This window comes from Triticum aestivum, chromosome 5A (genome assembly GCF_018294505.1).
Source record: "Triticum aestivum cultivar Chinese Spring chromosome 5A, IWGSC CS RefSeq v2.1, whole genome shotgun sequence".
Taxonomy (NCBI): domain Eukaryota; kingdom Viridiplantae; phylum Streptophyta; class Magnoliopsida; order Poales; family Poaceae; genus Triticum; species Triticum aestivum.
In genome coordinates this window covers 477,118,493-477,190,078 of record NC_057806.1, presented here as the reverse complement: position 1 = coordinate 477,190,078, position 71,586 = coordinate 477,118,493, and the positions used below count along the sequence as shown (strand labels likewise).

Here is a 71,586-nt window from a genome sequence, read left to right as displayed (position 1 = left end):
GCGTATGCCTCTCCAGAAGCTGACTACTGGAAGGATGCGGTCCGTAGCGAGATGGACTCCATCATGGCTAACGACATGGGAGATCACTGACCGTCCCTATGGTTGCAAACCACTGGGATGTAAGTGGGTGTTCAAAAAGAAGCTTAGGCCCGATGGTACGATTGAAAAGTACAAGGCTAGGCTTGTGGCCAAGGGCTATGACCAGCAAGAAGAGGAAGATTTCTTTGATACTTATTCACCTGTGGCTAGACTGACCACCATTCGAGTATTACTCTCGTTGGCGGCCTCACATGGTCTTCTCGTCCATCAGATGGATGTTAAGACGGCTTTTCTAAATGGAGAGCTAAAGGAGGAAATCTACATGCAACAGCCTGATGGCTTTGTGATAGATGGTCAGGAAAGAAAGGTGTGTAGGTTGATAAAATCTTTATATGGCCTGAAACAAGCACCTAAGCAATGGCATGATAAGTTTAATACAACTCTGACATCTGTTGGTTTCGTTGTTAATGAGGCTGACAAATGTGTATACTATCGCCATGGTGGGGGCGAAGGAGTTATATTGTGCTTGTATGTTGATGACATACTGATATTCGGAACAAACCTCAAAGTCATTGAGGAGGTCAAATCGTTTTTATCTCAGAACTTTGAGATGAAAGACCTTGGTGTGGCTGATGTTATCTTGAACATCAAGCTACTGAGAGATAATGAGGGTGGGATCACACTTCTGCAATCCCATTACGTTGAGAAGGTGTTGAGTCGTTTTGGATATTCGGACTGCACACCATCTCAAACACCATATGATCCTAGCGTATTGATTCGAAAGTCCAAAGGCATGGCTAAAGATCAATTGAGATACTCTCAAATCATTGGTTCACTGATGTACCTAGCGAGCGCAACGAGGCCTGACATCGCGTTTGCTGTGAGCAAACTGAGCCGGTTTGTTTCCAAACCGGGTGATGTACATTGGCATGCTGTTGAGAGAGTTATGCGCTATCTGAAAGGTACTATGAACTATGGACTTCACTATACCGGATACCCGTCGGTACTTGAAGGGTATAGTGATGCGAATTGGATCTCTGATGCTGATGAGATGAAGGCCACAACTGGGTATATGTTTACTCTTGGAGGTGGCGCTGTTTCCTGGAAGTCTTACAAGCAAACGATCTTAACGAGATCGACAATGGAAGCAGAATTAACGGCATTAGACACATCTGGTGTTGAAGCGAGATGGCTTCGAGATCTTTTGATGGACTTGCCATTGGTTGATAAACCGGTTCCGGCTATCCTTATGAACTGTGACAATCAGACTGTCATCACCAAGGTGAAGAGTTCAAAGGACAACATGAAGTCCACCAAACACATAAGAATGAGATTTAAAGCTGTCAGAAAATTAAGAAACTCCGGAGTGATAGCGTTGGACTATGTCCATACGGCTAAGAATCTGGCAGATCCCTTTACAAAAGGGCTATCACGTGTTGTGATAGATAATGCATCGAGGGAGATGGGTATGAGACCCACATGAGTTGCCATCGTGGTAACCCAACCTATATGATCGGAGATCCCGTGAACTAGGACCTGGGAAAACAAGCCAGTGGTGAATTGAGGAGAGTAACTATACTAACCCACTCCGTTGGAGATGCAATACTCTCGATACTGTATGGTAGGATGACTACGGTCTCAATGTGTTCCAAAGCTCATAAAAGCAAGATGCTATCCTACAGAGCGATCTTTGGAGGAACACACCTATATGAGCCCGACTGCTGGTCACAGTCTATGAGATTGGGGTGATCTCTAGTAAGCTCATGAATAGGCCAGGAGTGTGACTTATATGCTCCACCCGAGGGGTCAGCCTTCGGCAGCCTAGTACTAGTAAGACATGTAGTGAAACTTCTTTACGCCAAACTGACAATTCAAGGCATAGTCCATTGTTCAGTTGTGAAGGAGTGTAGCCACTTGTTCTAGGTGAAGTTCAACCTTAACAGGTCTTTACTGAAACACTGGTATATCGAAACAGCAATTGGAACAGAGGACACAATGGGCCCTCGAGATCTGGTGGGGGATTGCTGAAATCTGAGATGGGCTCTAGGCCCATATTGCAATTTCTGAAAAATCTCTAAGGGCCCATGTGGGTTATATGGCACTAGGTGTGGTGGGAAGTTTAGTCCCACCCCGGAAGTGGAAGGAGAGTTGGAGTGGTTTATAAGGGTTTCTCTTCTACATGCTATTGGAGCTTGAGAAGAGAAGAGGCCCTCGCGCACTCCTCCTCCGCCGCCCGCCTCGCCACGCCACGCCTCGTCACGACGCGCCGCGGGTTGCGGGATTGAGCCGAGCCGAGCTGAAACCGGATAAATTTACCGGTACATACTTCAAGCGTTGGCAGACTAAGACCACGTTATGGCTCACGGCTATGAACGTGTTCTGGGTCACCGGTGTCTCCACGGGAACGATTGCTCCTGAACAGGAGAAGGCGTTCAAGGAGGCTACCGTTGTGTTTCTCGGAGCAGTTCTTAGCGTGATCGGAGATAAACTGGTCGACGCATATTTACATGTGCATGTCGCCAAGGACTTGTGGGAGGCGCTCGAATCTAAATTCGGGGCCGCCGATGCAGGGAGCGAGATGTATATTATAGAGCAGTTCCACGATTACAAGATGGTTGAAAACCGTCCTGTATTGGAGCAGGCTCATGAGATAATATGCATTGTTAAGGAACTTGAGCTTCTCAAGTGCGAGTTACCGGGCAAGTTTGTCGCGGGCTGCATAATCGCTAAGCTCCCTAATTCCTGGAGGAACTTTGCCACCACTCTGAAACATCAGAGGCGTGAATTCTCTGTGGAGGATGTCATTGGCCATCTGAGTGTTGAGCAGAATTCGAGGGCAAAAGACTCGCACGGAAAAGGGGCCGAATGGACTTCTGTTGCCAACATGGTGAACCAGAAGAACTTCAACTCCCACAAGCCCAAGGGAAAGAACGGTGTCCAACACAATACCGACTTTAAGAAGAAGGGTAAGAAGACCTTCAAGAAGAACAAGAAGGACGAGGGCTGCTTTACTTGTGGTTCGGTTGAACATTGGGCCAACAAGTGCCCAAACAAGTACAAGAAGTCAGGACAGGACTCCAAGTCTGTCAACATGATTGTGGGCAACAATGAGAATGGTGCATCTGGGTACGGTAATTTATTTACTGTTTTTTCAGTGTTTCAACCCAACGATTGGTGGGTGGACACAGGTGCAGGTGTTCATGTGTGTGCTGACATTTCATTGTTCACTTCTTACCAGGTCACAGGTCACGGGTCCGTATTGATGGGGAATGGCGCGAGTGCTTCTGTTCATGGTGTTGGCACGGTCGATCTGAAGTTTACTTCGGGAAGGATCGTGCAGCTGAAGAACGTGCAGCATGTCCCCGCCATCAAGAAGAACCTCGTTAGTGGCTCCCTTCTATGTAGAGAAGGGTTTAAGTTGGTTTTCGAGTCTAATAAATTAGTTGTTACAAAATATGGACTCTTTGTTGGAAAAGGTTATGAGAGCGGAGTGGATGTTCTGCCTTTCCCTCGCAGATTTTTGTAATAAAGTCGTGAACCATATTCATTCGAATGTTAATGAATCTGAAGTTTGGCATTCACGTCTTTGTCACATTAGTTTTGGTGTTATGACGCGGCTAGCCAAGTTGGATTTAATCCCGAGTTTCACTTTAGCCAAAGGTTCTAAGTGCCTTTCATGTGTGCAAGCTAAGCAACCTCGCAAGCCTCATAAGGCCGCGGAGGAGAGACACCTGGCACCATTAGAACTCATACATTCTGATCTTTGTGAGATGAATGGTGTGTTGACTAAAGGTGGAAAGAGATACTTCATGACATTGATAGATGATTCCACTAGATATTGCTATGTGTATCTGTTAAATACTAAAGATGAGGCTCTACACTACTTTAAAATCTATAAGGCAGAAGTTGAAAATCAACTTGAAAAGAAAATTAAACGAGTCCGGTCAGATCGTGGTGGAGAGTACTTCTCGAGTGAGTTTGATTCCTTGTGTGCGGAACACGGCATTATTCATGAGAGGACGCCTCCCTATTCACCCCAGTCAAACGGGGTTGCCGAGCAGAAAAACGGTACTCTAACTGATTTGGTTAACGCCATGTTAGATACATCGGGTTTATCCAAGGCATGGTGGGGGGAGGCTATATTGACGGCATGTCATGTCCTGAATAAAGTTCCGACAAAGGATAGTGAGATCACTCCCTATGAGAAATGGGCAAAGAGAAGGACGACACTCTCGTACTTGCGCACTTGGGGCTGTTTGGCGAAAGTCAACGTGCCGATCCCCAAAAAGCGTAAGCTTGGACATAAGACCGTGGACTGCATTAATTTGGGCTACGCTAAGAACAGCGTTGGCTATAGATTTCTAGTAGTGAAATCTGAGGTACTTGACCAGAAGATCGGTACAATTATGGAGTCTAAGGATGCTACATTCTTTGAGGATATTTTTCCTATGAGAGATATGCAAAGCACTTCTAGACAGGAATCTGAGGAGACTCCTGAACCTGCCAACCCTATGGAATATTATGAACAAACACATGATGAAAATCCCGAGGAGGATGACGAGGAAACCCTTGGTAGGGGCAAGAGACAAAGGACTGCAAAGACCTTTGGTGATGATTTCTTCGTGTACCTCGTGGATGATACTCCCACTTCTATTTCAGAAGCGTATGCCTCTCCAGAAGCTGACTACTGGAAGGATGCGGTCCGTAGCGAGATGGATTCCATCATGGCTAACGGTACATGGGAGATCACTGACCGTCCCTATGGTTGCAAACCACTGGGATGTAAGTGGGTGTTCAAAAAGAAGCTTAGGCCCGATGGTACGATTGAAAAGTACAAGGCTAGGCTTGTGGCCAAGGGCTATGACCAGCAAGAAGAGGAAGATTTATTTGATACTTATTCACCTGTGGCTAGACTGACCACCATTCGAGTATTACTCTCGTTGGCGGCCTCACATGGTCTTCTCGTCCATCAGATGGATGTTAAGACGGCTTTTTTAAATGGAGAGCTAATGGAGGAAATCTACATGCAACAGCCTGATGGCTTTGTGATAGATGGTCAGGAAAGAAAGGTGTGTAGGTTGATAAAATCTTTATATGGCCTGAAACAAGCACCTATGCAATGGCATGATAAGTTTAATACAACTCTGACATCTGTTGGTTTCGTTGTTAATGAGGCTGACAAATGTGTATACTATCGCCATGGTGGGGGCGAAGGAGTTATACTGTGCTTGTATGTTGATGACATACTGATATTCGGAACAAACCTCAAAGTCATTGAGGAGGTCAAATCGTTTCTATCTCAGAACTTTGAGATGAAAGACCTTGGTGTGGCTGATGTTATCTTGAACATCAAGCTACTGAGAGATAATGAGGGTGGGATCACACTTCTGCAATCCCATTACATTGAGAAGGTGTTGAGTCGTTTTGGATATTCGGACTGCACACCATCTCAAACACCATATGATCCTAGCGTATTGATTCGAAAGTCCAAAGGCATGGCTAAAGATCAATTGAGATACTCTCAAATCATTGGTTCACTGATGTACCTAGCGAGCGCAACGAGGCCTGACATCGCGTTTGCTGTGAGCAAACTGAGCCGGTTTGTTTCCAAACCGGGTGATGTACATTGGCATGCTGTTGAGAGAGTTATGCGCTATCTGAAAGGTACTATGAACTATGGACTTCACTATACCGGATACCCGTCGGTACTTGAAGGGTATAGTGATGCGAATTGGATCTCTGATGCTGATGAGATGAAGGCCACAACTGGGTATATGTTTACTCTTGGAGGTGGCGTTGTTTCCTGGAAGTCTTGCAAGCAAACGATCTTAACGAGATCGACAATGGAAGCAGAATTAACGGCATTAGACACGTCTGGTGTTGAAGCGAGATGGCTTCGAGATGTTTTGATGGACTTGCCATTGGTTGATAAACCGGTTCCGGCTATCCTTATGAACTGTGACAATCAGACTGTCATCACCAAGGTGAAGAGTTCAAAGGACAACATGAAGTCCACCAAACACATAAGAATGAGATTAAAAGCTGTCAGAAAATTAAGAAACTCCGGAGTGATAGCGTTGGACTATGTCCATACGGCTAAGAATCTGGCAGATCCCTTTACAAAAGGGCTATCACGTGTTGTGATAGATAATGCATCGAGGGAGATGGGTATGAGACCCACATGAGTTGCCATGGTGGTAACCCAACCTATGTGATCGGAGATCCCGTGAACTAGGACCTGAGAAAACAAGCCAGTGGTGAACTGAGGAGAGTAACTATACTAACCCACTCCGTTGGAGATGCAATACTCTCGATACTGTATGGTAGGATGACTACGGTCTCAATGTGTTCCAAAGCTTATAAAAGCAAGATGCTATCCTACAGAGCGATCTTTGGAGGAACACACCTATATGAGCCCGACTGCTGGTCACAGTCTATGAGATTGGGGTGATCTCTAGTAAGCTCATGAATAGGCCAGGAGTGTGACTTATATGCTCCACCCGAGGGGTCAGCCTTCGGCAGCCTAGTACTAGTAAGACATGTAGTGAAACTTCTTTACGCCAAACTAACAATTCAAGGCATAGTCCATTGTTCAGTTGTGAAGGAGTGTAGCCACTTGTTCTAGGTGAAGTTCAACCTTAACAGGTCTTTACTGAAACACTGGTATATCGAAACAGCAATTGGAACAGAGGACACAATGGGCCCTCGAGATCTGGTGGGGGATTGCTGAAATCTGAGATGGGCTCTAGGCCCATATTGCAATTTCTGAAAAATCTCTAAGGGCCCATGTGGGTTATATGGCACTAGGTGTGGTGGGAAGTTTAGTCCCACCCCGGAAGTGGAAGGAGAGTTGGAGTGGTTTATAAGGGTTTCTCTTCTACATGCTATTGGAGCTTGAGAAGAGAAGAGGCCCTCGCGCACTCCTCCTCCGCCGCCCGCCTCGCCACGCCACGCCTCGTCACGACGCGCCGCGGGTTGCGGGATTGAGTCGAGCCGAGCTCACACCTACGCGCTTATTTTTGCCAGTCACTAACGAAGAGTTTTCTGACAGCTGGGCCACGATCTGAGACGTCGGATCGTGGGCTGTCACGGACTCGGACGTGGGTCGAGCCCACGTCTCTCCACGCGGCTGCGCCTATAAGTATGCGGTGTCTCCTAACCCTAGCCGCCACGAACAGATCACATCTGCTCACGCGCACGCCCACCGTCGTTCCTTTGCTGCTGCTGCCGCCGGTGACTCCATCCCGTCCGCCACGTACACGGTCGACGAGAGAGTAGGTCTCCGAAACCACGCCCTTCTGGTTCCTGTACGGGGTGAGGGGCGAATAGGTTTTTGGGCAGCGATTACGCGACTTCTCGCTTCCGATCGTCTACTTCCTCTACGTCCGCGTCGCCTTCGTCATCACCATGTCCACCGGCGCCGACCGTGCCGCTGCCGAGAAAGCTGAAGCCGACAAGAAGGTCGCCGAGGACGCCGCTGCTGCCACCAAAGCCGCGGCCTCTGCGTGGCCTACTGGAGGGTATAACTCGTTTATCCCGCTCCTGATTATTTTCATATTAGCAGTACTAGCAGTATGTGTAGATTTGTCTACGGTTTGCTTAGTACGTGCATGTTTAGATCAGAGTCAGTACGTCATCAACTTAGTCAATGCCATGCTAGTGATTTACTCATGGATTAATTTAATCGAGAAATTGCCTATTTATTCAACAATCCAAAAACCTATTATGTGTAGGAATTTCTCGGCAAGTGGCTTTGCCGCTGCACTGAAACCGGATAAGTTTACCGGTACATACTTCAAGCGTTGGCAGACTAAGACCACGTTATGGCTCACGGCTATGAACGTGTTCTGGGTCACCGGTGTCTCCACGGGAACGATTGCTCCTGAACAGGAGAAGGCGTTCAAGGAGGCTACCGTTGTGTTTCTCGGAGCAGTTCTTAGCGTGATCGGAGATAAACTGGTCGACGCATATTTACATGTGCATGTCGCCAAGGACTTGTGGGAGGCGCTCGAATCTAAATTCGGGGCCGCCGATGCAGGGAGCGAGATGTATATTATAGAGCAGTTCCACGATTACAAGATGGTTGAAAACCGTCCTGTATTGGAGCAGGCTCATGAGATAATATGCATTGTTAAGGAACTTGAGCTTCTCAAGTGCGAGTTACCGGGCAAGTTTGTCACGGGCTGCATAATCGCTAAGCTCCCTAATTCCTGGAGGAACTTTGCCACCACTCTGAAACATTAGAGGCGTGAATTCTCTGTGGAGGATGTCATTGGCCATCTGAGTGTTGAGCAGAATTCGAGGGCAAAAGACTCGCACGGAAAAGGGGCCGAAGGGACTTCTGTTGCCAACATGGTGAACCAGAAGAACTTCAACTCCCACAAGCCCAAGGGAAAGAACGGTGTCCAACACAATACCGACTTTAAGAAGAAGGGTAAGAAGACCTTCAAGAAGAACAAGAAGGACGAGGGCTGCTTTACTTGTGGTTCGGTTGAACATTGGGCCAACAAGTGCCCAAACAAGTACAAGAAGTCAGGACAGGACTCCAAGTCTGTCAACATGATTGTGGGCAACAATGAGAATGGTGCATCTGGGTACGGTAATTTATTTACTGTTTTTTCAGTGTTTCAACCCAACGATTGGTGGGTGGACACAGGTGCAGGTGTTCATGTGTGTGCTGACATTTCATTGTTCACTTCTTACCAGGTCACAGGTCACGGGTCCGTATTGATTGGGAATGGCGCGAGTGCTTCTGTTCATGGTGTTGGCACGGTCGATCTGAAGTTTACTTCGGGAAGGATCGTGCAGCTGAAGAACGTGCAGCATGTCCCCGCCATCAAGAAGAACCTCGTTAGTGGCTCCCTTCTATGTAGAGAAGGGTTTAAGTTGGTTTTCGAGTCTAATAAATTAGTTGTTACAAAATATGGACTCTTTGTTGGAAAAGGTTATGAGAGCGGAGGGATGTTCCGCCTTTCCCTCGCAGATTTTTGTAATAAAGTCGTGAACCATATTCATTCGAATGTTAATGAATCTGAAGTTTGGCATTCACGTCTTTGTCACATTAGTTTTGGTGTTATGACGCGGCTAGCCAAGTTGGATTTAATCCCGAGTTTCACTTTAGCCAAAGGTTCTAAGTGCCTTTCATGTGTGCAAGCTAAGCAACCTCACAAGCCTCATAAGGCCGCGGAGGAGAGACACCTGGCACCATTAGAACTCATACATTCTGATCTTTGTGAGATGAATGGTGTGTTGACTAAAGGTGGAAAGAGATACTTCATGACATTGATAGATGATTCCACTAGATATTGCTATGTGTATCTGTTAAATACTAAAGATGAGGCTCTACACTACTTTAAAATCTATAAGGCAGAAGTTGAAAATCAACTTGAAAAGAAAATTAAACGAGTCCGGTCAGATCGTGGTGGAGAGTACTTCTCAAGTGAGTTTGATTCCTTCTGTGCGGAACACGGCATTATTCATGAGAGGACGCCTCCCTATTCACCCCAGTCAAACGGGGTTGCCGAGCGGAAAAACCGTACTCTAACTGATTTGGTTAACGCCATGTTAGATACATCGGGTTTATCCAAGGCATGGTGGGGGGAGGCTATATTGACGGCATGTCATGTCCTGAATAAAGTTCCGACAAAGGATAGTGAGATCACTCCCTATGAGAAATGGGCAAAGAGAAGGACGACACTCTCGTACTTGCGCACTTGGGGCTGTTTGGCGAAAGTCAACGTGCCGATCCCCAAAAAGCGTAAGCTTGGACATAAGACCGTGGACTGCATTAATTTGGGCTACGCTAAGAACAGCGTTGGCTATAGATTTCTAGTAGTGAAATCTGAGGTACTTGACCAGAAGATCGGTACAATTATGGAGTCTAAGGATGCTACATTCTTTGAGGATATTTTTCCTATGAGAGATATGCAAAGCACTTCTAGACAGGAATCTGAGGAGACTCCTGAACCTGCCATCCCTATGGAATATTATGAACAAACACATGATGAAAATCCTGAGGAGGATGACGAGGAAACCCTTGGTAGGGGCAAGAGACAAAGGACTACAAAGACCTTTGGTGATGATTTCTTCGTGTACCTCGTGGATGATACTCCCACTTCTATTTCAGAAGCGTATGCCTCTCCAGAAGCTGACTACTGGAAGGATGCGGTCCGTAGCGAGATGGATTCCATCATGGCTAACGGGACATGGGAGATCACTGACCGTCCCTATGGTTGCAAACCACTGGGATGTAAGTGGGTGTTCAAAAAGAAGCTTAGGCCCGATGGTACGATTGAAAAGTACAAGGCTAGGCTTGTGGCCAAGGGCTATGACCAGCAAGAAGAGGAAGATTTATTTGATACTTATTCACCTGTGGCTAGACTGACCACCATTCGAGTATTACTCTCGTTGGCGGCCTCACATGGTCTTCTCGTCCATCAGATGGATGTTAAGACGGCTTTTCTAAATGGAGAGCTAAAGGAGGAAATCTACATGCAACAGCCTGATGGCTTTGTGATAGATGGTCAGGAAAGAAAGGTGTGTAGGTTGATAAAATCTTTATATGGCCTGAAACAAGCACCTAAGCAATGGCATGATAAGTTTAATACAACTCTGACATCTGTTGGTTTCGTTGTTAATGAGGCTGACAAATGTGTATACTATCGCCATGGTGGGGGCGAAGGAGTTATACTGTGCTTGTATGTTGATGACATACTGATATTCGGAACAAACCTCAAAGTCATTGAGGAGGTCAAATCGTTTCTATCTCAAAACTTTGAGATGAAAGACCTTGGTGTGGCTGATGTTATCTTGAACATCAAGCTACTGAGAGATAATGAGGGTGGGATCACACTTCTGCAATCCCATTACGTTGAGAAGGTGTTGAGTCGTTTTGGATATTCGGACTGCACACCATCTCAAACACCATATGATCCTAGCGTATTGATTCGAAAGTCCAAAGGCATGGCTAAAGATCAATTGAGATACTCTCAAATCATTGGTTCACTGATGTACCTAGCGAGCGCAACGAGGCCTGACATCGCGTTTGCTGTGAGCAAACTGAGCCGGTTTGTTTCCAAACCGGGTGATGTACATTGGCATGCTGTTGAGAGAGTTATGCGCTATCTGAAAGGTACTATGAACTATGGACTTCACTATACCGGATACCCGTCGGTACTTGAAGGGTATAGTGATGCGAATTGGATCTCTGATGCTGATGAGATGAAGGCCACAACTGGGTATATGTTTACTCTTGGAGGTGGCGCTGTTTCCTGGAAGTCTTGCAAGCAAACGATCTTAACGAGATCGACAATGGAAGCAGAATTAATGGCATTAGACACATCTGGTGTTGAAGCGAGATGGCTTCGAGATCTTTTGATGGACTTGCCATTGGTTGATAAACCGGTTCCGGCTATCCTTATGAACTGTGACAATCAGACTGTCATCACCAAGGTGAAGAGTTCAAAGGACAACATGAAGTCCACCAAACACATAAGAATGAGATTAAAAGCTGTCAGAAAATTAAGAAACTCCGGAGTGATAGCGTTGGACTATGTCCATACGGCTAAGAATCTGGCAGATCCCTTTACAAAAGGGCTATCACGTGTTGTGATAGATAATGCATCAAGGGAGATGGGTATGAGACCCACATGAGTTGCCATGGTGGTAACCCAACCTATATGATCGGAGATCCCGTGAACTAGGACCTGGGAAAACAAGCCAGTGGTGAACTGAGGAGAGTAACTATACTAACCCACTCCGTTGGAGATGCAATACTCTCGATACTGTATGGTAGGATGACTACGGTCTCAATGTGTTCCAAAGCTTATAAAAGCAAGATGCTATCCTACAGAGCGATCTTTGGAGGAACACACCTATATGAGCCCGACTGCTGGTCACAGTCTATGAGATTGGGGTGATCTCTAGTAAGCTCATGAATAGGCCAGGAGTGTGACTTATATGCTCCACCCGAGGGGTTAGCCTTCGGCAGCCTAGTACTAGTAAGACATGTAGTGAAACTTCTTTACGCCAAACTGACAATTCAAGGCATAGTCCATTGTTCAGTTGTGAAGGAGTGTAGCCACTTGTTCTAGGTGAAGTTCAACCTTAACAGGTCTTTACTGAAACACTGGTATATCGAAACAGCAATTGGAACAGAGGACACAATGGGCCCTCGAGATCTGGTGGGGGATTGCTGAAATCTGAGATGGGCTCTAGGCCCATATTGCAATTTCTGAAAAATCTCTAAGGGCCCATGTGGGTTATATGGCACTAGGTGTGGTGGGAAGTTTAGTCCCACCCCGGAAGTGGAAGGAGAGTTGGAGTGGTTTATAAGGGTTTCTCTTCTACATGCTATTGGAGCTTGAGAAGAGAAGAGGCCCTCGCGCACTCCTCCTCCGCCGCCCGCCTCGCCACGCCACGCCACGCCTCGTCACGACGCGCCGCGGGTTGCGGGATTGAGCCGAGCCGAGCTCACACCTATGCGCTTATTTTTGCCAGTCACTAACGGAGAGTTTTCTGACAGCTGGGCCACGATCTGAGACGTCGGATCGTGGGCTGCCACGGACTCGGACGTGGGTCGAGCCCACGTCTCTCCACGCGGCTGCGCCTATAAGTATGCGGTGTCTCCTAACCCTAGCCGCCACGAACAGATCACATCTGCTCACGCGCACGCCCATCGTCGTTCCTTTGCTGCTGCTGCCGCCGGTGACTCCATCCCGTCCGCCATGTACACGGTCGACGGGAGAGCAGGTCTCCGAAACCACGCCCTTCTGGTTCCTGTACGGGGTGAGGGGCGAATAGGTTTTTGGGCAGCGATTACGCGACTGCTCGCTTCCGATCGTCTACTTCCTCTACGTCCGCGTCGCCTTCGTCATCACCATGTCCACCGACGCCGACCGTGCCGCCGCCGAGAAAGCTGAAGCCGACAAGAAGGTCGCCGAGGACGCCGCTGCTGCCACCAAAGCCACGGCCTCTGCGTGGCCTACTGGAGGGTATAACTCGTTTATCCCGCTCCTGATTATTTTCATATTAGCAGTACTAGCAGTATGTGTAGATTTGTCTACGGTTTGCTTAGTACGTGCATGTTTAGATCAGAGTCAGTACGTCATCAACTTAGTCAATGCCATGCTAGTGATTTACTCATGGATTAATTTAATCGAGAAATTGCCTATTTATTCAACAGTCCCGTCTTGGAGAATTTTGTCTTGGCTGTAAGTCACTTCTCCTCAAGCTTGCAATGATATCAGCATCTGCATGTAGAGGAACTACTAACTGTAACATGCATGTTCTTCCTATGCACACAGGTATTACAGACTAGCGTAAGGCATGAATTGATTTCCGGATACACGCGTCTGAGGCAGATGCGAGGACACCGGCATGGCAACATCAAGAATGTGACGATCAAGCTCTTCTGCGCTGCAAAGAGCATGGTCGAGCTAACCTGTCATATTCTTGAGAATGCAACGTCACTCGAGCGCCTTACGTTGGACACCATATGTGATAATGGCTCTGAAGACCTTGATAGGACTTTTGACGACAGAATTGCTGGATGCTACACAGGGTTAGACTGGCGTATGCTCGACGAAGGCTATAGAGGGCTCAGGGCTATTGAAAGATACATTGTGGGGAAAGTTCCCTCCACGGTCAAGCTAAATGTTAACAAGCTCAGCAGCCGTCGCTACGCTATAAAATCGTATGAACAAAGTTCTGGCAATTATATATGCTGGTAATGTTAAATGTTGCGTTGATTGGATCTCGTAACTTGAATCTATTGTTTGAATGTTGAAAAATTACATAGGCCATGGTTTATTTATTTATTTTTGTAAAACGAACATAATTGTGAGTGTTCTGTTGTGTAATAGTAATACACATATTGTTGTGATCAAGCTGTGAATATGCTACTACTTGCCTGCAGAACAGAGCTTCAGACACAGGACAGAGGCGGAGCCGCTGAGCGGGAGGTTTCATGGTTGAGTACGCACTAGGCTACAGACTTTGCTGGCTTAAAAGGTCACCCTGGATAAGAAGACGACCATAGCACGGGCTTTGTCGTCACTGAGTTCCTCCATTACTGCAAAGATGAACACTAGTAGAAAACAGGGCTTTGGTCACATCTAGTCCCGATTCGTGTCTCAAACCGGAACTAAAGATTAGACCTTTAGTCCCGGTTCGAGATATGAACAGGGACTAAAGGTGCGATGCCCTTTTGTCCTGGTTCGTGTCTCAAACTTGGAATAAAGGGCTCACTTCTCAAACTCTACCCCCCCCTTCCCCGCGCGCATATCGCCATTTCAGTTTTTAAAAAATAAAAGAAATTGATAAAAACTTTAAAAAATAAAATCCTTCGAGATATAGTTATATTACTACATCTACTAGTTAGGAAAATTTAAAAACTTAAATTTAGACATGTACGAAAATCCGCATCCGATTTTGACAGCCTACGGCCTGTTTGCAAATTTTTAGAATCCTCAAATTCTAAAAGGAAAAAAAGATATGCTCAAATTTCAGTTTTTTTAATTTTGGTTAAATCTAGTCAAACTATGGTCAAACTACTTATTCAAGAAGTATTAGTGTTACTACATAATTTTTCAAGAATATTAGTGTTACTAAATAATTATTTCAATTTTTTGAATTTTGGTCAAATCTGGTCAAACTACTTATTCAAGAAATATTAGTGTAATAAATAATTATTGTTTTTTAGAATAATAGTTTCAAACTCAAACAGTGAAACGTGTGACTTCATGCTCAAGCTAAACTCCTGAGGTTTAATAGGATTGACATCTTACTATTACCAAGAAAACAACAAGTGCAGACTTGGAAACGAGGGGGAATAGAACCCGGAAGTTAAGCGTGCTTAGGCTGGAGTAGTGAGAGGATGGGTGACCGGTCGGGAAGTTAGATGATTTGGAATGATGAGGGGTGATTAGAGATTAAATTAAGCAGTGATGAGGGGTGATTAGAGATTAGAGGTTAAATTGAGCAGTGATGAGGGATGATTAGAGTTTAAATTGTAAAATAATTTAGAAATTTAAAAATAGAAAAAAAAAATCGTAAAATTTCTTTAGTCCCGGTTCTTATACCAACCGGGGAGTATAATGGACAGACAACTCCATACAAAACGGTCAATAGCCAGCCAATATCTCTCCTTGAAAGACACATCAACCGCAAATATCTGAAAGGAGCCAACAGATCTAGGCACACAAACTCACACATGCCTTTGTTGATGCCGGATCGGACATCGAGGTAGGCAGAGATGGAAGATACCTTCTTTTAACATGCCATCGCTGCCACCACATTATCGACGTCGCCAGAGAAACAAAAACCTAAGAAATAGAAAATAAGACGGACTAGTCCCCACTCCTCTTGTCATCGATGAGGCCGCCGGATAGGGGAAAGGAGGGGGGAATGAGGCAGTGACATGTAGGAACACTTGCGGAGGTGGCTAGGGTTGGGAGTTGGGGTGGATTGCAACTAGACATCATATTTTGACGGCTATTGTACGTGTACATTAACAAGTTGACTGCAAAGGAAATGCATTGGTTTGTATGGTGGAAACTTTGTTTCCTAAGAAACATGAAGGACTTGATATAGGGGTTTTCATTATTTTAATCTTCTATGTTTGCTAAACAGTTTTGGCGACTTTTATGTAATAACGATTCACTATGCACAAGGATTTTGAAGGCCAAATATTATCCAAACCAAAGCATTCTTGAAGCGGGTCTGAAAAAAGGTCCATCATACACATTGCAAAGTATATTTGATGGTATCCAGACTTTTAAAATGGAATGTATCTAAAGAGTTGGGAATGGAGAATCTATTGATATTTGGAGGGATCCATGGATTCCCTCTAGTCCAAATAGAAAAATTCTGATACTGAGGGGAGGTATTCTAGCAAGGTGTGAGACTTAATTGTTGAGGATTCCTCTCAGGCGAATGGGAGGAGAACCTGATCTATTCAATATTTTCACCTGTTTCAGGCGAATGGGAGGATAACTTGATCTATTCAATATTTTCATGTGTTGATGCTTCCAGAATTTTGGGGATTCCTCTTAGTCCAAATGGTTTTGATGATTACGTGGCATGACATAATAACCGGTTTGGAACGTTCTCAGTAAACTCTACGTATCACATTGAGTGGAAGACACCAATTTGGTAATATGTCACATAATATTTCTTTGTCCTCTAGTGGTACTAATCCTATTTAGCATAAGATATGAAAGTTTGTAGTCCCTGGAAAAGTGAAAAAAATTATATGGAAGGCCATGCATGGTGCTATCCCCAATGAAGTCAAACTCTTTAACCAGCATATTGGTAATGATGGACAATTCCTATTTGCCATCTGTTCGCTGAAGATTTTATGCATCTTTTCGGCGAGTGCTACTCAACTAAGGAATTATGAAAAATTCTTGATCTAGAAACTGCCATTGTTAATGCTTCATTTGTGGAATGTTGGGATCAACTGTGTTGGAAGAGCTAATTGATTCGCTGAAGGGGCATTTCCTTGGCATGCCACTTTTGGGTTTGTCTGAAATTATATCAGTTTCGGTCTGATACCTCTGACGCATCAGAAGATCGGTTACTCACAGAGAGAACACCTCACCAATTGGTAACTAGAAATTATCTATTTTATCCATGTGTAACAATTTCCCTAAGAATGTACCGAGAGTTGCCCCGAGGGAAAGTGTGAAATGGAGCACGCCATCAATGGCCTCTTTAAATTGAACGTCAATGCTTAAGGTCTCTCTCGACTGGTGCAGTAATCTATGATGGATATGATAATTTTGTTGCTGCCACGGGATCATTTGATTTCCTATGCAGCCGAAGCATCGATGATGGAAGCTCTAGCTATGAAGAAAGGATTAACTTTGATGGCATCGATGGGAATTAATCATATTATTGCTGAATTAGGTTGTATTAAAGTTGATGAAGCTTGTGGTGGCACGACTGCCTGCCTGGTGGATAAAAGAGGTTACTATACTTGCAGATTGTGTTGATCACGCTACGATGATTGGAAACATCCGGTTCAAACACCACAGGCGGGAGGCCAATGGCACTGTCCACTAACTAAGCAAAATTGTTACGAAACCCATTTATTTATCTTGTACTCCCACCGTCCCATAATAAGCGTCTCAATCTTACACTAATTTTAATATAAAGTTATACTCCCTCCGCTCCTTTTTATAAGTCGTTTTAGACAGCTGATTTTGAACTGTTTTGGAAGCTGTCTGAACCGTCTAGAACGTTTTATAAATGTGAACAGAGGAAGTATTAAAGTTGAGACACTTATTTTGAAACCGAGAGAATAATTGGATAGATGCTCATGAATTCAATGCTAGTGTTTTACGATCGATTAATAAAGTAAGTGGCGTGGCGTTCCTTCAAAGAAAAACTCGACTGGATAGGAGCCGAACCCGGCTGAAAGTCGAAGATTCCCCCGGCTTGTTTGGAAGTGGCCTCGCCAGTTGAGCAGCTTGGAAATTTCAGGGGCCACGAACGTCAAGTCCACACGATCCAGCCCCACAAAAATATCCAAAACCAAATCAAACAAGCGCCCCCGCTGCTACCGCCTCGCATCGTCGTCCGCACCACCAATGGAGCTCTCATCCCTCCTGCCCGCCCTGTCCCCGCGCCGCGCCCTCCCGCTCTCCTTCCCCACCGCGTCCAAGACGGCCCGGCGGCCGCGGCCGGCCGCCTTCGCCTGCCGCGCGGACGCCTCCCCGGAAGGGCCATCAACCACCCGGCGATGGTTCGCCTCGCTAGCCGCCGCCACCGCAGGTTCCTGACGCCTCCCCGTCAGTCATTTCCTGATCCAGTTTTATCACCACCTGCCTGTCAGCACGTGCGTTGTTGATGGTTTTTATGGCCCAGCCGTGGGGATTGGCGTCGCCGGAGGAGGGGAGGCTGGCGCCGTGTCGACCAGCAGGAGAGTTGTAAGAACCCGTGTGCCCGACCGTGTCCTGCTTCAGTTGTTCAGGCTTTGGCATCCGATGAGACTGGGCTGAGATTTTTTGCTGTTTGCTCGGTTGATTTGGGCAGTTCAGGAGCAACAAGATTCCGGAGAGCGACTTCATTACTCTGCCTAATGGCATCAAGTATGCATACTCTTTGCTGATTTACCCCGAGATATAGTCTACTGCTAGTCCTAGGCATGGTTTTTTTCACTTTCCGTGAGATTTCGATGAAATTCACTGAATAGTACTAATTTCAGACTTTCAGTAGACACTGAAATATTTACCTTTCGACAGAAATATTTCAGCAATTTCAGTAGTACACAGGAATCCAAATAAATTTTCAAATACTTAACTGGATTCGACTGAATATTTTGGTCCTTTGGCCGAAATGCGAACCGAAATCACTGGAATCACTGAATTTCGGTGATCTCGGTTGTTGCTGAATTTTTTCTGAAAGTGAAAACCATGGTCCTAGGTGCACTTTACCTCTGGTGCTGTGTAGGTGTATTAGTGTAAATTGGACCAGCAATTAATAAGCTCTACAGACTGTGGAATGGTTAGTGCATCAAGCCAGTTACATGGTGTTTTGGTGGACGTGTAGCTCCTAACCTCATATTGTCCTAGATAAGGCGTGTAAGCTTAGTGATACGTGCATTCTAAGCTAACCGATCTTACAAAATAAGATTGAATCTGTTCACAGTATGTGAAAATAGTTGTTGAAGATTTGCTGTGTATGTTTTCTTTTTGTTGGACTTATAAGCCGAAGCATGCTTTGCTAATTAAATTGTCATCACCTGAATGTGACGTAACTTAATTACAAAGTGTTGAGCAGGTACTATGACATCAAAGTAGGAGGTGGGGCCAAAGCAGTTAAGGGATCACGTGTCGCAGTATGTACCACCACCAGTATTTGCATTTTATCTAGCATTTCTAAATCATTTGCATTTGCATTTGCATTTGCATTTGCATAAATGAATCTCTACTTATGAGAAGAACTGATGATGCCGAGGTATCATGAAATGGGAAATCTGAATTGTGCAAACTTTTTGTTACCTCCTTGAAACCATGTAGTTTAATTAATTTGACTCTCTGGTTTTATATTACTATAAATCATTGCATAAAAAGGTGACATCTTATAACTGTAACAACATTCCTTTTCAAGCATGTACATAACACAGCTATCCTTTTGTTTTGTTTTGTTATGTTTTTGCTTGAGGCCCTGTTTGGAATGTAGGCTAGGAAAATCATAGGAATAGGAAAAGTGCAGGAATTAGATGTCATGTCTTGTCGAATCTTATAGGAATCTAAAACACATGAATCATACAACATATATACTACTACTATATAGTGTATCTGTTTTAAACATTCAAATCACAAAACCAAGAAACAATATGGACCATTGATAGAGGCCATTGGATGGTTCAAATTGTTGGGATTCGCAGCTACCGTGCATGCTACAGTAGAACAAAGGCGCTGCACTTGTTGCAGGAAAAGTTCATCTGATTTGCTGCTACGTCCATCAGTGTGTGTAGCTGGTCTGGCGCCGCTCCTCTCACAGTACACACACTGGCAGTGCACCCAATCGCGTCAGCAAGACTGTTCTGGGTCTGCTAAAACCATACCCAATGTGCAATAAACTTTGGCCATGCTTTGCACGTGCCAATGTACTAGTACAACATAGTTGTTTGGACGCTTTGCAGGAAACCATCTCTTGAAAAGAGAGAAAAGAGGAGAGATAAAGAGACATGTTTTACTGGACTTATCAAAGGAATTGAAAACATGAGGTTTGAGCAAATGTTTAGGATCCTCCAACAAGTGGAGGAAAGGAAGGGTTCCTATGGGAATTCTTCAAGCAAACCCTTTCAATCGGAAGGGTGACATAGGAAAAACTCCTATAGGATTTCATTCCTATGAAATTCCTACATAACCCCCTTGTTCCAAAAAAGGCCTGAGTTGTTTTGGTCCTTTTCGGCATTTTATTCTAATATGAAGTTCCAGAATTGTTATTATTATTGATGATTTTGGACAAGAGTGAATTCCCCCTCCTGAAAATTGCAACATTGGCCTAAAGAAACCTTACATTACCTACTAGTGTTCCAACCCATATGTGTTCACTTATTCATACACTAGCTAGATGAATGTTTAGAAAAGTTGCAATTTGTTTTCAGCTTCATTTTTTTCAAGTATGATGATCAATGCCTATCTGAGTGTAGGTACATTACGTGGCCAAGTGGAAGGGCATAACATTCATGACAAGTAGGCAGGGCCTCGGTGTCACTGGTGGAACGGTATTGCCTTACATTTTTGGCTTCTTTCTGTGTAGGATAAATTAGCAATACTCTTCAGTAAATTATCTGTAGCCATATTTCATTCAAGTATGATAGTTGTGCGATGCAGTATTTGAAAAGTGACTGTACTTCAAATATAGTTTTCCTGGTTTAACTTTCGTTTACTTGTCTTAAATCATCTGTAGCCGTATGGGTTTGATGTTGGCAATTCTGAAAGAGGCAATGTTCTAAAAGGATTGGATCTCGGGGTTGAGGGAATGAAAGTTGGAGGCCAGGTGAGTAATTTCTATGGTTTCATTTTGGTTTTGCTCTGCAACCTTTTATTTTCAAATAAACAATCCTGTGACTTTGTAGAGAGCTAAGGTATGTTGATACCAGTTACAGAACATGATGCTCTGCCACAGATAATTAAGCTTCCATCAGTCAACCCTTACAAATGATAGTATTGATGACTTTTAGAGGTTTTTTCATTTATTGATGATTATGAAATATGCTAAGTTGCCTGCATCATGCCAAAAAGCATATATTCATTTTAGCTTCATATAAGTATAAAGATTACATAACAATTATTTCTCGGTTCCGATGAATTATTTATTTTCAGTGACCACTTTATACATGTGAGTATTTTGAGGCATGAACACACATACAAATTCGGCTCCTGTCATGATTTCTTATGTGGAGATCACTTTCATTCTGCAATATGACAATAATGAAAATTTCAGAGGTTGGTTATTGTTCCTCCTGAGCTAGCTTATGGAAAAAAGGGCGTTCAAGAAATTCCTCCTAATGCAACTATTGAGGTAAACAGTCATTTATCTTCATGGAGTAGGATTTTCTACAATAGCTTACCACAGAACTAGTTCTCAAAAGTTCTCAAAAATTTTGAAAAAAATACCAAACCAACACACCTATAATATAACATGATCCAACGGTGGGATTGAAAAAATATGTCTGGATGTGTGCTGGACAAAAATAACAAATGTTCAGTATATATTGATCCTGCAGTGAGTTGAAATGCTTGTTTTTTCGCCGAGGACACATCAATGCATATTTTCACAATCACACCGTTGGATTATTTTATTAAATTAGAGTGAGCCTCTCCTATTTATTTCATATTTTTTAATAACTTTTAAACCGTTAAATGTTTAACAAGTCTTGACTAGTTTTGTGGCAAGCTATGATAGACACAGTTTTACCGCCATTTACATCAATAGTTATTCCATTCTTCTTCAGCTTGTTGCCAGTGTAACTTTGTTGGGATGTGGGGTTGGTGATGGATGGGATCTAGGCTGACGGCGGGGATGTAGGGCTGATGGCACGGGTCAGCTCCGACGGGAGGCCTCGTGTGCGGGGGATCTTTTTTTCCCATGGGGGAATTTTATTGACGGGGATAGAACTGATAGGTGCCCCCCCACCCCTGGTCATAACACGTCCAATGTGACGGTCAAACAAACGGTGTTGACTTTTATGCCACATTAGTGCTTATACGCGGGCCATCCCTGTTATAATCGTGTCAACTTAAAAAAAACAAGCATACATGTTTTTTGCTAAATTTTGCTCCAATACCAGTAGGTTTTAGTGAAGAAAAAAAGTGGTAATTTTTTGAAATCCTAACGCCAATTGTGGTGATTTTTTGCTATTTACTCAATGTTTATGTGTTTTTAACAGCTGGATGTCGAACTACTATCAATCAAACAGAGTCCATTCGGGTATGTGCAGTTATTAGATAATATGCACATGATATTATTTTTTTCTTGCCATTACTAATGAAAAACAATCTGTTCCACAGGAGTCCTGTGAAGATCGTTGAAGGATAATTGTGCATTGACTTCTGCAGAAAATGATGTATATTTGAACATGCTGGAGAGTGTTACTGCAAGAAAGGGGGCTAGATGTATCAGATTTCAGTGGTGCTATTGTGTAAATAAGTGCACCATAATGTAATATTTGACTTTGGAGGCTTTTTTTTGGCTGGTTGGAGAATAAGCAAGTTCCATAAATTATAGTATATATTCAATTCCTTTTTGCATTTTTTTCAGGTACAATCCCTCTCTGTCTCTGTCTGTAACACACACAGTTCTCACTTGTATAGCCTTTGCAGCTTCATCATCTTGTTCTGACTTTTGATATTATTTTTTAGTTCCAGTACTTGATTTTAAGGGTTTCAGTTCCTCTGCAGTTGACTTTTTGCCGGTACTATAGCTGTCAAAATATGCCTCCTATTGCAATCCAATGGGTGCCCTTAGTAGTGATGCGAGCACCAAATAGGAAATTCCTAGATGCTCTTAGTAGCGATATGTATTCAGGCAATACGGAATAACACACGCGTTAATTCGGATAGTTTCTGCAGACTATAAGCATGAGTACTCGTAGACGTTCACCACAAAAAACTGGTAGGTAGTAGTCATAATCACAAGATAATGAGCCAATGGTAAGAATAACTGACCTACATATGATGATGTAAAAAATGTAAAATGAACAGAATAATAATGCTCATTTCGAAAGGAATCAATTGGATTATGGTGTGAAATGTTGGAATAACCCTAAACTGAGTAATAGCTTGTAAAATATGCCATATTGAGTTTTTCTTTTGGAAAATGCAAAAAAATGCATCAAATATTACACAACAAACCGCTCGTCGCGGCGAGAATAGCCCCTGGTGGGCGCGAGAGAATGGTGAAGAGGGAAACGTGTGAGGCCTTAGGGCACAAGTCATCCCCTCTAAGGTATAGGTGCTTAGGGAAGGTGTTGTTGGGGATCGTAGCAGAAATTTAAAATTTTCTACGCATCACCAAGATCAATCTATGGAATCATCTAGCAACGAGAGGGAGAGGAGTGCATCTACATACCCTTGTAGATCGCAAGCGGAAGCGTTCAAGAGAACGGGGATGATGAAGTCGTACTCGTCGTGATCCAAATCACCGAAGATCCTAGCGCCGAACGGACGGCACCTCCGCGTTCAACACACGTACGGAGCGAGGACGTCTCCCGCACCTTGATCCAGCAAGGAGGAGGGAGAGGTTGAGGAAGAGGGCTTCAACAGCAGCACGACGGCGTGATGGTGGTGAAGCAGCAGTACTCCGGCAGGGCTTCGCCAAGCTCTTACGGAGGAGGAGAGGTGTTGGGGAGGGGAGGGGCTGCGCCTTGGATGTTGTATGCAGCCCTCCCCTTGCGCCTTGGATCTAGAGGGGGCGGCGGCCAAGGGGAGGGGGCTTGCCCCCCAAGCAAGGGGGGCGTGGTTTCCCCCCCAACCCTAGGCGCATGGGCCCAAGGGGGGTGCGCCCAGCCCATGTAGGGCTGGTTCCCTTTCCTCAACAGCCCATTAGGCCCTCCGAGAGAGGTGGCCCCTCCCGGTGGACCCCCGGAACTCCTTCGGTGGCCCCGGTACAATACCGATACGCTCCCGAACATTTCCGGTGACCGTATGACAACTTCCTACATATAAATCTTCACCTCCGGACCATTCCGGAACTCTTCGTGACGTCTGAGATCTCATCCGGGACTCCGAACAACATTCGGTAATCACATACAAGTCTTCCTAATAACCCTAGCGTCATCGAACCTTAAGTGTGTAGACCCTACGGGTTCGGGAACCATGCAGACATGACCGAGACAACTCTCCGGCCAATAACCAACAGCGGGATCTGGATACCCATGTTGGCTCCCACATGTTCCATGATGATCTCATCGGATGAACCATGATGTCGAGGATTCAAGCAATCCCGTATACAATTCCCTTTGTCAATCGGTACGTTACTTGCCCGAGATTCGATCGTTGATATCCCAATACCTCGTTCAATCTCGTTACCGGCAAGTCACTTTACTCGTTCCGTAATGCATGATCCCGTGACCAACTACTTAGTCACACTGAGCTCATTATGATGATGCATTACCGAGTGGGCCTAGAGATACCTCTCCGTCATACGGAGTGACAAATCCCAGTCTCGATTCATGCCAACCCAACAGACACTTTCGGAGATACCTGTAGTGCACCTTTATAGCCACCCAGTTACGTTGTGACGTTTGGTACACCCAAAGCACTCCTACGGTATCCGGGAGTTGCACAATCTCATGGTCTAAGGAAATGATACTTGGCACTTAGAAAAGCTCTAGCAGACGAACTACACGATCTTGTGCTATGCTTAAGATTGGGTCTTGTCCATCACATCATTCTCCTAATGATGTGATCCCGTTATCAATGACATCTAATGTCCATAGTCAGGAAACCATGACTATCTGTTGATCAACGAGCTAGTCAGCTAGAGGCTCACTAAGGACATGTTGTGGTCTATGTATTCACACATGTATTACGATTTCTGGATAATACAATTATAGCATGAACAATAGACAATTATCATGAACAAGGAAATATAACAATAATCATTTTATTATTGCCTCTAGGGCATATTTCCAACAGTCTCCCACTTGCACTAGAGTCAATAATCTAGTTACATTGTGATGAATCGAACACCCATAGAGTTCTGGTGTTGATCATGTTTTGCTCGAGGAAGAGGTTTAGTCAACGGATCCGCGACATTCAGGTCCGCATGCACTTTACAAATATCTATGTCTCCATTTTGAACATTTTCACGAATGGAGTTGAAACCTGGGATCCTTGGCAAGGGCAATAGCTCCAGTGTTGTCACAGAAGAGAGTCATCAGGCCCGACGCATTGGGAATAACTCCTAGGTCGGTAATGAACTCCTTCACCTAGATTGCTTCTTGTGCTGCCTCCGAGGCTGCCATGTACTCCGCTTCACCTGTAGATCCTGCCACGACGCTTTGCTTGCAACTGCACCAGCTGACTGCCCCACCATTCAAAATATACATGTATCCGGTTTGTGACTTAGAGTCATCCAGATCTGTGTCGAAGCTAGCATCGACGTAACCCTTTACGACGAGCTCTTCGTCACCTCCATAGACGAGAAACATATCCTTAGTCCTTTTCAGGTACTTCAAGATATTCTTGACCGTTGTCTAGTGTTCCATGCCGGGATTACTTTGGTACCTTCCTACCAAACTTAAGGCAAGGTTTACATCAGGTCTGCTACACAGCATGGCATACATGATAGACCCTATGGCCGAGGCATAGGGGACAACACTCATCTTTTCTCTATCTTCTGCCGTGGTCGGGCATTGAGCCGTGCTCAATCTCATACCTTGCAATAGAGGCAAGAACCCCTTCTTGGACTGATCCATATTGAACTTCTTCAATATCTTGTCAAGGTACGTACTTTGTGAAAGACCAATGAGGCGTCTCGATATATCTCTATAGATCTTGATGCCTAATATATAAGCAGCTTCTCCAAGGTCCTTCATTGAAAAACACTTGTTCAAGTAGGCCTTTATGCTTTCCAAGAATTCTATATCATTTCCCATCAATAGTATGTCATCCACATATAATATGAGAAATGCTACAGAGCTCCCACTCACTTTCTTGTAAACACATGCTTCTCCATAAGTCTGCGTAAACCCAAACGCTTTGATCATCTCATCAAATCGAATGTTCCAACTCCGAGATGCTTGCACCAGCCCATAGATTGAGCGTTGGAGCTTGCACACCTTGTCAGCATTCTTTGGATCGACAAAACCTTTCGGCTGCATCATATACAATTCTTCCTTAAGGAAACCATTAAGGAATGCCGTTTTGACGTCCATTTGCCATATCTCATAATCATAGAATGCGGCAACTGCTAACATGATTCGGACGGACTTCAACTTCGCTACGGGTGAGAAAGTCTCATCGTAGTCAACCCCTTGAACTTGTCGATAACCCTTAGCGACAAGTCGGGCCTTATAGATGGTCACATTACCATCCGTGTCTGTCTTCTTCTTAAAGATCCATTTATTTTCTATGGCTCGCTGATCAACGGGCAAGTCAGCCAAAGTCCATACTTCGTTTTCATACATGGATCCTATCTCGGATTTTATGGCTTCCAGCCATTTGTCGGAATCTGGGCCCGCCGTCGCTTCTTCATAGTTTGAAGGTTCACCATTGTCTAACAACATGATATCCAGGACAGGGTTGCCGTACCACTCTGGTGCGGAACGTGTCCTTATGGATCTTCGAAGTTCAGTAGCAACTTGATCTGAAGTTTCATGATCATCATCATTAACTTCCTCCCTAGTCGGTGCAGGCACCTCAGGAACAATTTCTTGAGCTGCGCCACTCTCCGGTTCAAGAGGCAATACTTCATCAAGTTCTACTTTCCTCCCACTTACTTCTTTCGAGAGAAACTCTTTCTCTGGAAATGATCCATTCTTGGCAACAAAGGTCTTGCCTTCGGATCTAAGATAGAAGATATACCCAATAGTTTCTTTAGGGTATCCTATGAAGACGCATTTTTCCGATTTGGGTTCGAGCTTTTCAGGTTGAAGTTTCTTGACATAAGCATCGCATCCCCAAACTTTTAGAAACGACAGCTTAGGTTTCTTACCAAACCACAATTCATACGGTGTCGTCTCAACGGATTTCGACGGAGCCCTATTTAAAGTGAACGCGGCAGTCTCTATAGCATAACCCCAAAATGATAGCGGTAGATCGGTAAAAGACATCATAGATCGTACCATATCCAATAGGGTGCAATTACGATGTTCGGACACACCATTACGCTGTGGTGTTCCAGGCGGCGTGAGTTGTGAAACTATTCCACATTTTCTTAAGTGCGTGCCAAATTTGTGACTCAAATATTCTCCCCCACGATCTGATCGTAAGAACTTGATTTTCCTGTCACGTCGATTCTCAACCTCACTTTGAAATTCCTTGAACTTTTCAAAGGTCCCAGACTTGTGTTTCATTAAGTAGACATACCCATATCTACTTAAGTCATCAGTGAGGGTGAGGACATAACGATAGCCACCGCGAGCCTCGACGCTCATTGGACCGCACACATCAGTATGTATGATTTCCAATAAGTTGCTTGCTCGCTCCATTGTTCCGGAGAATGGAGTCTTGGTCATTTTGCCCATGAGGCATGGTTCGCATGTGTCAAATGATTCATAATCAAGAGACTCCAAAAGTCCATCCTCATGGAGTTTCTTCATGCATTTGACACCAATGTGACCAAGGCGGCAGTGCCACAAGTATGTGGGACTATCATTATCAACCTTACATCTTTTGGCATTCACACTATGAATATGTGTAACATCACGTTCGAGATTAAATAAGAATAAGCCATTGACCAGCGAGGCATGACCATAAAACATATCTCTCATATAAATAGAACAACCATTATTCTCAGATTTAAATGAGTAGTCATCTCACATTAAACGAGATCCAGATACAATATTCATGCTCAAAGCTGGCACTAAATAACAATTATTGAGGTTTAAAACTAATCCCGTAGGTAAATACAGAGATAGCGTGCCGACGGCGATTACATCGACCTTGGAACCATTCCCGACGCGCATCGTCACCTCGTCCTTCGCCAGTCTCTGTTTATTCCGCAGTTCCTGTTTTGAGTTACAGATATGAGCAACTGCACCAGTATCAAATACCCAGGAGCTACTACGAGCGCTGGTTAGGTACACATCAATAACATGTATATCACATATACCTTTGGTATTGCCGGCCTTCTTTTCCGCTAAGTATTTGGGGCAGTTTCGCTTCCAGTGACCGTTTCCCTTACAATAAAAGCACTCAGTCTCAGGTTTGGGTCCATTCTTTGACTTCTTCCCGGCAGCTTGCTTACCGGGCGCGGCAACTACCTTGCCGTCCTTCTTAAAGTTCTTGTTACCCTTGCCTTTCTTGAACTTAGTGGTTTTATTCACCATCAACACTTGATGTTCCTTTTTGATTTCCACCTCCGCTGATTTCAGCATTGAATATACCTCGGGAATGGTCTTTTCTATCCCCTGCATATTGAAGTTCATCACAAAGCTCTTGTAGCTAGGTGGGAGCGACTGAAGGATTCTGTCAACGACCGCATCATCCGGGAGATTAACTCCCAACTAAGACAAGCGGTTGTGCAGCCCAGACATTTTGAGTATGTGCTCGCTGACAGAACTGTTCTCCTCCATCTTACAACTGTAGAACTTGTCGGAGACTTCATATCCCTCGACCCGGGCGTGAGCTTGGAAAACCATTTTTAGCTCTTGGAACATCTCATATGCTCCGTGTTGCTCAAAACGCTTTTGGAACCCCGGTTCTAAGCTGTAAAGCATGCCGCACTGAACCAGGGAGTAATCATCACTACGCGTCTGCCAAGCGTTCATAACGTCTTGTTCTGCAGGGAAAACAGGTGCTTCACCTAGCGGTGCATCAAGGACATATGCTTTCCTGGCAGCTATGAGGATAATCCTCAGGTTACGAACCCAGTCCGTATAGTTGCTGCCATCGTCTTTCAGCTTGGTTTTCTCTAGGAACGCGTTGAAATTGAGGGCAACATTAGCGTGGGCCATTTGATCTACAAGACATATTGCAAAGATTTTAGACCATGTTCATGATAATTAAGTTCATCTAATCAAATTATTTAATGAACTCCCACTCAGATAGACATCCCTCTAGTCATCTAAGTGATACATGATCCGAGTCAACTAGGCCGTGTCCGATCATCACGTGAGACGGACTAGTCATCATCGGTGAACATTTTCATGTTGATCGTATCTTCTATACGACTCATGTTCGACCTTTCGGTCTTCCGTGTTCCGAGGCCATGTCTGTACATGCTAGGCTCGTCAAGTCAACCTAAGTGTATTGCGTGTGTAAATCTGGCTTACACTCGTTGTATGCGAATGTTAGAACCTATCACACCCGATCATCACGTGGTGCTTCGGAACAACGGACCTTAGCAACGGTGCACAGTTAGGGGAACACTTTCTTGAAATTATTGCGAGGGATCATCTTATTTATGCTACCGTCGTTCTAAGCAAATAAGATGTAAAATATGATAAACATCACATGCAATCAAATAGTGACATGATATGGCCAATTTCATTTTGCTCCTTTTGATCTCCATCTTCGGGGCGCCATGATCATCGTCGTCACCGGCATGACACCATGATCTCCATCATCATGATCTCCATCATCGTGTCTTCATGAAGTTGTCTCGTCAACTATTACTTCTACTACTATGGCTAACGGTTAGCGATAAAGTAAAGTAATTACATGGCATTTATGTTGACACGCAGGTCATAAATAAATTAAGACAACTCCTATGGCTCCTGCCGGTTGTCATACTCATCGACATGCAAGTCGTGATTCCTATTACAACAACATGATCAATCTCATACATCACATATATCATTCATCACATCCTTTTGGCCATATCACATCACACGGCATATGCTGCAAAAACAAGTTAGACGTCCTCTAATTGTTGTTGCAAGTTTTACGTGGCTGCTATAGGTTTCTAGCAAGAACGTTTCTTACCTACGCCAAAACCACAACGTGATATGCCAATTTCTATTTACCCTTCATAAGGACCCTTTTCATCGAATCCGATCTGACTAAAGTGGGAGAGACAGACACCCGCTAGCCACCTTATGCAACTAGTGCATGTCAGTCGGTGGAACCGGTCTCACGTAAGCATACGTGTAAGGTCGGTCCGGGCCGCTTCATCCCACGATGCCGCCGAATCAAGATAAGACTAGTAACGACAAGTAAATTGACAAAATGAACGCCCATAACAACTTGTGTTCTACTCGTGCATAGAAACTACGCATAAACCTGGCTCTGATACCACTGTTGGGGATCGTAGCAGAAATTTAAAATTTTCTACGCATCACCAAGATCAATCTATGGAGTCATCTAGCAACGAGAGGGAGAGGAATGCATCTACATACCCTTGTAGATCGCAAGCGGAGGCGTTCAAGAGAACGGGGATGATGGAGTCATACTCGTCGTGATCCAAATCACCGAAGATCTTAGCGCCGAACGGACGGCACCTCCGCGTTCAACACACGTACGGAGCGAGGACGTCTCCCGCGCCTTGATCCAGCAAGGAGGAGGGAGAGGTTGAGGAAGAGGGCTCCAACAGCAGCACGACGACGTGGTGGTGGTGAAGCAGCAGTACTCCGGCAAGGCTTCGCCAAGCTCTTACGAAGGAGGAGAGGTGTTAGGGAAGGAAGGGGCTGCGCCTTGGATGTTGTATCAAGCCCTTCCCTTGCCCCTCTATATATAGGGGAAGGAGGAAGGGGGCCGGCCCCCTCTAGATGAGATCTAGAGGGGGGGTGGCCAAGGGGAGGGGGCTTGCCCCCCAAGCAAGGGGGGCGCCCCCTTTAGGGTTTCCCCCCAACCCTAGGCGCATGGGCCCAAAGGGGGATGCGCCCAGCCCATGTAGGGCTGGTTCCCTTTCCTCAACAGCCCATTAGGCCCTCCGAGAGAGGTGGTCCCTCCCGGTGGACCCCCGGAACTCCTTCGGTGGCCCCGGTACAATACCGATACGCCCCCGAACATTTCCGGTGACCGTATGACAACTTCCTACATATAAATCTTCACCTCCAGACCATTCCGGAACTCCTCGTGACGTCCGGGATCTCATCTGGGACTCCGAACAACATTCGGTAATCACATACAAGTCTTCCTAATAACCCTAGCGCCATCGAACCTTAAGTGTGTAGACCCTACGGGTTCGAGAACCATGCAGACATGACCGAGACAACTCTCCGGCCAATAACCAACAGCGGGATCTGGATACCCATGTTGGCTCCCACATGTTCCATGATGATCTCATCGGATGAACCACGATGTCGAGGATTCAAGCAATCCCGTATACAATTCTCTTTGTCAATCGGTACGTTACTTGCCCGAGATTCGATCGTCGGTATCCCAATACCTCGTTCAATCTCGTTACCGGCAAGTCACTTTACTCGTTCCGTAATGCATGATCCCGTGACCAACTACTTAGTCACACTGAGCTCATTATGATGATGCATTACCGAGTGGGCCCAGAGATACCTCTCCGTCATACGGAGTGACAAATCCCAGTCTCGATTCATGCCAACCCAACCGACACTTTCGGAGATACCTGTAGTGCACCTTTATAGCCACCCAGTTACGTTGTGACGTTTGGTACACCCAAAGCACTCCTACGGTATCCGAGAGTTGCACAATCTCATGGTCTAAGGAAATGATACTTGACACTTAGAAAAGCTCTAGCAGACGAACTACACAATCTTGTGCTATGCTTAAGATTGGGTCTTGTCCATCACATCATTCTCCTAATGATGTGCCCGTTATCAATGACATCTAATGCCCATAGTCAGGAAACCATGACTATCTGTTGATCAACGAGCTAGTCAACTAGAGGCTCACTAGGGACATGTTGTGGTCTATGTATTCACACATGTATTATGGTTTTCGGATAACACAATTATAGCATGAACAATAGACAATTATCATGAACAAGGAAATATAATAATAATCATTTTATTATTGCATCTAGGGCATATTTCCAAGAGGTGTTTGGTAAAATAAACCGAGTTTTTCTTAAACATCAGTGTTTGTCTCTATAGGAGGGGTACCTGATTAAGGCCCAGTTCTTTTCAGCTTTCAATTCTTGCCCACGGAATCTGATGTCCAGTTCTTTTCTTAAATTCCAATCTAAGATTGTAGGATGAGTTGTGTTTTGACATGTTTGTAATGTCCCCGTACTAAAATTGTGTGCTAAATTGCTAACACTTAGTTGTTTCGAACAGTTACTCGTCGAATATGAGCATGAAAATGAATATCATAGAGTGCTAAATATTACAATTAGAGTGGTTGTAAAGTTTCTTTCCGTGCAGAAGGGGTCAACTACAAATAGAAGGAATAATCTCAATGTATAAGACTGACAGTAATAGACATTCATCAATTTAACACCATTGACACCGGCCATCGATTTAGCAGAGAGGAGGAGGGCATGGGAGACAAGGAGCCAAGGAGGAAGAGCAACTCGAGGGAAGAGGTGGCCTCCGACGAGCTCATGCGAGGGCCGGCCGAGTTCCGGCGAGGCGAGGCCAGAGCCGCCGAACGAGATCGGGCGAGCTCCGGCGAGGCGAGGCCGAAGGTGCTTGGCGAGACCGGGGCGGTGGCCGGCGCTGGAGGGAACTCAGTGGCGGTTGGGAATGGAGGGAACCTAGTGGCGGCTGGAGTCTAGCAAGAGAGAAAGAAAAACCGTCTGACACGATTGTTTTCGTGCATGCGGTGGTGTTCGGTGAGCGTGGCATATTGGATGTAATTCCAAGCTCTAAGGGGTAGCAGCTTAATTCGAACCATTTTCTTTTGCGGGAGCTCGTAGAATCACTAGAATCATGGGTTTGAGCCAATTTTTCATTGCACTGATTCTGATGATTCTCGGAAAATTTTGAAGAAGCAGTTTAGGGCTCTTTTCAGCTTATTGATTCTTCAAACTCAATTGTTGGGAATCACCAGAAAAGAACTGGCCTTACATATTATTTTTTCTAAGCACCCTGCATTGTACGAGGTCTAAGAGCATCTCCAGCCGCGCCCCCAACAGGCCCCCTAGGCCACTTTTCCGGCGCCGACGCCAAAAAAACGCCCCAGTCGCGCTCCCATGACGCCGAAAAGTGCCGGTTCGGCCCGTTTTTGGGCCCGATGATCGCAGACCAAACCCGGCGCACTGGGGGGCGATCAGGGGCTCCGACGCAAGGGAAAAGCGCGGCTGGCCCACACCGTCAGGCGAAAAGTTTTCTTCCCCGACTCGCCTCCCGCCCCTCGCGCCCTTGGCCGCCACTAGCAGTATCCCGGCGCCACCCGCCACCCTTCACCGCTAGATAGTCAATCCCCGCCGGAAAAGTAGCAAAGGTTTGCCGAGGCAGCCCCTCCACCAGCAGCTGGGCGATTCCGGCCGCAGAGGGGCAGTTTAGCGGCAGGGTACACGCCCATCGGGCACAAGGTGTTCGGCGATTTGCCTGCCTCGGTGATGGACTCGGATGACGAGGAAGCGTTCGCCGCGCTGCTGGAGGAGGAAGCCGAGGCCGACGTCCAGAAAGAAGAGCATCTCATGGTGCTCGCCGCCCTCGCCCAGCTACTGGCGATCAATGAAAAGCCGCGGCGAGGTGGCTCGGCGCCGGGGCGGGTGAAAGCAAAGAACCGACATCGTCTCGAAGGCTACTGCATGCTCTACTCCGACTACTTCGCCGATGCTCCACTTCACGGCGACAAAACATTTCGGCGCCGTTATCGAATGAGCCGAAAGCTATTCCTTAGGATTGTGAATTCCATCCGGGAGTTCGACGGCTACTTCAAGTGCAAGAAGGATTGCACCGGCAAACTTGGATTCACCTCGATCCAGAAGTGCACAACAGCGATGAGAATGCTTGCATACGGAGCTCCCGATGATTCACTTGACGACTATGGGCGCATGGCCGAGTCCATTAGCATTGAGTGTTTCTACAAGTTCTGTCGGGCAGTGGTGGCAGTGTTTGGACCGCAATACTTGAGAACATCCAATGCGGAAGACACTGCTCAGATCCTAGCACAGAATGCAGCAAGAGGATTTCCTGGGATGCTTGGAAGCATCGACTGCATGCATTGGAAATGGAAGAACTGCCCATTTGCTTGGCAGGGATGTATAAAGGCGCCAAAGGCGGTTGCAGTGTGGTACTTGAGGCGGTGGCCACACAGGACCTCTGGATTTGGCACTCCTTTGGTATGCCAGGAACTCACAATGACATCAACGTGCTGCAGTGCTTCCCTGTCTTTGCCAAACTTGTTGAAGGTCATTCTCCTCCGGTGAACTTCGAGATCAATGGGCGGCACTACAACAAGGGGTACTACCTAGCTGATGGCATCTATCCGAGATGGTCTACATTTGTGAAGACTATCTCAAACGCTGTGCCAGGAGATAAGAAGTCCTACTTTGCCAAGATGCAGGAGGCTTGCAGGAAGGATGTCGAGCGGGGTTTTGGTGTGCTCCAATCTCGATTTGCCGTTGTCCGCTATCCTGCTCAGACCTGGTCAAAAGATCAAATGTGGGAGATCATGACTTGCTGTGTCATCTTGCACAACATGATCATCGAGAGCGAGCAGGAAGAGCCAGTGTTTGACACTGAACCATACTACATGCAGGGTCCTCTAGCCGAAGTTGATCACCAGCTACTGGCAACCTGGACTGCCTACCTCAGTGTGCGTCAGGAGATCTGAGACCCACAGGTGCATCATCAACTGCAGCAGGATCTGGTGGAGTACATATGGAGGCTCAAGGGCGACGCCGGGCTCGACGTGTGATGAAATATGAATTTTTATTTGTTGAACTATTTGTTGTTGCACTATTTTATTGAACTATTTGATTTTCTGTGATGAACTATGTGATAAAAAAATTTATGTTCATAATTGAACGCCGAGCCACGACGAACCACGCCGAATATGGACCGATTCTTGCTCATATGAGGTATTTATTCGTCGAAAGTGGGCTAAAAATTGGGCCAATCTCGACGCCTGGGGGCAACGAATGGACGTCCAATCGCCCCCAACGCCGATTGTATCGTCTGCTCGTCCTTAAAGGGCGATTTTTATGCCTTCTGAAGGGCAAACGACTGGAGATGCTCTAAATATCCCCGCTTCAATTCAGGAAGAACAGGTGGGCAGAAACTACTATTTCAAGTGCATTTCACTCATTTAAGCAAGTCAAAAACAGCTCCGATTGATTCGCACAAAAACAGCCGGTCCGACTCCAATCAGCTCCGAGTCACTCTGCAACAGCTTTATCCGGTCACCCGCTTTCAGCAACAAACCCCTTTCTCGCCCCCACATCATCTTCCTCCTCCTCCTCCCCATGACGGCGACATGTCCTCCGATCCAACCGCAAAAGCCGAGCGCCTCGCGTGCGGTTCCTTCCCACCCCATGCTCCCACAGCAGCTCCACCATCGCTAGCTCGGGGACGAGCACAAGCGTCAACACCGCAATGGCGGCACCCCCTCTCCTCCTGCTCGCGGCCCTCCTGCTGCTGCTCCCGGCCGCCGCGCGGTCCGCGCCCGCCCGCGTCTTCTCCGTCGCGGACTACGGCGCGGCGGGCGACGGGTCGCGCTACGACACGGCGGCCATCCAGGCGGCCGTCGACGCCTGCGCGGCGGCGGGGGGCGGCCGCGTGCTCCTCCCGGCGCCCGGGGACTACCTGACGGCGACCGTGCGCCTCCGCTCGCGCGTGGTGCTCGAGGTGGCCCCCGGCGCGCGGCTGCTGGGCGGGACCCGGCAGCGGGACTACCCGCCCGAGTTCCGCCGCTGGTACGTCGTGCTGGCCGAGAACACCACCGGCGCGGGCGTCACCGGCGGCGGCGAGATCAACGGCCAGGGCGGCGCCTTCGTGGTCACGCCCAGCGCGCAGAAGAACGTCATGGTCAGCTGGAACGCCACGGGGGACTGCCTGGGCGACGAGTGCCGCCCGCGGCTCGTCGGCTTCATCGACTCCAAGGACGTCGCGGTCCATGACATCACCCTCAACCAGCCGGCCCTGTGGTGGTCAGCTCTTCTTGCTCCCTAGCTTCGCTCTGATCCAACTCATAGAAGATACATTGGCAAAACCTATGTAGTGTAGTGTAGTCATGTAAATGCACTGACTTGTCTAATCCTTGCACGATGTCTGGAGTCTAAACTCAAATGATACTAGAATCAATTAAGTACACACATTCAACATCACCTGCTGTTATTAGTTGTTACTTGTTGTGGGTTCACTCGAGACAGATCGATATTTAGGTAGGATTGGGCGATATTTAGTAGTTAACCAACTACACACATTTGCAATCAGTTGCTGTTATTAGCTCTTACCTGTCATATGTCCACTACAGACTTAAACACACTTTGGTACAATCAGTGAACTAGAAAAAGGAAATTTTCTTTCAACGGTTACTTGATACGCTTGAATTCTCTGCAGCCTGCATCTTGTCAGGTGTGACAACTCGGTGATCCGCAATGTCTCTATATACGGGGATTTCGACACTCCTAACAATGACGGGATTGACATCGAAGATTCAAACAACACGGTCATCACCGATTGCCACATAGACACCGGAGATGATGCGATCTGCCCAAAGTCTAGCACAGGGCCTGTTTACAACTTGACAGCAACAAATTGCTGGATCCGTACTAAATCGTGCGCTATCAAATTTGGAAGTGCAAGCTTTTTCAACTTTGAGAAGCTGCTCTTTGACAACATTACTATAGTTGATTCACATCGAGGACTTGGAATGCAGATCCGTGATGGAGGTATTGCCTTTTTTGCTTCCAATTGTCAATGAACTGTCATACTATCAGGCGGCATAACTGAATATCTTATTAAAGAAAACTGCTATGTTGATTGCCACTTTGAGGCATTGGGGGGTGGGGGGCACCGCCCCCCTCCACTCCTAGCCCAAGCAATAGAAATAATTATCAGTTAGTGCTTGGGCTTAAATTTGTCTCTGGATAAAGTGTTGAATTGGTTTGGCACCTTGAATTTTTACTTAGCAGTGATCCTATGTTGTACTTTGAGCTATTGCTTTAATTAGTGGGTCATTTAAGCATCCTGATTTGGAGATACATAATTTTGCAGGGAATGTTAGTGATGTGACATTTTCAAACATCAAAATGCGGACTAGGTACTACCATCCTTCATGGTGGGGGAGAGCTGAACCGATCTACATCACTACCTGTCCAAGGCACCCTGATTCCAAAGAAGGCACCATTTCAGATGTTCGTTTCATCAACATCTCATCAGTATCAGAAAACGGTGTTTTCCTGGCTGGATCGAAGCACGGATTGCTTCGCAACTTGAAGTTCAAGAATGTTGAGCTGACCTACAAGAGGTGGACAAACTACACTGGGGGCCTGTATGACTACAGACCTGGATGCCGGAAGATGGTGAAGCACAAGACTGGCGGTATGATGCTGGAGCACATCTCAGGCCTGGAGGTTGACAATGTCAGCATGAGATGGTGGAGAGGAAGCCTGGAAGGGTGGGATGTTAACCCGCTCCTCTTCCGGCCATCCACTATTGACGGGCTGTCGTTCCACGATTGGCAATCGCTGGATGTTCAATAGCGGACCAGCTGAATCTCACCCTTATGTCGATATGTATCATGTATCCACGATGAATAAGCCACGATTCTTTGTGTGCTATCTTTGAATAAAAGATCCCAATTCAAAACAGCACACTTTGTTGATTTCTGCATACATGGGGTATTCTTTTGGGAAGAGTATAAATAAACGATCCAATCCCAAACAGCATGATGTACTCATTTCTGCTGTCTGCATATATGAAGGAGATTGCCTGGCTTGGCTGTGTTCTGGGCTTGAATTCAAGACTGTAGAGCTGATTCGTGTGAGCCGATTTGCACTTGTCAGTACTTATTCAAGTGAACCTTCCACCTAAAATGGACGAATAATGAAGTTTAGTATGCTGTGTTTGAAAGAGCTGATCAATGGCTTGTGTTTTGTCCTATTTTTTTTTTTCATGCTTCAGAATCATTTCTCCCCTATCAAAAGCCAGGTCAAGTAGATGGAGCTATTATCCATTTTTCAGATGTGAGCGTAGAAGTTTCTAGAAGTTTTTGCTGATATATTGACAAAGGAATTTCTTATCAGTATTTGAGATTAACAACACATGTTGTACAATAGTTTTGTGGAAGAAATATGCCGGCTTTATTAAATCATGACTCGCAAAAGAGCAGCCGTAGTACCAAGGTGAAGAGGCGACCAAAATCTAGGAGATAATTTACATATGTAGCTATTTTTTGTAAAACAATCTTAAAGCATATTCTCGTACATTTTTACATATATAAAGTTCTTAAAAAAATTTGGAGAGGGTAGAGCTATAGTAACTAAGTGAACAACCCGACTAAATGTACTGTAGTAAATGGCACACAAATCTAATATTGAAAAAATATGCTTGAAGCATATTCACATCTCATTTGGAGAGGGAATTCTCATATTTTTTTCGGCAGTCCTTAGTGACAATATTACTTTTTTTTGAGAGAATAGTGACAATATTACTTGCTACGGTCCAACCTCCGGCCCACTAAAGATCACCCACTTCTTCATAGTGTAGCCCAACACTGACCAAGTCCAGCCCACTTACACCACTCTCTGCAGCGTGAGCGTCCACACCCCAGCCAGCATCGTCTCCGCAGATCAGCAGCCCCCAAATCGGCGACCCCTCTCTCCGATCTCCAATCCTCCACCTCGCACACACGCACCAACCGGGCACGATGCGGGCGATCTCGTCGGCGGCGGGAGGGATGCTGCGGGCGCGGCTGAGCGCGGCGGCGCGCCTCCGCGGCGGGCACGGCGACGGCGGTGGCCGCTGGACGACGCCCGGCCACGAGGTGCGGCCCAAGGGGTACCCGATGAACCGCACGCCGCCGCCGCCGGGCGAGTCGCGCAAGTGGGAGGACTGGGAGCTCCCCTGCTACGTCACCTCCTTCCTCACCGTCGTCATCCTCGGCGTCGGGCTCAACGCCAAGCCCGACCTCACCCTCGAGACCTGGGCGCACCACAAGGCGCTCGAGCGCCTCCAGCAGCAGGAGCTCGCCGCCGCGTCCGCCTCCGCCGACGCCCTGTCAGAGTGATCCGCGCGCGGGCGCCCCAGGTCTTCCTCGAAACCTAGGTTGCTTCTGTTCTGTTTTGATTCCAATAAGGGTTGGTTGTGAACTTGTGATGTACCAATCTGATATTGATGGGACCTGGGCTGAACATTATGTTTCTGTTTCTGTTTTGTTGTTAAAATTTATCTGATGATGATGGCAGATGCCGTATACATTTCCAAATGCCCTGTCCCTAAAATATTTTGGAATGTCTCGGCATTGTATTATCTTGTGCGTCCCTTTTTTATTTCCTTGGTCATAATTTGCTACATGCTTTCGGGAGCGTAATTAGGACTGATTATACCTGTCTCTCTTCGCCTGATATGACTTGTTGCAGAAAATGAATAAATCAGTTGTCGCATTGAACAGCTTGAAATGTTGCTTGCTTGTTAGAACTTACAGGTGATGCTTGCTTTTAGAGGGCTTGGGTATTGTCTCTCTTCCTTTTCTTTTCCAATGATGAGTGGACACTCTGTCGATAGAAGAAAGGTTACACGTGATATGTTACTTCAGTAAATGATCAGGCCCTATCTTTATAAAAGATACAGGTAAATAGTATGTGTAGATTACTAAATGAAATTCGAGTCTTAGGATATGCTGTAAGCTTGGCCTTTATTTCTACTTGATAAAATATGAACAATTAGTTGAGTTTGTGTGATTGAAGTAGAGTTTGTTTGAACATTTGTTGCAAATTGTGATGAATCATTTTGTGTAACTCAAAGAGTTAAAATAGATACCATGAACAGTTGCACACTTGAATTTTGCTGATCCTGTGAAGGATGTATAACCCCATTCTATTTCTTGACACCATGGTTGGTGGTAAAATTGCTCTGGTTATTGGATTAGTAGCTAGTTAGGCGTGATAGTAAAGTCAGCAGGAATAACTTTGCACTATGTCTACTATAGTTATTTTCTTTTTTTATTCATACTTCCCAGAGCTTATAAATGCATTGATTTGTTTCATGTCAACTCGGCTATCAATTGTTCAACACAAACCTTCCACACATGCACTATCACTATCAAGGCACTATTAACTCTGAACAGTAGTCCCTTCTTCTTTATTTGTACTCTATTGTGCAGCTAGTTTGGTATTTGCCAAATTGAGGAAAGGAATGGGAGGGAGGGGAGGGCAAAAGGAGTGAGCGGACACGGGTAGAGGGTAAAGGGATAGAGTGAAATCATCTACTCCCTCGCGGACGTTTGACATTCAAAATTTGTCCACAAAAGAGTGTACTTCTATCTTCCCAATGCATTTTGAAGTAGAAAAAAATGCTTCTCTCTCATCACACAATAATCAAGACCAATAACATTCAACACATGGTCTCCTCACTTTCTACATGCACTTAGCTCATTGGAGGTGGGGTAATTAAAGAGGAGAGAGATGGTGGCTTGCACCTTCCCAGTGCATTTTTACTCCACTCCATAATCTGTCCTAAAATTTCTATATGTTCACTTATTCGTTCCTTAGTGGCTCATTCCCAGCTAGCCACTTCTCTGTGGTAAACTGGTTTATTCATTCTTGCCGAGATGGCGAAATAACATAAGATAAGACACATGTTCTTTGTAGGATAAACTAGCAAATAACTATCCTGACTCAAATAAGAGGCCAACTCCAACTCCCAAACCAACCAAAGAGTATATGATCTTAAGGATCTCCTAGTAGCTTCCCTACATTATGTACAATGTCAAGGAGACCTTGCCTCATTTGTTGCTTTCTTCTCCAGCTGCTGCACGTGTTGGCTTACAGCAGCTCTGATACATTGTACCCCAGAAGGAGTCCATATTGTTAGAAGCCCTAAGTTTAGGTGACCAAAGCCCAAGATGGTTTACCATCTCGTTTATCTTTGCCCACGAGATCATGAGCAATTCTAAACATGAAAACATAGAGATAATGCTTAAACAATGTTATAGGTAGTGGTTAGTGGCATAGGACATTGGAAATGACTGTTTCTTTATTCCTTATGATCAATGAAGGAGTGTTAACTGAACCAGTACGGTAGTTTGTTCTGTTGGAGAAGTGGCTGAGGAAAGGTTGTGTGACTGCAGGAGAGGTCTCAAACTGAATAGACCGTTTCATGGTTTCCGTGTTGTATCAGGTGAAATCCTGATGTAATTACTAGCTGATATTTGTGGAATGCCTTGTACTGGTAGATCAGAGGGGTCAAGATGAGTATCTGGATATAGCACCTGTCCCAAACCTGTTGTGTGATACCCAGAACCCCTATGTAAAATAGAAAGAAACCAAGGTACTCCTCATAGATAAACGATGTTATTGGTTTCTCAAAAGATTATGGGTGGAATAATTCATGAACTGGGCCACCTTTGTTGGAAAGAGAAATTCGGACGACTGAAATCTATCACTGCAGATGAACATTCTTGGCCATGCCTCATTGCCCCCCTAGTGTACTGTCAGTGTTCTTTTTCCTGTGACACTTAGTGTAAATGTCAATTATGAATACTTTAATTCATCAGGTTTATTAGTTTCACAAGTGATTTCCTTGAAGTGTGTGTACTGTGTGCGTCAATACTGCCGTTGCAACTTTGTTTACAGAAAATTCCTGCTTTCTTGAGAAAATATAGCTTACATTTTCACGCAATCAATGTTTTCTCTGACGAATGATATGTTAACAGGATATTTGACTATTTGAGTTCTGATTTTAGCAAGCATGATGCCATACTGTTTTTTATGAGCAAAACACGTGAGTTGAACCTAACTAAGCAGAAAAGAATGAGATGAATACTATGGCATATTGGCATTGAAATGTAAAGTCACGCAGATTCTCCTCATTTGTTGACTTGTCCTTGTCATATTACTTCAGCAAACTGATACTCCCTCCGTTTTTTTAGTCCGCATATAAGATTTGGTCAAAGTCAAGCTTTGTAGAGTTTGACTAACTTTATATTAAAAAATATAAACATTCACAATATGAAATCAGTATTATCAGACGCACCATGAAACATATTTTCATACTATATGGTTTTAGTATTGTAGATGTTCGTTTTTTTAATATAAATTTGGTCAATATAGTTTGACTTTGACCAAATCTTATATGCGGAGTAAAAAGAAGGGCACTGCTAGGCGCCAGCGCACCGGCCGAACGTTTCGGCCGGTCCTACCCTAGCCGCCCGATCGGCCCCTCCCAAGCCGTTAGATCCTTATCCATCCAGGTCATCTTCTTCCCTCAGGCTCGTGAGAAAAGGACCCTCCGCTTCTCATCAGCCACGCGCTCTCCAGTGGCCGCCCGCATCGCTGGTCCCCACCCTTGTCGGCCGTCCCTGTCGCTGGTCCCCGTCCTCGTTGCCAGGTCCCCATCCTTGTCGTCTGTCCTTGTCGCCGCCTCAACCCATGTAGCAGCTGCACCGGTGGTTGCAGCTCTCGGCAGCGACGCTCGTAGCTTCGGTGGCGACGGCCGCAGCTCGCCGGCGTGCTTGCCGCTGCTCATGCCCGTCCAGTCGCAGCTCATCGGTCACATACCTCGTGGTTGCAACCTCTCGCTCACCCTGTTCCAGCAAAAAATCTAGCTTCACTTCTGGCAAAAAAAATGCATCGTTGTTCGACGCAGCAAACCATGATTGCAGTTGTAGCTAGATATGACACCGGTCATAGCAAAATCCAGGACCGCTTGTAGCATGTAGCATGAAACCCACGACTTCCATCCTCGCCGAATGTTGCTTGGACTACTCGTGGGTTGAAGCTATTTTCAACTACAAATGAAGCTTATCTGTGAACGTTTGTAACTTTTTCCGTGGAGCAATGCCCGATTGAAAACTTTGTACATATTTTGGTTGAAGCTTTTTTCATCTAATTAAGGTTGGAGCTTTTTTGGTAACGGTTGCAGCTTTTTCAGTTTGAAAGTGTTTGTACATTGAAAAGCTTCATCCATGTTCTCGAAAAGCTGCAACCGGCGAGCGTGGTGACCGCGTCGGTTGCAGCTGATTGTAGCAAAATGAGATGCTGATTGTAGCACAAACGCAACGTGGTTGTAGCAAAAAAAATGCCGGTGGTAGCCAAAAAAACATCTTCGTCGCCGTCCCAACCCAGTCGCATCTCTGGCATGAACGGATGTAGCAAAATTTCTCGCCGGTCGTAGCAAAAACTGATGACGATTGCAGCAAACACTCGTCTCCGCCGTCGCGGATTGTAGCTCCGCCATGAATGCATGTAGCAAAAAATGATGCTGGTTCCAGCATGCCGCGACGCTGGTTCCAGCATGCGGCCGCCATGGTCGCATGCTGGCCGGTGGTGATTCTCCCACAGATGCATCTTCGCTGGGCTCCGGTTGCAGCTCCTTTTCCCAACCCCCATGTCGGAGCTTTTCAACGATCGGTTTGTGGAGAAGGAACTTGAAGACGACCACGCGGGGAAGAAGATAATGGAGGGCAGAGTACGACGCACCAGATAGGATGAGAGAAAGAAAAACAGTCATGGTGGGCCTAGGGCACGTGGGTGGGCCGAGGAAAGGAAAAACAAACAACGGAAAACATTGGCCTAGCGCTAGATCCCTTCGCGATCGAGTGGCGCGCGAGCGACCGGCCGAAGCTTCGGTCGGTCCACCGGTAGGCAACGTTTCCCTAAAAAGAAACAGAGGGAGTATAAGATGTGCTATTTTTTATGAATCAGATGTATATAGACATGTTTAATTGTGTTTATTCACTCATTTCAGTTCGCATGTAGTCCATATTGAGATATGGAAAACATATTATATTTGTGAATGGAGGGAGTATTAACAGCCATCCTAGTTTTATCTCAACACGTTAAAGATCTCATATCTGATGACATCACTGTTAACTAATGCCCTGCTTGGATTGGATGTAAATTTTATGTGCTGCCCAGTATTCAGTTCAAACTTGCGCTAAATATTGGGGAACACACTCATTTTACACTTAATCTATGGGCCCTAAGATGTTCCTTTACGCACTTGTGCACTCCCTCTGTTCTTTTTTATAAGACGTTTTGGACAGGTGACGCTTGACCTGTTTTCTGCTATCTGAATTGTCTAAATGTCTTATAAAAGGAACAGAGGGAGTAGTAAATTAGAGTGCAGACATTTACTTTTGCGTAGATCTGAAGACGTAGCATGTCCTCTATGTGCTTTTCGCCAGCGCTGGAGAGAGGGTAGAATGTCCTCCATGCACTTTTCGCCAGCGTCGAGGGAGAGGGGTATGAGTGATACGTCGCATTCGGGATTGGGAGGGATTGACTTAGGCTTGGGCCCTCTTTGAAATGGATGTAATTTATTTGTACCCATCGGTATTTAATTTAAGTTCGAACTAAATACCGATGGCCACACAAAATACACCCATTTCAAACAACCCTTCATAAGGCCAGTTAGGGTAATGTCTACTAAAGGCTCGAAGTGCAAAACTGCAAGCCCCAAGAGTTCAGACTCTGCTGGCAGTTGGCACACAAGACGTCAAGCTTCCAAACTGTCAGGTAATTTTTTTAGCTAAACTGTCAGGTACTTAGGTCCGACAAAACAAACCGCGAATGAGTTGGCCCATAAAAAACATCGAGGAGTAATAAGTGTTGAATTATAGATGGGCTTTGGCCCATAAAAAACAATAGTTCCTATTAATCCCATAGCATTGTCTCAAAAAAAAATTAATCCCATAGCAGGATCAACAAATGATAACTCTTCTATCAACACAATTTGGGATCCACGCATCTTCCCAACTACTAGTATTATTTAACCATGCTTCGGAAATTGACTCCCGCATAATACTTGGCCTTTTTTTAGTTTTGCATTCAACATATCACCTTCCGAAAAAATACTTGGCTCTCAAGACTGTGGCAGTAAGAGAGTCTGGGTCCTCGAGGAGACACCACACTTGTTTATGAAACGCCGCCAAATTGAAACAATAGATATCATGAAAATCCACCACTCCTTGAGTTTTTGACACATATCTTTCACCAAGTCATCCAGCGTCCTCTTTTGTTTGTCCTCGTCACCCCATCAAAGATTCCTTTGCGAGTTTCTTTAAGGATTAAGCAGACATAGCATATGTAAAATAGCTTGAACAACATAGACTTGAGGAGAACTAACTTTCCTCCATGAGATAATATAAAATTTCGTTCAATCCATGTCTTTTTATGATAAAACGGTTGGTCTTGTCAAAAAAAAGAATGCTTCCAGTGCACAAAAACATGCTTCCATCATGGAAAGCATATCTTACTAAATAAATTATTCATTAAGAAAAAACATAATTTACAAAATTATTTTCAAAATAGCCTCATTTGTTCTTGAAAAGGAGACCGGACGTGATTCTAAGAAACAAATACTAGGAAACAAATCAAAATTAACTAAGACCAAAGCATTCTCAAGGGGAAGCTCCCATTCAACGCCCGATAGGACGCTAGGGAGTGGTAGTCCGATTACCATACCTAAACCCCTTGGATTTGATTTTATGGCAACGGCTGCAGAGCTTCTTCACACTCAACTGAACCGTGGAGGGAACTTTCTCCACGACATATTTACCAATAACCCCCAGCCCTTTGTGGGCGTGCATGATCATACTCCTGCTTTTCGGGTTGCATTCACCTTTTTCCCCGACACAACATCTTTCAGCGTCTCCATAACTACTATTGTCGTATATGGCGTCCAAGGTAAGGCGCTCGAGTGCAGTCGCATTCTCAAGAATATGGCAGGTTAGTTCGGCCATGCTCTTTGCAGAGCAGAAGCCCATTATCCTGACATTCTTGACGCTGCAATGGAGATGTCCTGGCATCCTTCTCATGTTCATGTATCCATCAGAAATCAGTTCATGCTTTACTCGAGTCTGTGATACCTGCATCCATAGGAGCAACACACGAGTTAAATGGTTCCACAGCATGCAGATACTTGATATCATGGTTGCAAGCTAGAGGAGAAGTGACTTACACCCAAGACAAACTTCTCCAGAACAGGACAAGCATCCAGGAAATAAGCTAGAGAAAAATAATCATAGGATGGGGAAAAGCCCCCCTATCTGCATTAAGATCAATCAGCAGGTTCTTCAGGAAGAGGAATCTGACAGTTAAGATTGGTGTATTAAACATCTGCATATAGATCTTGGTTAAATACTTTCTTCCCTTAAAAAAGGTTAAACATATTCAATGGCACGACTACAGCTATATATATATATGAAACAATACCTGTCTCTGACAATCAAATCTACTGCTAGTCATCCTTGCAAAAACAATAATGGGAAAACTAAAGTTTGAGAATATACCTCTCCAGCCGAAGATAGGTTGAGGGTTTCAAGATTTGGCATAATGAATGGAAGCTTGGAACGAGCATCATGAACAAGGTCAGATTCGTAGTAATCCAACATGTGTAGTCTCTTCATTTGCAATAAATCTCCAACCGGAAGTTTCTCTACAGCACCATCAATGCGAACAAAGCAAAGATTTGGAGCTCTATTCTCTATCACTTCCAGAGACTTGCAATGAAACACTGACAGGCAGCTGAACCGATGTAGCAGGCAAGATATCTTGAGGCGAATTATCTTATGACAACTATTGAGACACAACTCTTCCATAGCAAGAGAATTGGACAGAAGGTGCCCTAACTCATCTCTCGTGATGTGCACCTCCAACAGAAACAGCCTTGTCAAGCAACGAAGCCCGACCGTGGGATGGAAGGCGCAACGGCTGAGGTGAAGATGTCGAATCGAGTTTCCACTCCCGTTGGATAAAACCGGGCATGGGAACTTGTAACGAACCGCGGTGCGTCCTAGAGGCATTGAAAGTTTGACCTCTTCAATCCCCGTAGTAACAGCAATCTCAAGCCACCTGTTGAGATAACTGGTGTCCAGAAAAGAACGAAGGTAATTATAACTAAGGTTGAATGTCTTCACGCCGCCTGAGTGTTTTCTCATAATGCGGTTGACTCTCTTGGTGAAAACCCGTGCCAGTTTATCTTCTCTGCATGTATCTCCATCGAGGCGCAGCGTTTCCATACTTAAGGTGAGGTTAGGATGGGATCTCCAGGAGCTTCGAAATGTTTGAGACACACAGCCAGCTCGCGCAGCATCTGCCAGTGGCAGAAGGGACAGTATATGATGCCAGATGTCCTGCAAACACAAGAACAGGAGAAAAGCTAAGCAAGTGGATCCTTTAACCAGGGGGGTAGGATCATATGCAATAGAACTGTGTTATTAGTGTCTTTCCTAAAAAAATGTGACTTAATGTTGATTAATAAACAAGTAAACATCGGTATTACTTGTTCCTAAAAGGCATAACACTGAAACTAGGACAGAATGTGGAGAAGCACACCATCTACTACTTTCCCTGCAGAACCATGGTTGCGGTAACAACTTCAACAGTGTAGTGAAATATCACACTTGCGCTTCTGCAGCTCTCAAAGTGCGTAGGTGTACTGCTTCTGGCTTCTATCACGTCTTGTTTTCCTTTTTACTTCGGCGACTAAGATACAATCGAAATTGCTCAGCTTGTTGGCTTTGATTTCGTGACCCAGGAAAGGAGGAACCACCTCAGTTAAGCAGAGGCCGTCAGTTAAGCAGCAAGAATGACAGTGAACTGAGACTAACAGTAAGTGGAGTCCTAAAATAATGTTGTCACAACTTACAATTAGCCTAGGTCACAGTTCCAACAAAATATTGAAATAGAGTGGCTGGCAGTGAATATCCGTATTCGATCGGCTAGCTGGGAATCCTCCTCGGCGTTCTGCTGGCTTGGCGTTGCGTACCTTTGGAAGATCCGGCGCTGAAGATCTCAATCGCGTGCGGCCTTGGGCTTAGGGATCATCGTCATGCTCACCGGGCGAGCCCTTCCGTTTAGCCGCTGATGATGAAGCAGTCGACATTGTACCTAGGATAGGGCACATGCACATCATCCATGGTCATGAATAGTGCAGACATTAACGGGAAGAAACAGCAGGGCGCAAAGTGCGCGCCGAGAGGGAAGGGAGGGGCGAGATCCGACTTACTACCACCACGGGGTTGGAATTTCACCTCCTCCTGGAGCCGCCGAGCCGACGCGGGAGATCGAGGCCAGCAATGGCAGCTTCGATTTGAATCGGGGGAAGGCGATTCGCGGGAGAGGAGATCGGTGCGGTGCCGCCGCGCGCCACGGCAGGTAGCGTCAACCAAACCCAATGGCGTGGACGAGGACGAGATAGCTGCTGACTTCGCGGGTAGGCCTTGCTGGGCCTCGACCTCGTCCTGGAGGCCTGCCTTTACCAGCCCAATGGGAGCCATCCTATTCCCGTTGAGAAAACAAACTAGACGATAGTCTTGGATGGATACTTTTTTTTCTTTCGAAATTGGTCTTGAATGGACACGTTTTTACACGCTTGCTTCGATACCTCTATATTCTGAAGAATAGGTCCTAAAATGGTCAATCGATTGTTTTCTCAACGGGAATCGAGGAAATGGCAAGGGTTTGAGTATAGCGAGCTGAGGAATAGTTTCATTTATCAAAAGAAGCCTATCGACTTGTGCCGTGAATTTTTCCAAACAGCTTGCTTATTCTTTTTTTAGGGGTAACAGTTTGCTTAGTACATCACTCAGGTGTAGTAGATCTTTTCCCCTTTGTCGCTTTATTTCTTTTGTGATGAAACGCATCTGCTTTGCTTAGTACTACAGCCTTTTGGATCTAGGAATGTCACACGTTTGGCAGACCAATCTTGGTATGAGTACAGTCGTCAACTTTTCGGTTCTCTAGATCCAAAGGCATGGCATGTCCTCCGCGCTTTTGAACATGGCTGCCAGTCCTTTATTGGATCCATCTCATGCACGTCTTAGAGCGTGGTTAATAAAATAGCCAACAATTCAGAGTTGTTATGTTATATAAAGCCAACCTAATAATTGGCATGTACGATAGTAAATTTTAAATATGTACCATTTTATTAATGAGGGGCCCACCTTACAATCTCACTAAGTGCCTTGGGACTCGAGCTATAGCTGGCTCTCATTCTACAGCCCGCTTTCATTCTCTCTCATCCAATTAAGCAAAGATATAATATTTAAGTTCTTATAGCATGCTTATGTCATTTTATTGTACTTGCTCTTACTACTCTACTACCATCAGCATTCTAAAGTTGAGCATCGTAGAAGATTATCCCCAAACTGGTGAATTCAGTAATGTTTTATCCTCAAGTTTTTATCCTCGGTCTTTTCTTGCGCCAGTAGTGTCTGGGCATCTGGGCCGATGACGCTCCAAATGATTGTTCTCCTACAACAGGGTTTCATGAATTATTCTTTTAACAAGTATTTTTACCTATGGATGTAGAGGCAGTTTTTAGCATATCATTGTGTACATGTAACATAGAGGATTTGTAGGCTTGGTATTTTGAAAATAAAAGGGAATGTTTAGCATCAGATCAGCTTACCAGATGCTTGTGGAGACAAAGATCAGTCGTGAGAATTTGCTGGAGGGTGTGTCAGGCTCTTCCAGTTCGGAGCAAGTAGCAAAAACATGGACAAAACTATGGAAACTGTCGGTTCCTTCTAAACCGAATATTTTTGTGTGGTGGTTTGCTCACCAGTCCATACTTTCAGCAGATGTTTTGCACCATAGGAAGTTGTCAACGTCTAGTGCATGCGCTCTTTGTGGTTGCGCCGATTCATGGCACCATTCACATATTCACTTCTAGAATGTATAGTGGCAATGTGCGCTTGGGCATTATCGGGTGCAAGTCTAACTGAACATATGATTTCATACAACGAGCCCAAAATGCCAAACAATGGTTGTTCTTCATGAATGATACCTTGTCGGAAGAGGAGTTTACAAGGATGATCGTTACCTTGTGGGAATTTTGGACTGCGAGATGATAGGCAATCTATGATAGTATATTCGAAAGTTCTGAGCAAAATCACCGATTCGTTGAGTCATACTTGTTCGAGCTAGGGACAATTCAAGCTAAAACTGTTCGGGTGCAATTTTCACCGGCAAACAGGGAAACAAGGAGGCGTTGGGTTCAACCAAGTCCGGGCCATGCTAAAGTGAATGTTGATGGCGCCTTCTCTCGGGATGGCATTGTTGGAGCGGCGGCAACCTTCTGTAGAAACAACTAGACGATTACATGGGGGCGTTTGTCATTGTTGTAGCCAATGTGACTGATCCAACTAGTTTGGAAGCTCTGGCATGTCGGAAGAGTCTCTCTCTTGCCAAGGATCTCAACCTTGCAAGGGTTCACCTGGCCACCGATTGCCACGGGCCGGTGGAAGAAATCAAGAGGGGCTCCAGCGCGAGCTACGACGCAATCATTCAAGAGGTTCAGCCTAGACAAAATTCTTTTACAAGTTATTAGTTCATCTATGAAAGTGGAACTTGTAACTTTGAGGTGGGCGACACATTTGACTCGATCTTCCCTATGATCCAGTCACCATACCTGTGAACATTTAGCAAGAGATTTAATGAAAGCGTGTGTTTGCCTTAAAAAACTAACGCTGTAGGCATGAGATAATTTTTCTTTTAACGCACTAAAAGAGCAGATGCTCGCGCACATACACTCAACTCTAGGAACACATGCACCGATACATCTTTTCTCATTGAACAACACACATCGACGAAAAGTCTGAAATAAATCTAAAAAATACAGCCACCAATATCAAATCTAAAACTCAGACTATGATGATTTAGTTTGAACACAAGGAACCTAATCTTGTGAGCCACACCCAGTTATCATAGCCAGTACATATCGCCTTGGATGCCGTTCAGCCCCCATGGCACGATTACTGTCACATGTCAGAACTTTTGCTTTAGTGTGTGGGGCGATACGTTGGACGCTTGCACATGCGCGAGTACTGGTCACAGCAGCAGTGATTGCAGGCAAGACTGTTAAGGTGTTAATGATCTGATGCTATGCTAGCCAGCTACCGCCCACTGTCGCCGTGCCCCACTCTAGATGGAGACCGGTTAATCCATCGGACCGTTGGCCTCTCCTTTTCCTCCGGTTTGAAATATCCCTGTGCCTGCCAGCCGGTGATAGAAAATGAGCAATGTTTGCAAGTCCTGAGTGTAATCCGGGTATCTGACCCTGGATGCTCGATAACGAAAGGAAATTGTTGTCGAGCACCAAAGCGGAGTGTCGGTAGCTTGTCCTCGTCTCTTTTTTTTTGTCCTTGTCCTCGTCGGAGTGTGGACGCCACGAGTGAGGCCCTCCGCTCCGGCCGGGCCAAAACTTTTTGTCCCCAAGCCGCAGCGGGCCTTTTTGATCCAATGAAGCTCGTCCAAGCGCATGCATACTCTTCCCATCTCTTGCTTGAGAACATTCCATCTCTCCCGGCAACATACATGCATCATCCCGGTCACATGGGGCGGGCCCGGCTCGCAGAGAAGCACTGTGATTTACTCCGGTGGTGGTCGTTAGCGGTCCAGGTTGCAGACAGCTAGCTACCATGGTCTCGCCATGCGTCCATGTACTGGAAGCATGGTCTCGCCATGCTCCATACCCATGCGTCGGGATGTACGGTACCGCTCTCAATTATTTCGTACGTATATATAAGCTTCCAAAAACTCCTTGGACATGGGGTGAAGCTGGGAATAGGACAATATCACTTGTCAGCTAGTGAGTGAGAGTACCGTAACATTTTCCCTCTCAAAACAGACTTTCGTCTACAGATAAAATACAAACCAAAGTACACGGTCAAACGGCATACCCTATTTTTTAATAGTTGTAGTTCATTATATGTTTTTTTCTCTTCATGCAACTATGCCACATCATCAAGTCATGCATGTGGTTATAGGTTACAATTTATGCACTAATCTATCAAGTCATGCATGTGGTTATAGGTTACAATTTATGCACTAATTTATTCATGCAACCATGCCACCTCAGTAATCATGTATAGATTTGTTTCACTAATTTTTGTGCACAACATAGACTGTCAGGTTACACATTTCTGTGTCATGACCTACATATATTTGTATGTTAGACGCTTGGAGCAAATATATGTAGGTCATATTACACATTTTTGTTAAAAATGACACCCCGTTTGACTTCAATCCAATAGATTTCTCTTTTTATATACTCCATTTGTCCCATAATATAAGATCATTTTTTACATTAGGGTAGTGTCAAAAACGTTCTTATATTATGGGACAGAGGGAGTAACATTTTGTGACATGCTTCATATACTTTATTATTTTTAATAGTTTTAGGCTTTCAACATCTATTTATGCAGTAGTTTTAGGCCTTTAACATCTATTTATTACCTTTTGCAATTGTTTTAGGCTGTTAACACCCCATTTGACCGAGAGCATTCTTAAATTTGTTTTTGCAATAGTTTTAGGATTTTAACATCTATTTTATGCGTATGTTTACCAAGGTTCCTGCAACAACGTTTGGGGTATCATCTAGTATATAGTAGCGAGGAAGCCCTCTTAAATATCAGATCCCGGAATGATCAGAAAGCCTAAAGGCACGCAACTACATTGCCGAAAAATAGCACAGGTAGGTCTGAATACGACGCCATGACATGCCCTATGACACGTAAGCTCGACAACAGCGCCCTGAAGAGGGGAAACGGCATATGTAACAGAGCTAAATCCGGTAGATCCCTCGGTAGGGTATCCTAAGCTAGGTGTTTTGGGACCATGGTAGTAGTGACACAAAGTTACTCAGGTTTAGACTCTTCAAAAAGTTAAAACCATACAACATACTTTCTACTTTATTGCATTGGAGTATATCTACAGTACAAAGTATCGAGAGATTGTTGGCTACTTTATTGCTAGGGTACATGGATCATAATCAGCTATGTACGAGGAGGTAGATTTGTCCACGAATACAGCTTCTTGTCGGCAAGTCTTCTGGAGTTTTCCTATTATCCACGATGGGCTGCCCAATGTGGCTCAGGTCGATAACCGACAAAGGGGTCCTTAGCCCGACCCACCAAGCTCGGAGTCGACATGGTGAGATGTCACTTAGCCGGGACACCGTCACTACGCGTCGTCGCTACCGAGTCTTAGACGGACTAAGGTGTTCATCCAGAACTCTAGCATGGAGATGAGAACCACAACAATGTCCTCAAGAGGAGAGCGGCACTTGCAGGTGGCACCATCGTCGGCGTCAAAGCGTGAAATTTTCGCTTGATAGCTCAATCATACCACCAAGATGCACCACAACCACAAGTCCACAACGAGCAGAAGCCACCATATCTAGATCTGGGCATTGCCACTGCTTGAGCGGAGAACGAGCCCGAGCTACCCGCCGCTACACCCCTTGCCGCCCAAATAACCAAAAGACACACCGCCGCCGCCTCAATGATGCCCCTCATTACACCCCTCGCTGCCTAGATGACCAAAAGACACACCATCGTCGCCGCCATGATGCCCGTCGGAGAGCCAAGCATGCGAACCACCATCCGGAGTCGCCGCTCCAGATTTCATCCCCTAAACACTGCCAACTATCCACGTCACATCCACCCAGTCATGGTAGTAGGAGTGAAGGTACTGTCTTCCACTCCTAGCCCGACATCAACCATCGAGTCTGGGTCATCACCTACAAGGTAGGAAGCACCCCGCACCTACGTCCCCAACCAGTCCTGGTGGATCAGGGTTGGGATACAACTTAGTGACTACCGACGACCGCCGTCGAACAAGCTCGAATGTCGCCACACTCGTAGCCATCGACACCAATCCGTCCGACGACACAACAACGCCTAGAGAGGCCGACTCCAACAGACAACATGCGAGAAGAACACAACACTAGGGCAACCAACGTCGCCTCCCTATACCTGCTCACTACCGGAAGTCGTCCACCACCCCCACCACGTACCATATCCGCGCCGCCTGCCAAAACCAGCCTGCAAATCAACGACCTGGATCGCACCACCGCCAAACCACAACAGTCGCGCCATCCCATCGCCGTAGAAGACCTCAAGCACCTGGCTAACCAACATGAACCAATGTTGCCGGCCAACCACTGCCCACAGGAGAGGCCAACCCTGCGTCGCAAGGTTCACTAGCAGAGAGTACAAAGGGCCTCCACCAACTCCCTGTGCCGCATGACAACTCCTACCTCAAACCCATTTTGATGGACGACCTTGAAAATCCCATAACATCCTCATTAGGGCATCTCCTGGCAACTCGTAAATTTCCTCCCACATTCACCCACGGACAGGGGGGGGGGCAGTCCGCGGATATGAATGCGGGAAGCCGCCATCCAACTATAGTCGCATACATTTCAAACTGTTTTCAACAAACCGGATGAAATTCATGCAAACAAGGCTGGGTTTCATATAAACATGGTGGTTTCATATAAACACAAAGGATTTTCATTACATTTCAAACACTAAGAACAAGAAAAGACCTGAACCAAAACCTATCATACGGCAGCGGCACCCGACTCCAAGCCCGTGTCGTCCCCCATCCACCGTCTTCATGACCACCGGCGATAAGACTGATGAAGTGAAGGTGAGAGGTTGCGTCTATCCTGAGCCGTCTTCAATGTTGAGTGGCACGCTCTATAGCGGCATGCCGAGAACGTGCGCGGGCGAGGGGGAGAGGTTTTGGTGGGCCAGAGCGGTCCCGCAAAGCCCCCTCCCTCTATGTTTGTCTCCGGTTTGTGGGAGAAATCGCGTTCGGACCATCCAGCGGACCGATACAGGTCAACGTTAGATGACTTCCGCTGTCCGAACAACACGGTCCAGACGCATGCGGGAGATTTGCGGGTCGATGTTGGAGATGCCCTTAGACAACGGACCTTCCCTCTCCGAGTAAGCTTAGTGACAATAACACTCCAATGATTGTTTCATCAATCTCGACGCTCTACAACACAGGTCTGAAGGAAATATGCCCTAGAGGCAATAATAAAGTTATTATTTATTTCCTTATATCATGATAAATGTTTATTATTCATGCTAGAATTGTATTAACCGGAAACATAATACATGTGTGAATACATAGACAAACAGAGTGTCACTAGTATGCCTCTACTTGACTAGCTCGTTAATCAAAGATGGTTATGTTTCCTAACCATGGACAAAGAGTTATTATTTGATTAACGGGATCACATCATTAGGTGAATGATCTGATTGACATGACCCATTCCATTAGCTTAGCACCCGATCGTTTAGTATGTTGCTATTGCTTTCTTCATGACTTATACATGTTCCTATGACTATGAGATTATGCAACTCCCGTTTGTCGGAGGAACACTTTGGGTGCTACCAAACGTCACAACGTAACTGGGTGATTATAAAGGTGCTCTACAGGTGTCTCCAAAGGTACATGTTGGGTTGGCGTATTTCGAGATTAGGATTTGTCACTCCGGTTGTCGGAGAGGTATCTCTGGGCCCTCTCGGTAATGCATATCACTTAAGCCTTGCAAGCATTGCAACTAATGAGTTAGTTGCAGGATGATGTATTACAGAACGAGTAAAGAGACTTGCCGGTAACGAGATTGAACTAGGTATGGGATACCGACGATCGAATCTCGGGCAAGTAACATACCGATGACAAAGGGAACAACGTATGTTGTTATGCGGTCTGACCGATAAAAGATCTTCGTAGAATATGTAGGAGCCAATATGAGCATCCAGGTTCCGCTATTGGTTATTGACCGGAGACGTGTCTCGGTCATGTCTACATTGTTCTCGAACCCGTAGGGTCCGCACGCTTAAGGTTACGATGACAGTTATATTATGAGATTATACATTTTGATGTACCGAAGGTTGTTCGGAGTCCCGGATGTGATCACGGACATGACGAGGAGTCTCGAAATGGTCGAAACATAAAGATTGATATATTGGAAGCCTATGTTTGGATATCGAAAGTGTTCCGGGTGAAATCGGGATTTTACCGGAGTACCGGGAGGTTACCGGAACCCCCCGGGAGCTATATGGGCCTAAGTGGGCCTTAGTGGAAAAGAGAAGGAGCAGCCCAAGATGGGCCGCGCGCCCCTCCCCTCCCTTGGTCCGAATAGGACAAGGAGAGGGGGCCGGCCCCCCTCTCTCTTTCCCCCCCTCCGCGAATCCTATTCCAACTAGGATTGGGGGGGGCAATCTCCTCCTGGCGCGCCTCTCCTAGGCCGGCCGCACCCCCCCCTTGAGCCTTTATATACGGAGACAGGGGCACCCCAGAGAGACACAAGTTGATCCACGTGATCATATTCTTAGCCGTGTGCGGTGCCCCCTTCCACCATAGTCCTCGATAATATTGTAGCGGTGCTTAGGCGAAGCCCTGCTGCAGTAGTACATCAAGATCGTCACCACGCCGTCGTGCTGACGGAACTCTTCCCCGACACTTTGCTGGATCGGAGTCCGGGGATCGTCATCGAGCTGAACGTGTGCTAGAACTCGGAGGTGCCGTAGTTTCGGTGCTTGATCGGTCGAGCCGTGAAGACGTACGACTACATCAACCAAACGCTTCCGTTGTCGATCTACAAAGGTACGTAGATCATACTCTCCCCTCTCATTGCTATGCATCACCATGATCTTGCGTGAGCGTAGGAATTCTTTTTGAAATTACTACGTTCCCCAACACCCCCCTTCCTCCTCTCTCTCCTCTTCCCCCCCTCCATCAATCCTATTCCAACTAGGAAAGGGGGGGAGTCCTACTCCCAGAAGGAGTAGGACTCCTCCTGGCACGCTACACCTTGGCCGGCCGGCCCCCATCCCTTGAACCTTTATATACAGAGGCAGGGGCACCCCTAGAGACACAAGTTGATCCACGTGATCATATTCTTAGTCGTGTGCAGTGCCCCTTCCACCATAGTCCTCGATAATATTGTAGCGGTGCTTAGGCGAAGCCCTGCGGCGGTAGTACATCAAGATCGTCACCACGCCGTCGTGCTGACGGAACTCTTCCTCGACACTTTGCTGGATCGGAGTCTGGGGATCGTCATCGAGCTGAACGTGTGCTAGAACTCGGAGGTGCCGTAGTTTCGGTGCTTGATCGGTCGGGCCGTGGAGACGCACGACTACATCAACCAAACGCTTCCGTTGTCGATCTACAAGGGTACGTAGATCATACTCTGCCCTCTCGTTGCTATGCATCACCATGATCTTGCGTGAGCGTAGGAAAATTTTGAAATTACTACGAAACCCAACAGGCGGATCCCATCTGAGGTGGCGGGGGTGGCCCTTCTCATGAGATCCAACGGTGGCGGCTAGGACGGAGTATCCGGGCTGTGCGGCGGGGGCCCGAGCACCATCGTCGGCGGAGCGGCGGCCCTGCATGGACGGCGGCAGTGGCAGTGCCCCATCCGGCGAGGTGGGTTGTCCTGCTCGTGATGGTGACGACGGCTACTGCGGATCCAACGCCCCGTTTGGATCCGTCGCGAGGAGGCCTTTCGCCGACCGACGGCGTGTGGAGGGACCGGTGAGGAGATGCCGGATCTCCGCCGGAGTACCCACGGTAACATACGTCTTCGTGGCGAGGTTCCATTCGGTTCCAGCCAGCCATGAGGTCGGGAAGACGTGGCTTCCGATGAAAATTGCGCCAGACTGTGGTCTTGGCGGACGATGGCGGCGTCTCAGACGTCGTTTCCTTCTAGAGACATCGTCGTTGCAGGTCTCATCAACCTGATCGGGAAGTTCCGGGGGAAACCATAGATCTGGGTCTACCGGATCGGATGATGACGGTGCTATCGGTATCGTTCTCCCTCATGGGGGCATTGTTTGGAGCAAGTGCTAGTTGGAGGGGACAAGAGGAGGAGCGGTGTTTCATCTGCTTCATTGATGACGGCGGATCTCGGCGGCGTGGCGCAGTGGAGACTCGGCGCCTGATGAGCGGAGATGGACTCGTGCAGGAGGGTGACGCTGCCTGGCGTCTTGGTGGCGTCGGCGGCAGTTGGACCGGCCAAGGTTGATGCAGCAGTACAGCTCTGAAGATGAATTCGTGGCAGGTGGCTGCGGCGGCCTCATACCCGGCAGGGATCCTGGTTGAGAAGCACGCCGGACTGGTGGGTGCCCATACCCGACAGGCGTCCTGGGTGGGACCTCAAGTCTTTAGATGTTTAGGTTTGGCTGCATGGTCTGTTTGGTATTAGGCCCAGACTTTCAGCGCCCCTACATCAACTGAATAGGGATAGCGACAGATGTTGCTTTGTTTGGTGGTTTTAGTCTTATTGTTATATGACTTTGTACGGTTTTATGTCAATAATTAATAAAGTGGCCGTATGCATCGTCCAGATAGATGCAGAGGCCGGGGTCGTCCTTCTTTTTTTTAAAAAGAAGTAGTGTGCGTGCCTGCATTTTACTCGGAATCCCATGTGTCTTTGCCTTGTCTTGCTTGTATTTTCTTTGGGGTGGGGGCGGGCGGGGACGTGAGAGGAGTAAGCATACGGCATACCAACGTGGATACATCACGGTGAGCCGAAGACAGAAGTCACGCCTCCTGCTTTGCATTGCAACCCGGAGCCTAATCCGATTCTGTGACGACGATGATTTCCAAGGACAGCGCGCCGGTGGCACCGCCGCCACCGACAGCATGTGCCGGTCACCGTTGTACGGGATTCGGTGTCTGGTATACCTGGCCATCCATCGGGCCGGGCCGGGCTTTGGGCCAGGCCAACCAAAACCCGATACAAAAAACTCAGGCCCGAGCCTGGCCTGGCCTGGCTGTCGGGTCTAAAAATCAGGCCCGAGCTTGGCCCATCATGCTAAAAGCCCGTCGGGCCTCGAGCCACGGGCCAGGCCTTTTCCTTAAACGGCAAAAACAACGGGCCTGGCCTGGCCCGTGCTTTGGGCTCAAAACCTAGGCCCAAGTCCGGTCCGTGGATAAGGTCGAGCCGGGCCAGGTCAGACTTTTTTGGGCCGGGTCGGGTCGGGCTGCTCATGGCCAGGACTGATGTCTGGTCACCACTTACTAACTAAAATACATTCTGATTTTCCAAATAAATAGCTCATGAGAGCTTGGCAACCTAAAGAGTAATTGCAATAATCCACAGTTATAAATTAGCAGCAAAATTAAAAAATAAAATAAACCGGCAGCTATGTTGTTTTCGCCATGCGGCTCGCAATTCTCATGAGATTGTTCACCTATAAAGTACGTATATTATAACTTTGTTAGTATAATCTCTTTTTAAAATATCAATAACTATCGATGTGCTAATGTCTTTCATTCTTTGTTTCTCTCCATAGAATTAGGTGATCCGACATACCAACAATCAAATGTTGCGGGAGGAGAAGATTTGATCATGTTCATGGACACGATTAAACGCTCAAGTCAGCCAACATGTGTATATTAAGACTACTTGTGATAGTTAAAGTATATTCATGAAAAATTGTGAAGAGACATATACAGATCTAACATATAAAGAGCGCTAGACTACCCGCCCTTCTACCGCATCCGCGCGCGGTAAGCCTCAGGGACCGAACAATCTTTTTACTGTTTCTCTGTTTTGGCTGCTGGCACCAGGTCAACCGTTGGTTTATTTTCACGTCAATAGTTGCTTCAGGAGTGGCTGATGAGTGGGGCTGGCTATGTGTGGGGTCAAAGAAACAAAGTGGGTTTCATCCTGTTCCGGGTACGGGAAGTATACAACCCTAGGCAAGCAGCGGTAAAAGGAAAAGCAACGCAGCATCCAGTCCTCATTCGCTCCCTCCTCTCTTTCCCACGCCACCGATTCTCTTTCATGTCGCCTCCTCCTCTCCGCCCTCTCGCTCGCCGCCGCCGCCGCCATGGCCTCCCCCGCCGCTCATCTCCACCTTCTCCGACGCGCTCTCTTGCTGGCCGTCGCATCTCCTCGGCCCATGGATTTCGGCGCAACGCATCTGGGCCACCACCTCTCCTCTTTTCCTCCTAGATTTCGATCTGCAGCGTGAGAGATAGAGGCGGCCACAAGCGCCGGCGCCGGCACGGGATGATAGATACGCCACCTCTCCTCATCTCGTCCTATATTTGGGTGGTCGAGCCAACGGGGATGAGGGGAGAACCAGTCGGAGCAGGCGCAATAATGGCGAACGCGAGCAGCCACAACAGGCGGTAGTGCTGGCGAATCGGTTGTCCATGGTGCTTCAGCCATGAAAGATGCAGAAGAAAAAATCATGTAAGTTCCTCTAATTTTCTTCCACAATTTTTTCCATGGGTATATATAAATACCGCACAAAAGTTAATTTCTTTACTTCTCGACCGCTTCTAATTTTGGGGAAAAGAGAGGGATTTGAGAGAAATAGGCAACATGAAGAGCTTTGTTTTGTCTCTTTGCATTTTTGACCGCATCTAATTTTTGAGAAAAGAGAGAGGAATTTGAGAGAGATAGACAATCTGAAGGGATGTTGTGGCTACATCATCCTTCTTGTAGTCACAAGGGATACTTTTTGTGGTATGATTTCTTTGCAGGTTGATAAAAGCACATCCACCCACCAGGTTCAGGTTGCTTTTCTTATGAAGATTTGTGTTTCTCTCTTGTTCTGAGGTTCTTCAGTTTTACTTTGTAGGTTGATAAAAGCACACACACTCACCAGGTTCAGGTTGCTGTGAGTGTAGCCATCATGGCTATCCCAGGAGCAGGTTCAGCTTCTGTACATCCATTTTTTCGGCTACTTTGCATCTTTCAGATCTGCAATTACATATGATGTTAGTTCACTTCTTCCATGCAATGGACTGCTACTTCTTCTCAGATGTGTTGATTTCTGCAGGTCCATTGGTTGCTTCATTTTCAGCTATATGATAGCTCGGGGCATGCTCACCAGTTGTTCCGTTAAAATGACAAAACCGACTGAACTTTATCTCTTATATGTGTTACTAAATACTAGAGGTGATTATTTTCTTTCTAGCGATTACAGTTTTATAAGCATTATGCTTTTTGAGACTTTGAGGTCCGAACTAATTCGTCTACGATGCTGCAGCCGAACTTCAATGCTTCTATATAGATATAATTAGTATTTCTAACAATTTGCATCTCCAAAGTTGCAGCCTATGCTAAAAGTAGTTCTTATAGCCATAGTAGGTGATACATCATTAGAACTAATGTGTGACACTTATTTTGCAACAGCAACATCCAAGTTTTTCAACATTTTACAATCTTACTAATGTGTGCTGCCAAGTTTCTCTATTTTAGATGGTTCTGTCTTTTTACTTCTGAAAATGGGTGTGTGTTCTGTTTAGCTGACTATAATTCGTTGTTGTAGTCGAAGATGTTCCCAGGCTAGCATCTTGTTTAGAATTCTACAATTCACATCAATGCTGAATTTTTTTTGCTACTAAATTTGCATTTTATTTCCAATATTGCGTCTCATTGCACTTTGAAGATACACCGGACTATCAGTGGCGATTTAATTCCGCTTATTTCTTAGCTACAATATTCCATAGAAAAAACATGGACTTGTTTGTTGTATATTTTGCTCTTTGCCTGTCATTTTTGATTAATAGATGAGCTATCACTCATTGTTCCATGACTATCTGGACCACTTCAATTGCTAATTACACCATGACTCATGAATATGATTTATTTCTTGGTCTGACATATCCCCTTCTTCTGTGCTTCATATTTCTTTAGGAGGGACGACATGATGGATGATTTATGTTTGTGGGTGCATGCTGAGGTTGTGATATCCTTACAGATCGTCTTGTTATTCTTATTCTTACTGCTAGATTTCTAGGCTTTGTGGTTCTTATGTCTGTGTTGCAGGTGGGATTTGTGTCCACCGTTGTTCGGATGGAACAGATTGACTGGGTTTTTCGCAGCTTCTCCTTCATAGTCTACACTGGTGAATCTTTTCTCCTCCCTGTTATGTTACTTATGTACACGTTTTCCCCCTTCATTCGTTGAGAGTTAGTGTCGTAGGTAAAAAAAATGCCAACTTGTTTTCTTCTTCAGTTTCAGTTATGAAGTAATGAAGAAATAAGAAATGTGTGTTGTGCTATGCCTACAGGAAAGAGTTTCAATTAGTTGTTTCAGTCTTTGCTTGTACCTTTATGGCCAGTAGGCTTAATTCTTTCGACTTATAAGCTCTCCGTTGCTAGGTGCGGAGTTTATAGTTAATTAACTGAAATCAAATATAGAGAGTCGCATGGTCAATTTTTGCTTATTGTAGTTGGTGTGCTATGTTTGGTGTAGTGCATTCTTATCAAGCCATTCTCGTCTAATTGATTCTGTAGTTACATATTGTTTCTTATATGCACTTTTTTCATGTATTTTATTGAGAGAGGTATCCTTTAGAGAACAGAGAGGTAAAAACACCAGATTATTTTATCAATTAGAGACATGGATGATTTTAGTGAGCTTTAGCTGAAGACAGAAAGTATGATATGATGCAATAGAGTAGCATCCACAAATGTAGAACCAAGACCCGTTAGTCTACCTTCATCTTCCTGGGCCAATTATGTATAAAGAGGCCATCTAAGTATCTCCTTGCAAGGTATGCCTGAACCATGATGTTATCAGGATGGACAAATATGCCATCTATGTATCTCTTTCCATACTATTGAAATTTGAAATAAACCACATATGCCTGATTATGTATAAAGATGCCATATAAATACCAACTTTTATAATGGTTCCAATGCTTGGTTTGCTTTGGCTACTTGCATCAGGGGCGCAAATCAATTTCTAAACCACTCTTACTTGCATAGTTTGAATGCTTTGGTTCACTCTCGCTTTTTGCGCCAGGGCACAACGGGTCATCTATTGTTGTGCATTTTCTTTAGTAACTTGTTTGGTATGCAATTTATGTTCCTGCTTTACATAGCTAAATCAGTATCAAGATTATTGTACTATTGTTTATTCCTTGAAACTTCCGATCTACTAATATGCCTACTTTTGCACAATCTGTTTAATTGAAATTGGTTGTTCATTTGGGGATGAGATGTTCTCTCCTAAATATGTAATTCTCATTTCTGAATGGTAATTTCTGGACCTGTAACTTCTTTGATGCACTACTGCGCTTTTGTCCATAACTAACAATATTGACCACATGCTCTGAGGTTCATAATTCCAAAATTTGAGTGATTAGTGCGCTTTGTATATCCGATGTATCAGGGAACTCTAATATCTGAGTTATATATATGGTTGTCTGGCGGGATTGGTTTTTTCACCTATCTCGCTCCTCAGCTCAAGGTTTTTAAGCTGATACATTTCAACACTCAAGGTGAGCTTCGCCCAATCCTTCTTCCCCTCCCTCTCTCTTTCTGCAACTCTGGAAGCTTGTGCAATGTGCTCTGCTTCCATCTCTTTTTGCATGTACGTGTTTAAAACCATGTACATTTGGTAAAGACCCGTTTGCAGATATGTGGGTTTCCTAAACATGATATTTGCAGATATGAGAAAGAAGAAATAGGACCAAGAAAATTAGTTGCTCATATATTCATGTGTCTTGCGGAGAAGAACCCGAATGGAGAACTTGGTATGCCGAGTAATGTGCAGGTACAGAATTATCATCATAGCAAATAGAATCATCTGAATATTGTTTGGAGGATAACAATTCCTCAAATTGGCTCATTTAATTTAGACCGTACGCCCGGTTATTGTTGTCTTGGTTACTCCATTTGTTCAAACTACAAAATACATATTCTTTTCAGTCATGTATATTCGTACTGGCTTGACTAATTAATGAATTCATCAAATGCCCTTGCTTATGATAGTATCTCTTTGGCATTTTCCTCTGCATGCTTCTTTTCTAGGCTATCTGTCTTTCCATACCCTGCTCTCCTTACTTATTTTATTATTAGTCGAATATAATATCAGATCACCTACCATCATTGTTCTTTATTACAATCTCATAGGAAAGAAGTCTGATTAGTTGGGTATTCTTAGCTAGCATTCAAAATGGGATGTTGCACTGCCATTAAATGAGCATAAATATAATGAGAAGGTGCACACAAAGTGGAGGCTTAGATTAATGCTTTAGAGTTTAGCCTGAATATAGCCAATCAGTATTCTTACTAGGCTGCTGTTTAAGTACCTATGCAACAATATCAGAGGGATGCAGCACCTAAAATATGTAGGGTTTGTAAGCTTGGAGCAAGAGTGCAATGGAAAATGTTTACTGTGTTCCATTGAAACAGGTAAGAAAGTAATTTAGTTTGGGTGGATTGATTAGTTATAAAAAGTAGATGGTCCTTCGCTTGGATCTTTAGGTTTAGTCATTGCTTTTCTACTTCAAACCGACGGATTTATCTTCAGCTAAAAAAAGGACAGCGGGCTTGGTTAGCTTCAAGAAGAAAAATATTTCAAAACCGTGTAGCTATAGAGAAATATTCCATGTCTATTTCCCTGATTTCCAGTCCACTTTATGAAAGCCTGATGTAACTGTTTGCGTAAGTGGTTGTATGATATGTTGAATATGCTGTGTCGGGCTAGACGGATATGTTTGCTTGTCGTTGGAAATATTCACCTGTTGTGTTCTGCATTGACCTGCATTTATATTGGCAGCTCTGTTCTTATTTGTCTCTGTTCTGATAGTTTTAGGTGAGAACAGAGTATTTATAGTTGTGACATGCACTACAGGCTTTTCATAATTATTAATTCTTTAAATGTGACTGTGCCACCGTGCCGACAGATATGTGTGCCTCAGTTTAGTTGATGTGCCTACCGTGTTTCAGGCGTGTTGTTTTTCTTAGATAATCATAAATTGACAGGGTGCTTGCTGGTATTAGTTAAAAACTTAAAATATCTTACATTAGGATGTACTGTGTTGTGCTTTCATGCAATTGTCTTGATTTAGACAGCAACTGAACCAAGTCACTGATTAGTAGAATTAGTCATGAGATGAGGCACAGAAGAGTCGAGAGGGGCAGCCGTCGTATTTACGATGCATGAAAATGGCTCATGATTCCATTCAAGTAATGGATATATAGTACTCCCTCCGTCCTAAAATACTTGTCGGAGAAATGAATAAAAATGGATGTATCTAAAACTAAGATATGTCTAGATACATCCATTCCTTCGACAAGTATTTCCGGACGGAGGGAGTAGTTGCTAATTATATTTATACTGATTGCAAGCATAATTAGCCTATTGTCTATGTAGTTTGCTGATTATACACTCTTTTCGTTCATGTTTCACCCTCCTAAGGCATTTGTTTTGTCTGCCGCAGGTTGCTTTTGTCCTCTCACCTGGTCTTTGGTCTTCGTCTATTGCTCTGCTGGCTTGTCATCTCCTCGGTTGGAGGTTGTTCTTGGTCCTGCCATTTGTTCTTGTTAGAGCTCACTGAAAATATTTGTTCTCACCTATGCTAATGCCTTTCGGTTAAACTAGGAATTATTTCATTGTTGGAAGCTTTCATCTGCATATATGCGTAAGGGGCTGTGTATTTATTTTGTTTCATTCATTTTTTGGTCTATTTATTTTGCACAGAAAACCATTTGTGGTATGCTTTGATGGGTCTTATTTAATACAATATAGACAAAATTGGAAGTAGTAGCAAACCAGCCATGAAAATTTTGAGAGAACTATGCTAACCACAAGCAATGATGTACTCCTGGATTTTGCCATGATATTGTAGCCCACTTCCAAGACTCTATGTACTAATGTTAGCTACTTGCTTCTTTAGCTGCTCTAATTAGGAACCAATTATCTGTGTGGTTTATCGTCTTAAAATTGTTACTATTCACTTAGTGGGGGAGTGTAAGAAGTAGCTGATCTTAGAGAACACTACACACCAGAGCAGGAAGCCGAAGTCAGGAAGGAGAATGCATGTACCCTTGAGGACTGAAGAATGATGTTTAATCTTGCTTTTGTCTACGTTGCTATTCTTGGTTCAGATCCTTACCTTCGGTTCAGTTCCATGTAGTCTTATGGATAGATGGACAAGTTGGTGAAAACTGAAAACTACAGGATGGATTAATTAATCGGTTAATTAATCGCTGTTGCCCCTAATTTTGTTTCAGCTTCATCAACACCTTACATTTGCTTGGTAGAAATTTAAACTGAACACCAACTTCATTTATGTTATACTCGGGTAATGGACTTCTTCAGATATACAATTTCCTCGAGCAAAGTTTACAATGCTTTTGTGCCACTTATGACATGCTTCACAATTTTTTTGTCTTTCCTTGTGGATCGTCCATTTGAACAATATATATCAATGTAAATAACCTTACATTTCCTTCTATTTCAATCGATTTAAGGTACTCATGTATAATGATTACTAATGACCAGCTGCAGCCACCGCCTAATCTAACATTGTTGTAGTCATGGCTTTTGGCATCTGTGTATTCCATTTAGTTACCTTTGCCTAATGCGTCCTGATGAGAGGCATTCTTGTTGCCCTGTACACAGCTTTGCGTTGTATGATTGTTACTATTTCTCCCTGCATTCTCTCCTTTGCATTGTCTGACTATTACATGATTAATAGATGAACAATCCTATATCCGCAATGAAAGGCAAGGGACAAGCTCCTGTGACTAAATACCTAGGTATTTCAATCATCCTTGTGCACTGCTCCTGTAGCCCACTTCCAAGACTCTATGTACTATGAGCTGTTTTACCATGCTTACATCAGAGCTCAAAAGTAGATGTCATCAGCAAGTAGGCGATACATGTCAGTCTGATTTAGCATGTTAGAATTGCTCACAACATTTCTTTCGGCATGCCAATGAAAATGGCCCTTCCGGTTCTGAGGTTCATTATGTTTATTGAAGTCCTCACCATCTTTATATTCATTACATATTCTCAATAGCTTATTTCTTAATACCTAAAATGAATACCAGGAGCTCATTCTTACCTCTCCAATTTATCCTTATTTGAGTATTAAGGGCACCTACATTTCTTTGGTTCTGTATGACTGATCAAATTAACACACCTCAATCATAGTAAAATCTGAAAGGAGATGTAAAAGAATCAAAGAAAAGTAGAGATGCACAATATTTTTTGATTTTTAGGGATTGTTCTTGGGTTCAGCTTTTGCTGGCATGTTGTTATTACAGAGTTACCCTATCTCTTTGAATCGTCATATGTACTCCAGCCTCTTATAGATTATGCAACTAGCTAATGGTTGGAACTTTAATACTTAGCTTTATTTACAGGTAGCACAACCTCATGTTAGTTGCCATTTTATTGCTACAGATATGGTTTTGTTCTGATTGTATATGTGATGATTTTATCCATGTGTATGTATGTGGTCTTCAAAGTTGTTGAAAGATTGAAAGCGTAAGCAAGTTCGCCAAATTCCTTCGGTAAGTCATATATTCTTGTGTCTCTTTCCTATGTTTTAGAGGTTTATAGAAGATATGAGGTAGAATATTTCCTTTTCAGTATATCTGAAATTATATGGGAGAGATTACTAGCTCACACATATAGTTCGGTTATTAGCTTTCTAAATAAGTTCAGCCCTAGAGCACATATTTTTGCATCCATTGCTTATTTAATCCATTGGTATCTATTTTCTCCGGTTCATATAGTATGTTTACATTTGACTTGGAATTGTCTGTACTTTTGTTCTGCTTTTGCTTCAAGGTACTTCCAAAGAAATCAATGTCCCATCTGTCTATGGAAAACTCTAAGAAGGCTCGATTGGCACATGAAGCTCTTAAATACTTGAGAGCCTTTTACAACAAGGTCCTATAAGACTACATACATATATTACACCGGTTGTCCCAGCTCATAGTTGGTTGTCATCAGTCCGGTTGGTTGAACAAGGTCCTATAAGACTACATACATATATTGCTACAGATATGGTGTTGCCATTTTATTGCTACAGATATGGTTGTTCTGATTGTATACATACATATAATTCTGCAGTTTGTTCACGCCCGAATAATATTAATGTATACTCTTACAATACATGGCTTGCTCTCGGCCTTTGCGCCATTGGCGCAACTGGTCATTTAGTATAATAAAGAGTTGGTCGGTCAAGGACAAAATAGGCAATGGCCTAATAGAATTGTCATAGACTCAATGTCAAGACAAAGCCTAAATTTATTAAATCCCAAGCATAATAGATGGACATGCCAAGTTGGTTTGTTTACACCCGTTATTTTGCCTATATTGTTCTTTGACACTTTGCTCAATCGTCTCAAAGAGTATGGTTATAATCATTTTCATCACAAATGAAACAATTATAATCATTTCTTTTTTTCGACAAAGGACATTTTTATTGACTCATAATGTAGCATCAAGGTATACAATCATAATGAGCATACACCCGGCCTCTGCATAACTAAGATGCACACATCCAACACTAACACACACATGCGAAAGATCACGCTGGCAAAGAGCAAATTCATATAACACCGAAGCTATGCCTAGACGGAGAAAGAAAACCGAAGCAAAGATAATGAGCAAGGTTCTTCAGAAGCAACACCTTCATGAAGGAAACGACACGCAAGTGCCGACGTCGCCAGATCCAACCATCGAAGGTCAGATCATGGGTTTTCACCCTGAAGATAAAGTCCGAGCAAACTCTAAGCAATGCCTTCAACAAGGTAACGATGCAAAAATACCGCCATTGCTAGGTATAACCAACTAGGATTAGATCAACGGTTTTCACCCCGAAGCTCGAGACCAGGTACTCGAAAAGCACCATCCAATCGAAGTCATTATATGTTGTCACCTCCACTTGCCACAATCCTAAAAGCTGTAGACTTTGACGAAGGAGGAAGATCACCGAGGTTGCCAAAATCCATAGTCAGGACGCTTTGGCGGTCCCGCGGCATCCTAAACAAGTGGCAGCTGATGACTTATCCGCATCAGATGACGTCTCCACACGCCGCCATTATCTTTGTCGTCCTCTCATGTGGCAGTAGATAAGACCGAGCTGCTGGAGCACATGGATGCCGTCATGCATCGCCATTAACAATGCAGATCGCGAACCTCGTTGGACATGAAGGTCTAAGCCTCTCCAGCGACAACCATCCAACAATGTCGCATCCAATGGGGCATCACCAGACAGCCATCCACGCCCGACACCGCATAGCAGCAGGCAGGCCAGGTCACGTGTGATGGCCCCGACATCTGCTGCATTGCCACCACCGCATCCTCGTCGGGGAAGTGGGCAATGGCTGCTGCATGTGCTGGCTGTTGCATGGCCACAACCTTATCCCACGGGAGCACCGGCCATGGCTTGGTGGGCGGGCTCTCCAGATTGGGGACATGGCGATCTTGGCTCAATTCCTCCGTCGCATCGGCTCCCGCTATACAAGGGAGGCACGCCACTGCGGCCGCTGCACCAAATCCACCTTCAATGTGTCAAGTCGTCGCCAGTACATCGCCTACACGTCGTCCAAAAGCCACGGGAACGAAGCCTCGCCGCCTTCGTCCGCCGCGCAGGCAAGCCCGGCGTCGACTCCCGGCGACGGCGAGGGGAGGACGCGCAACGAAGTGCCAGCTGGAAAAGCGGATCGGCAGCCGCCTGTGTCGCCCAATGATTTCTTAGTCAAGTACATCGCAAGGTCGTACAATGCTTAATGACACGAGTAATAGTGTGAAGCAAAGTAATAAAACATGAGTGCAATAACATAATGGGACATGTCCCTAAATCTTCAAGAGGTAATTACACCTGTGATACATAAACTTGCGGCACGGTAACAAAATCATACCTAATTTTGAACACCTCGTAAAAGTGGTATAACAACTTTGGTCTGGGTTTGCAAGGGAATACCATTTTCACTCCTCGAAATAAGCTTTTGCCCCGCTTTATAAATAAAGCAAACATTTATGCAACCAGATCCATAGTGACAAAGCAGCTAATATGGCTGGGGTAACAACACAATCACAGCCAAAAAACGCACAAAAGAAATGAAGAAAAGGCACCTAGTGGCAGTAGGCACAACGTCACTACGGATAGGAGAGACGACACACGTTTGCCAGAAGCGCATCAAGCATGAGGCTAAGACGGTTGTAGTCCCCCTGTCTAGATAACGGGTGCCAATGCTGCAAGAAAGTAAGGAATCAAAGAACAAGTCAGAGGCCTTCCACGAGAAGACCCTCTTTATCAGCATTTTATTATGCGTCGTCCATAGGGTCTATCCGACATGCAGAATTGACTTGGATAAAAACAGTAACCCTAATGGTATAAGGAGAAGAGAGCGGCGTTTCAGCGCTCGGGCTCAGATGAGCCCGGGCAAAATAAAAAATTCACAAAAAATAGAAAAAAAATTCAAAAAATTCCTTTTTTTGCAAGCAAGATGCTTGTGTGCTTGATATTCGTGCAAAATTTGGTGGAGTTTTGACATTCGAGGAGCGTGCGACAAAAAAGACAAAATTCGGCTCTGTGAGTAAGGTTACTGTTCACGCACTATTTTGGCTAGTTTTCTCTTTTTTGCCACGAGCTCCACAGATGGTCAAATGGGATGAAATTTTGCATGCACATCCTACACTCAAACATCTTACATGAAAAAAAACTTCTATTTTCATGGTGTTACTGTTCACCTGGTTCATCTGGACCCGGGCACCGAATTGGATATTCGTAAGGAGAAACCCTATTTTGTTTAGGTACAAAATCAACCCAGAGACAACACATGGAGATTTATTTTAATTAAATCACCTCTGCATAATTCCCTTCATTCCACAATGTAGTGTTTTCTCTATCCACGTGCTTCAACTTTGACCGTAAATTTAACTACCAAGACCGATTGCGGCGGGTGCAAAAATTATATCAGTGAATTCGTATTCGAAAGAAGTTTTCAATTATATAATTTTTTCTCCCGCCGCAGTTGGTCTCGTTGGTTAAATTTATGGTCAAAATTGGACTTCGGAAAGCGCGGACGCATTATATTTTGGAATGGAGGGAGTATTATTCTTCCTCAAATTCAGCGCCTGAAACCGCTGCTAGATCGATGATTTTTTGGCCATCGCTTCTACAAACTCCTGGGTTTTAACAAAATTGTTTGGTTGAGACGGAGGCTTGGAGGTAGCAACGGACTTTGCTCACGGCGCGCTGCCCGATGGATATGGAAGAAAGAGGTGCTGATTTCGTCAAGGGTCAATTTTATTGAATATATGGTCTTTGGCCTTTTCGAGAAAAAAGTCTAGCATGAAGATGCGTGTGAGACCTAAGGGCAGCTCCAACGAAGACCCACAAAAGTCCTGCATGTGGTGTTCGCACAACTTTTGTTTACTTTTGCAATTTAATGGGGACTTGTATCAGTCTGTGAAGCAGTTCGGACGTCTAAATTCCGGTATTCTGGAGACAAACGTGGATGAGTTTTGCCGGAGTCCAGACATGCACTTGACAAATCACATGCATGTCCCTCTCTTCTCTCTCTCCCTCCAACCGCACATGCATGGTCTCTCCCTTCTCTCTCTCCTCCCAATGGACACTAAACCACAAATATCCCACCACATGCATGGGCCTCACCTATTTTTTTCTCCTCTCAGTCGGATACTTTGTAATTAGTGTTTGATGGCTCCCTCCCGTATCATATCCACGTAGCACGTCCAGATACAAAAATGGACATATACCGGAGGAATTTGCGGATCGTTGTTGGAGATGCCCTAATTGACGTAGAAACATGGAAGCGCTACAAATATGTAAAATACATAATTTAGGGGACAACTTGACAACTTGTGACGTGATCATGAGCGTACAATGCGTTTTTCTTCCACACTTACACTAATACATCTGTCGATACTTCTTTTGTCGTGTATACACGTAGAGTTATCTTGTTGCTCGGCTATCATGTCAATTGTCAAGTCCAAAGCTATATGCTTTAGTGCAAAAACGGCTTTTGAGCAGTTGCCATCCTTTTTTTTGAGAGAGAAACGTCGTCTTTATTAATTACTTAGAACAAAGTTATAAAGAGTCTCCCGGATACATTTCGGAGCAGAATGGAAAACAACAAGACTACGTAAATACTTACAAGACTTAGCTAAAATATGAGCAGCTACATTAACTTGCCGACGGACATACTTGAACTCCACATAGTCAAAGATCCTCGAAGCAACCTTGATATCATTTACCATAGAACCGATGATGGAATGGTTAAAGGTGATGGCATTAATCCTATTCACAAGAGACTGGCAAAGTTCGGATTCTAGTG

At 45.1% G+C, this 71,586-nt stretch overlaps 4 protein-coding genes across 7 annotated transcripts; 3 read left to right on the top strand and 1 right to left on the bottom strand.

Moving 5' to 3' along the window:
- The first annotated feature begins 17,512 nt into the window (after nt 1–17,512).
- On the top strand, nt 17,513–22,384 carry LOC123104159 (peptidyl-prolyl cis-trans isomerase FKBP16-4, chloroplastic). The gene is made up of 9 exons (XM_044525916.1): nt 17,513–17,814; nt 17,908–17,969; nt 18,076–18,131; nt 18,823–18,880; nt 20,204–20,278; nt 20,464–20,553; nt 21,001–21,078; nt 21,947–21,987; nt 22,068–22,384. Exons 1-9 carry the CDS (start codon nt 17,631–17,633, stop codon nt 22,093–22,095), a joined length of 672 nt encoding a protein of 223 aa, XP_044381851.1. The 5' UTR covers nt 17,513–17,630; the 3' UTR covers nt 22,096–22,384.
- Nucleotides 22,385–34,945: 12,561 nt separating this feature from the next.
- Nucleotides 34,946–37,344, top strand: LOC123104158 (probable polygalacturonase). The gene is made up of 3 exons (XM_044525915.1): nt 34,946–35,679; nt 36,092–36,423; nt 36,749–37,344. Exons 1-3 carry the CDS (start codon nt 35,126–35,128, stop codon nt 37,234–37,236), a joined length of 1,374 nt encoding a protein of 457 aa, XP_044381850.1. The 5' UTR covers nt 34,946–35,125; the 3' UTR covers nt 37,237–37,344.
- A 943-nt stretch (nt 37,345–38,287) lies between these two features.
- On the top strand, nt 38,288–39,004 carry LOC123104157 (uncharacterized). The gene has a single exon (XM_044525914.1). The coding sequence runs from the start codon at nt 38,403–38,405 to the stop codon at nt 38,760–38,762; it is 360 nt and encodes a 119-aa protein (XP_044381849.1). The 5' UTR covers nt 38,288–38,402; the 3' UTR covers nt 38,763–39,004.
- A 5,943-nt stretch (nt 39,005–44,947) lies between these two features.
- Nucleotides 44,948–47,899, bottom strand: LOC123107247 (uncharacterized). 4 transcript variants are annotated; one of them, XR_006451627.1, is made up of 5 exons: nt 47,705–47,899; nt 47,465–47,586; nt 45,987–46,829; nt 45,656–45,743; nt 44,948–45,563 (listed from the first exon to the last, which is right to left on the bottom strand). XR_006451627.1 is itself a non-coding variant. In XM_044529243.1 (4 exons), the coding sequence occupies exons 1-3, from the start codon at nt 47,032–47,034 to the stop codon at nt 45,703–45,705; spliced, it is 957 nt and encodes a 318-aa protein (XP_044385178.1). In that variant the 5' UTR covers nt 47,035–47,442; the 3' UTR covers nt 44,948–45,563; nt 45,656–45,702. The 4 variants fall into 4 exon arrangements, 2 of the variants coding, with proteins under 2 accessions (XP_044385178.1, XP_044385179.1); XR_006451626.1 differs by having other exon boundaries at nt 45,656–45,813; nt 47,705–47,898; XM_044529243.1 differs by lacking the exons at nt 47,465–47,586; nt 47,705–47,899 and adding an exon at nt 47,032–47,442 and having other exon boundaries at nt 45,656–45,813.
- Nucleotides 47,900–71,586: the final 23,687 nt, after the last annotated feature.

Excerpts from the sequence above, each read along its gene's own strand:
- LOC123104159 (XM_044525916.1), top strand. The coding sequence starts at position 17,631 with ATGGAGCTCTCATCCCTCCTGCCCGCCCTGTCCCCGCGCCGCGCCCTC. Across the intron at positions 17,970-18,075 it reads TGTCGACCAGCAGGAGAGTT|TTCAGGAGCAACAAGATTCC; the intron begins GTAAGAACCCGT and ends TGATTTGGGCAG. Across the intron at positions 18,881-20,203 it reads TTAAGGGATCACGTGTCGCA|GTACATTACGTGGCCAAGTG; the intron begins GTATGTACCACC and ends ATCTGAGTGTAG.
- LOC123104158 (XM_044525915.1), top strand. The coding sequence starts at position 35,126 with ATGGCGGCACCCCCTCTCCTCCTGCTCGCGGCCCTCCTGCTGCTGCTC. Across the intron at positions 35,680-36,091 it reads AACCAGCCGGCCCTGTGGTG|CCTGCATCTTGTCAGGTGTG; the intron begins GTCAGCTCTTCT and ends AATTCTCTGCAG. Across the intron at positions 36,424-36,748 it reads AATGCAGATCCGTGATGGAG|GGAATGTTAGTGATGTGACA; the intron begins GTATTGCCTTTT and ends ATAATTTTGCAG.
- LOC123104157 (XM_044525914.1), top strand. The coding sequence starts at position 38,403 with ATGCGGGCGATCTCGTCGGCGGCGGGAGGGATGCTGCGGGCGCGGCTG.
- LOC123107247 (XM_044529243.1), bottom strand. Across the intron at positions 45,814-45,986 it reads ACCTATCTTCGGCTGGAGAG|ATGTTTAATACACCAATCTT; the intron begins GTATATTCTCAA and ends ATCTATATGCAG.